We start from the raw sequence: 72089 nt of genomic DNA, 5'->3' as shown, positions 1-72089 counted from the left end.
ATGTTCGGGGTTCATATTCTTAAACTTTACTTCCTTTCTATTTAAACGATAACGAACATGATTTCTGCCAAAATCAATTCCCCTCGTGTATATATACCAAAACAACACTACAGTTGAACACCTAATAAGATATCACAATTAAACAGAGTATAATAAATCATTAATGTAATATACCCCCTCTGTCTAAGGTGAAGGTTTACGGATGCTTAGACCGGACCGGAAATCATTAAACGAAACTCATAGGAGGCTCTTCGTGAAGATGTCAAAGAACTAGTATCGGGAGGGTACATGTAACACCTGAATCTGGCACATTGCACTTTTTCACGAACGAAATGAGTGACAATTTCAATATGTTTTGTACGTTGATGTTGAATCGGGTTTTGAGAGAGATAAATGGCGCTGACATTGTCATAATAAACCAGTGGTGTGCGTTTTGGTGGCATACCAAGCTCTAGACCTCCTAGCAAAACATGACACAATACGAAAACCCGACACGAACCCAACACGAAGTTAGCGGGTTAGGGTCAGAGATTTCGACACGTTTATGTAAATAGGGTGACACGAAACGACACAATAATTAAATGGGTAAGGTTAGGATCAAGGTTTTCAACTCAAAGATGACTTGAATATGATCCGTTTAATTATATATTATTTATTATAAATTTCATATTTTTATAAATATGCTATATGTTATAGACTTGTAGTTGGCCAAACTCCATAATTAGAAGTAATATTTAAATTTTCAAAGTTACTTAATTTTTGTCATCCTTACCACTGATATGTATATAAATGCAGGGGTTTTAGTCCCCCTTTTAAGACAAAATTTAAACACGCAAATGCAGTGAACCTATCTATTAGTGATATAGCTGAATAAGTAGGGTATCGAACTCAAAGAACGAAAATTAAACTAATAACTAGAATTAACTAAACAAGTAAATTAAGTAAAATGTTTTCTCTAGTTTTGCAAGACTAGAAACTTTAACACACTAACTAACATGCAGTATAAATAGCTAACAGCTAAAAGCAAGTAAAAACCAACTAAATTCAATGATAAAATTGTTTATGTTTAGGTTCGATTCATCTACTCCTATGGTTCAGTTTATGGCAATGCAATGGATTAATTGTTATTGGTTACCGGTTAAGGTGATTAGATTCACATTCGCTATTACCAATCCTTAGAAAATAAATTCATTTAAGCAGTGATCAAGTGATTAAACTAATAGATTCCCTAGTTTATTTACTCGGGTTAAATAAGACTTGTATTTAGCTAATCAAATTAATAATTCAATTAACCTCTTGTTGATGGTTTATCACACAAGCTCACACATTAATTTACTCATTCTTTAGTTAAGCCTAGTTTCACATTCACAATTCCTAGGCATATAATAATGTTTTCGCATAAATCATATGAGGTAAGCAATTAAGAGATGTTCATGCAGCTTAATTACTTGTCAATTAACAGAAAATAGTTATGGTTAATGCATAAGGTTCTTTAACAAGCTTAATTTAACAAAATTAACCAACAAACAATCAATCCAAACATTAATTAATCCATAGGAGTAAACTTATCTACCCTAAACAGAAACTAAAGGATTTAGTTCATAATCACATCAGATAACAACCTAAAAATGAATTCTAACAATCCAAACATAATTCTATTCAAAGATAAAGTGAAAGAGTAAACTTATGTTGCCTTGAATCTTCTTAGAATTGAAGACTAGGGTTCTCACACGATTTCCAAAGCTCCAGATGTCTTTTTGGTCGCAAAGTAATTCCACAAGGATTCCAGAGAGAGCCTCAATTCGGGAATGAGACTGCAATTTATAGATTTCATAAAACAGGATCTACTCGTCGAGTAGATAACCGACTCATCGAGTCCCTTTTGTAGAGTCCGTGTACAGCAAGGACTTTACGTATTGCTTCGCGAACCTTCGTGGGTACTCATCGAGTAGACATTCCTAATCGCCGAGTAGCTTCAGGATTTGGCTCTTTTTCTTCTCTCTTCAGTCCCCGAGCTTCCGATCGCCCCTCCTGCTTCCTTTTTCTTCTGAGCATATCTTTTGGACTGAAAATACAATTTAAACACTATTAAGTACCTTTTTTCCATAATTTGAAAATAATTAGCTAATAAATAATAAAAATCTATATTAAAAATATAGCTAAATATGCCCATATCAAAATACCCTATACTTGACTTTTGTTTGCCCCCAAGCAAAATTAAATTTAAGCACACTAATATCATATAGGACAATCCCAATTGAATCCAACCATTATGCCAAGACCACAATGCATGCATTTGTGTCTAAAATTTTCCTAATAACCCCCCTCAATTATAAATACTTACAATCCTCATAAACACTCGCCCACTTCTTTTGAACAATACTCATTTTATGCATCCCTCCGAATCCATCCGCAGAAAACTTCCTAACCTCAAGGTATTTTTGATTGAGCAACCCAAGCATACATAATCTAGAAAATTACAACTTTTTGATACCACTATGGAGCTATTGGAATTCTTCACTTCTTTGATAAATTGATCTTGATTTCTATGAATTCGCCACCTTTTTTTTTATTTTTGGTATCTACAACTTTTTGAATCTTCGGAATTTTGATCTTTTAATCTTCACTTTGATTTCTCCAAAATTCTTACAACTTTTTCCTTGTAATTCTCTCTTTTTTTTCCTTCACATGTAACTCACTCTCTTTTTTTTTCACTCAAACCCTACATGCTTAAGTAGGGGCGCTCAACTTCAACCTTTATTGATTAAAGATAATAGTTTTCTTGGATACATTTTCAAGTACACGATGCTAAACATATTGCATCCCTCAAACGAAGCGAGGTTGTGTTTTTGTCCCATGATGTCACTATAATAAGGAAGGCCACAAATACACTAGAACGTATATAGGCTCGACTAAACATTTGGGTCTTTAAAGAATCATTTAACATAATACTAGCATGATTCCTAATTGCTTTTACCAAAATTTTCTAATTTAGCCCTAGTAACTTTAGTGGAAATTTTTTTTCAAAATTTAACTAAAATTTCAACCAATGTAACCAAACCCCTAACCCACACTTAATTCATGCAATGTCCCCATTTCATGTTATGCATAGAAATGACAAAATAAATAGAGAAATGGAACAAACTCCCTTGGGATAGTAGTAGCGAGGTCGATATTTCTTCATGAAAAGCTTCATCTTTAATTGACTTTAGGCATGGAAACAGCTCATCCATGCCTTGGGTGTCAAATCTTATGTGGTACGACTCCAAATATGCAAGAAAATAGTCTCGAAAGTCTTCAGGAATTAATCTTCAAAGAATATGAGTAAGGCCCATATCAAATGTAGTTAAAATGTAAGCATTGAGAATGAAATATTAAGTGACTCATTGAGTAAATATGACAACTTGGTGAGTATAAGTGTTTCTAGCAGAAAAGTCGCAGAATTGCAAATGGACTCGTCGAGTCCAAGATATGCACTCGGCGAGTACAACATTGATTAGAAAATATATCTTCTGCTTTGAATCCGTTTCTGATGTGTTTAGTAATGGCAATTTACTATCCCTCCATTTTTCTTCAATAAATAACACTATTTAACCCTCTTTACTAACAGACTCGACCTTAAACTCAAAACTTCCTCATCCTCATCTAGACCCGAACCTTACTTTAACTTTGACATCGAGACTCTTGCATGCATCCTAGGCTTCAATCTGAAAAGATAAAAAAAAAAAAAAAAAAAAAAAAAAAAAAAAAAGGCAAGTGATAATAAAAAGAACTCCTACTTTACCCTAGTACTAAAAGTTCAAAACACACTAAACAAATAAAAATAGTCTTTAAACAACCAAATAAATAAAACCATAAAAAATATCAATCTTCATCTTCCTCGTCATTTCCTCCAGCTCCACTTCCGCCAGCTTAGTTCCTTCTTTGATTTGCTCTCTCTTCCCAACTTGGAACATAGGGATATCCGTGCTCGGGCCTTGGTGAAATATTCATTTGTTCAAACAAGTAAAAAAATGATTCGTTGTTGTAATTCATGCTTCGTCCATGATCATCCTCGTACCTTCTTTGCTCCATGTTGTACCAGTCCATGGGTAACTCCTCTTCCACCGGAATGATCGGTGGGTCTTCTCGGATGTGATCGCATCTTTGCCTAACGCTTCTTCCTGACTCCTCGGGCTCCAATACCTCATCCGCATTTGGGATTCCAAAATGCCCCCACCATAATCCTCAATGATCCTTTCCCTCCTAAATAATGTGGTGCTAAAAGGAGGAGAAGGAATCATTGTCAATACCCTTGCCGCCCCTTGGTCCAAAATCCCATACGTCCTAGCTAGCTTTGTAACAAACATTCCACCATTTATTTTGGACGTAATCCTCTCCTTAACCTCCCCATATGCTAAGTATTTTGCCAAACAATATGGCAAATTGCAAAAAACATTGGGGGTAATGAGGCTCCTTAGATAGAAGATATCGAGAGTGGGGACCTTATCATCGTCCGTTCGCATGTTAATGGTGCTTGCAATCAGATGATGGATTAAGCGATGGATGGGGGAACAAATGCTTCCCTCCTGAGCAGAAGAAGGAATGTAGACCTGGTTGGCAATGGTGTTCCACCAAGTAGATGCAACCACCTCTCCGGGCAAGTCCTTGTGGCAGTGTTCCAGGAATGACTCAAAGTTTTCAGACATGATCATATTTTAATCATAGATCCCTAGCCTCCAAGCAAGCTCCGCTATGCTGCATTGGCGCAGCTCCCCTCCAAGACAAAAGGTGATAATGCTCGGATTATAATAATCATTACCACCTCAGAAAAAGATGGTAGAAAAGAATTCTCAGCATAGTTTTTGATAAACAGGTTCTTGAATTTTAAACAATCGACTCCAGCCATCACAGATTATGGTCACCCCATCCTTCTCAAAAGACTTGACCAAATAAGGAGTGAATTCCTCCTCCAATCCGGTTTGACCTATCCAATGCCAGTCTATTTCGTTAGGATCATATATTTCTTTGCTTCTTAGTGCTTCCAGCTTGTTTTTTGCATGAGCGAGTGATGATTGCAAGTTACTTGTGGAAAACTTAACCATGGGATGTCCCCATAGCTACTCCTCTCGAGCTTTATCCACGCCTAAAAATGCTTTCTTCAAAATGTAACACTCTAAAAATTTAAACCAATTTAAACTTTTCAAAAACAACCCAATTTCATTAATTTATTACAAAAAGGTTTTCAATACATTTATTATCAGAGTATTCACATAACCATATCATAAAACATGAACATGAGGAGCGGTACGATCACGTCTTCGCCTTGCCACGGTTTCCTGAAGTACCTGAAACACTAAACCACAACTGTAAGCCAAAAAGCTTAGTGAGATACCCCAAAAATACCAACCGCATATACCATACAACTAACATATCATATCATAAACATAACAAGCATGCACTTCGGGTCTACTGTGTGACTGGTCCGCCGCACCGGGCCTTTAGTCCACCTGGTCCACCCTCCAAGTCTAGCCATATACATTGAGTCTACAGTGTGGTTGGTCTGCCCGCACCGGGCCTTCAACCCACCTGGTCCACTCTCCGAGTCTACAATATGACTAGTCCGCACGCACCAGGCCTTCAATCGGCCTAGTCCACTCTCCGAGCCTCGGCACATCTGGTCTGCCCTCGTGGGGCCTACAGCCTATCCCGACCGCTCGTTGGGCCTTTGGGATATCCGGTCCGCCCTGGGTATGTTGGCCTACAGCACAAAGCAGGATCCACCTCAACCCAACCCCATTCAATCAACCATGTGCACATAAACATATAATCATATAACAATTCACAACCAATCAACCAATCTAGCTGATCACATACATAGCACATCCCTACCAGGATACCGACCTAACCGGACATTAGCATAGCATCATCCTATAAACCAGGATACAAATATAACAAGGCAATAACATAACAACTACCCGGATTTCCATCCAATAAGGTTCGGCCTTGGTGCCTTAGACCCTGTTCATATAGTAAGCATAACTCACCTCGCAACTACCGAAACTCTGAACTGAAGAAGCAAATTCCCAAACCACCGTCTTACCAAAAATCCCGAACTATCTGAAGCAGTAAAACAAACATTAGTCCAAGCACAATATCCCTCCAAGGGTAAATTGACCAATTTACCCTTAACTCAATTTGGTCCAAGACTAAGGCCCATAATCAAAATATGAAAGGTCCAATACTAGGTAAGCTCTCAAGCCCACTAATGGTCCATTAATGGCCCAATTTGCTACATTAGGCCCATTCTCCTTATTGGGCCTTACACTAAGCCCAACACCCATACTTGGCCCATCTTCCCTGACTTATGATGGCCCACTAAGGCCCAAATACCCAAAGCACATCCCACACCGACGCCCAAATACTCAAGGTTCAAAATATAGACCTTTTCGCCACCTTTCCGTGGATATCAAGTTCGTCGAAAATGGATCTAGAATGAATTAGTTATGATACTTTAAAGATATTGACACTTATGGCACTTATTAGAAAAAGTTGGCAAGTAAAGGACATGCATGCATGGGACACACGTGGGTACACCCAGCGTAGGCTGCGTTATGCCTAACATGGGGTGACCAGATGAACGCGGAGTCCCTCGACGTACGCCCAACATAATGGAATTACACCCAACGTACATCTGTCATCCAGAAACCCTATTTTATGGGCCAACCACTATAAAAGGAACATAATGGTTCTCACCCTAGCCTCCATAAACACTCTTTTATCCTCAGAAACCCTAGATAGCTGTCCCACCTCCATTGTTGGGTGTGTTTGACGTTGTAAAGCTTGTTTTTGGAAAAGGAGAGTCTAGAAGAAGAAACAGGAAGTTGTCAAAGAAGGAGTTGAGTGACTGGAGCTTGTAGATCTGGAAAGACATCATCTTCTGAGACCCTTTTGAGGTAAAAAGTCTCTGGCTTGACAATCATATTGTGTAGATCTATGTGTTGTGAATTTTTGACATCATTCTTGTCCCAAAAACCTCATCTTGATGCATGATTCGAGTTGGTTGAGATTAACTGTCCTTTCAGACCTTAGGAGAGGTCTTGAGTAAGAAAAATAAGGTCCCAATGGCTTTGGTTGTCTTATATGTGATATAGATAGGTCTTAATGGCTTAAGACCTTGGATTAAGAGCTTTATGGATGTCCTAAGTAATAAAGTTTGAGACTTTATGGATACTAGGCATATTTGGTCTATGGATCTGAAGTTTGGGCTTAAGAGCTTAAGCCATTAAAATCTTATGAGGAGTTGTAGTCCAGCGAAGGTATGCCCCGCGTAAATGAGGGTACGCCCGATGTACAGGTCTGGGAGCTGGTATGCTAAGCGTACATTGAGTTACGCCCCGCGTAACGCTGCCAGTTTGGGCCTTGAGTATTTAGGCCTTGGTGTGGGCTGTGTTTCGGGTCTTTGTGCCTTAGTCGGTCATCAGGAGTCTGGGAAGATGGGCCAAGTATGGGTGTTAAGCTTAGGGTAAGGCCCAATAAGGAGAATGGGCCTAATGTAGCAAATTGGGCCATTAATGGACTATTAGTGGGCTTGAGAGCTTACCTAGTGTTGGGCCTGTCATATTTTGATTATGGGCCTTAGTCTTGGACCAAATTGAGTTAAGGGTAAATTGGTCAATTTACCCTTGGAGGGATATTGTGCTGGGACTAATGTTTGTTTTGTTGCTTCGGATAGTTCGGGATTTTCGGTGAGACGGTGGTTCGGGAATCTGCTTCTTCAGTTCAGAATTTTGGCAATTGCGAGGTGAGTTATCCTTACAATATGAACAGGGTCTAAGGCACCAAGGCCGACGCTTATTGGATGGAGATCCAGGTAGTTGTTATGTTATTGCCTTGTTATATTTATATCCTGGTCTATAGGATGATGCTATGCTAGTGACCGATTAGGTTGGTATCCTAGTAAGGATGTGCTATGTATGTGATCTACTAGATTGGTTGATTGGTTGTGAATTGTTATATGATTATATGTTTATGTGCACATGGTTGATTGACTGGGGTTGGGTAGAGGCAGGTCCTGCTTTGTGCTGTAGGCCAATATACCGTGGGCGGACCGGATATCCCCAAGGCCCAGCGAGCGGTCCGGATAGGTTGTAGGCCTTACGAGGGGGGACTAGACATGCCAAGGATCGAAGAGTGGACCAGGCCGACTGAAGGCCTGGTGCGGGCAGACCAGTCATACTATAGACTCAAAGAGTGGACCAGGTGGGTTGAAGGCCCGATGCGGGCGGACAAACCACACTGCAGACTCGATGTATATGGCTAGACTCGGAGGGCGGACCAGGTGGACTGAAGGCCCGGTGCGGCGGACCAGTCACACAGTAGACCCGAAGTGCATGGCTGTTCTATTTATGATATGATATGATATGTTAGTTGTATGGTATATGCGGTTGGTATTTTGGGGGTATCTCACTAAGCTTTCGGGCCTAGAGTTGTGGTTTAATATTTCAGGTACTTCAGGAGACCGTAGCAAGGCGAAGGCGTGATCGTACCGCTCCTCATGTTCATGTTTTATGATATGGTTCTGAGAATAGTTTGATAATAAATTTATTGAAAACCTTTTTGTAATGAATTAATGAAATTGGGTTGTTTTTGAAAAGTTTAAATTGGTTGAAATTTTTAGAGTGTTACAAGTTGATATCAGAGCCTTGGTTTGAGTGAATTGGAGGAACATTCGTGTGAATCCAGTCTCAAATCAACGAGAGTTTTCAAAGAGAAATTAAAAATGGTTTTCAAAAATAAGTAAACAAGGACGCAGAGGGTACGATCAGCAGGAGCCAGTAAGTTACCCCAAAATTACCATACAAGGTATTTGTTTAAGTGGTATGTTAGAGTAACATGCTAGTGTTAGGCTAGGGATCTTCAAGAAGTGCATGATAGAGTTGCTTGATTGTGATGCCCGCTAGCCTAGGGTCTCCTTTTATGAGAGTTTCAGTGTTCCTCTAGGAGTGAGGATAGAGTGCTTGCTATGTTCGTTAGTACGTGGGGAATTGTGATGATACTTGAGACAAATATGGGTAGGTGTGGAAGGTAGTATGGGCCCGTACTACTGAAAGCACAGGACCCATACGCGTATCAAGAAAGTCACAATCCCTAAGTGGTGGATTAGAGAGTCATTATGGGTGGTTATGCGAGGTTACTGAGGATCTCTTGGTGTATTGCAGAATGGCGATTACGAGACATTTCGAGGTAGGATCCGGTTCGGGATCAGGAGTGGGAGACGATGGTCAAGGGGGTCAGCACCACCCGAGGTCGTTGGTTAGATGAGTACGGACGAGTTAGATGCCAGGATTTGTGAGATCCTTCATGATGAGGTTGCTGCTATGTTTTGGGCTGAGTTGCCGGAACTATTTGGGTCGATCAAGACCGCCATGGTTGAGTAATTTGATGAGCGCTATGCAGCTCTTACAGAGACGGCTACCGTAGCGGCTACAACAGTAGTAGCAACGGCAGGAGGCGGAGCCGGTAGAGGTTTTCAATATCGGGACTTCGATAATATGAAGCCCCCTACTTTTGATGTGGTTCAGGATCCGATTGTTGCTATGCGATGGTTGTCAGATGTGGAGGGATGTTTCTTCACATCTTCATGCCCTGCTGATCAGAGTGTGAGGTGTGCTCTGAACTTGTTGAGGCTCGGGGCGAAGGATTGGTGGAGATTGACCACGGGATCATATTCGGATATACAGCGGGCTGCGGTTTCCTGGGATTAGTTTCGGGAGATGTTCAGCACTCGTTATGTTCCACGGGTTGAGAGAGATAGGTTGGCTCAGGAGTTCCTAGAGCTAAAGCAGGATACAGAGTCGGTAACGGAGATCACCAGGATGTTTACTGAGAGGGTGATGTTTTGCCCAGAGTTTGCTTCGGAGTAGGCTCAGATGTCCCAATACCTGAGTATGCTTAAGAAGGACATCAGGAAGTTTGTGTCCACACAGAGATGTGATACCTTGTTAGAGTTGCAGGAGGCCGCTCAGCGGCGTGAGTTAGAGATTGAGTTGCAGTTGAGAGAGCAGAGGCAAGCCCCGACGCAGCCGCAGCCTGCGCCAAAATGGTCCAAGTCCCTTGATTCTAGGTTGGTGTGACATCCCCATTTTTACAGCCAGAAAAGACCGATTTTGTTTATGCTTTATAAAAATCAGAGTATCTCTTTTAATAAAAATGGTGCGGAATTTGTTCCCAGAAAAACATGATAATCGCATTATCAAAGCATTTCTAAAGAAATATATTTTTGTTCACTTTTAAAACATTTGGGATGTCATCGTCAATACAGAAACATAAGCATAAACAGAACTTAGATTTATTTACACTGGTGATCTACATCTCTTTTCAATCTCTAAGTGTAATGTGACTTCATATCAACACTTGTGATATAAATAAACTGAGTGGGTTAGGTTGGGAAACCTGGTGAGTACATAGGGTATTCAACCCACAATAATATAATTATTATGTTTAAACAATCAAACAATCAACTCAATTACCCATCCCCATTATCTTCTTTATTCTTAAGGATCTACCGTAAGAATCAGCTATTTCTCATTCATTCATTCCTAAGGATCATCCTAAGGAAACAACATGAAGTCCATTGTTGCCAATGACACATTGGTCAAGCGCAGCTGCTAATCTTGTCACTTAGGCGCAACTGCCAGAATTGGGAGATTTTCTATGAGGCGCTTCTACTGGTATTGACCTTTAAATGCTACTGTTATGTTCATAAGGCTCCCTATTAGGTGCAGCTGCCGATACTATCCTTAGAGCGCAGCTGCTTGGACGTTTACCGTAGATCTGAAACATCTACAAGTTGTGGCGCAGATGCCAGTGCTCATCTATAGGGTACTAGGTCCACTGCTGCCAATGTATACCTATAGGGCACCAGGTCCATGCTACTAATGTTCCTCTATTTTCGCTTTTATCCCTCATCATTCATCTACCCATGTTTTACCCAACATATTTTGTAGATATAAAATACTTTATAAAGTTTACATCATTTAAAACATGAATAAAAATCTTTCACCAACATAGACAACAAGTATTCAGATAATATGCACACATATCACGTAATTTATAATAAAATACTTCATATCTGTGTGTAAGATGAAAGGGACCATGCACTCACCTGAAAGGTGGTGACTCGGCACTCAGACAACGCTTCGATACTCTCAAAACGATTTTCCTTTGATAAAACCTAGTACCAATACCACTAGGGTTTAGTCTAACGATAATCGCGACAAATTAATACTCTGACTATTATTATTATTATATAAGCGTTAAATAACACTCAATATAACTCATAATAATAGCCAAAATAATTATTTTATGGAGCTAGTAACATTCCTATAATTATTTGAAAGCTATATTAAAAGTTGCGTAAGCGTAGCACACTTACAGCGAATTTTATCGAAAATCGGAACTTAATTGGAGCAGTGTTTCGAAACCGAAAGGCACTTTTTCTCGGGACTCCGGGAGCCTCGGGACTTCCCTCGAGGTGCTAGGGGTTTACCTAGGCTTAGGAGAGGGTTAGGGGGTTAGTGAGAGAAAGTAGAGAGAGAAACTTGTTGTGGAAGGTGTGAAAAATCCGAGAGGCTTCACTTCCCTTTTATAGACCGCAGCCTCGGAGTACGCTGGGCGTACCGAGGACCTTACACAGGGCATAACTTCGGATAAGATGACCAGGTGGCAAAGGCTCGGTGGTGCGACGTGGCTTCCCCTGGACCGAGCATGGCTAAGCGAACGCGGCGCGTACGAGACTGAACTTTGGGCGTAGCGAGGGGGCTACGTGTCACAATCCGAGGCGACTTCAGTGATCATTATCGGACGGCTGGGAAGGCGCCACATCAGCGACTTCGTATCAGATCTCGCAAAATCGAGTACAATCTTTAAAAATTCATAACTTTTGCGTACGAGCTCCGTTTTCGACGTTCTTTATATCCACGCGAAGGCGGGAACATACTCTACAACTTTTGTTTAGACTCTATTGGCTAATTTTGACTCTATTTTAAATTTTATATTATTAACAGGCCGGGACAGGATTGGTCCGTTAAATCCTCATAACTTCTTCATCCGACGTTCGTTTTCGCCCATCTCTTTCTCGTTACGCTACTATTAATGAGTTCTTCGATTCTCATTTAGGTCGTGTCGGCCAAAAACCGCTCGATCTAACATTCGAATTTCGGGATGTACACTACTAATCCGAAACTTCGAAAAATCATAACTTCTTCATACGAAATCAGATTTGGGCGTTTTGTTTTTCGATGTTCTTAGTTTAACGTATTCTACGACTTTCGTTTAGAGCTCTAAGGCTAAATCTCGCTCTATCATAAATTCACTATCTACGACTTTCGACGGGTCATAACTTCTTCGCTATAACTCGGATTTCGGCGTTATTTATATGTACAGAAACCTTGTGACATATTCTACAACTTGGTTAAGATTATTTGTTCTAAATAATATTTTGTCGAAAAGTCGTTTTCGATCCCTATTGCCTCTAATTGACTAGCCCGGATTTGCGGGCGTTACAATTATCTCCCCCTTAGGATGATTACGTCCTGGAATCATCAACGAAACATGGCTCATATAATGACTCCATACGTCATCTCTTCATCCTAGGTAATAATTATAACTTCTATAATCCTTCAAGTCTATTTCTCAGACTTATTGACTGTAAGCAGTACTCGATCGTGCACCTTCTGTCTATCTCAGGTTAGACTCCAAATTATGACCTACCATCATGCGATGCACATTTAGAATCAGCTCTGTTAGTGTCAAATTCTAAAAAAATCTATGCCTTCCTTCATGTTCTAATGTGATATAATCACACTTTAGGCATTTATAGCTATCAACTTCTTTAACAACGAGCGCGATATTTCTATTGATCGCTTTGATTTCAATCGTTTGGTTTAAGTCAGATGCTACATCGATCTTGATTATCTAAACCACATAGCATACTTAGCATAGTCGGACTCAATTCGATATGACCGCTGGGGTTGGAATATCAACAATCTTCTTAGTCATTACCGAAACAATGGTAACGACATACTTGAATAAAATGAAATCAATTACTAGCTTCTTGGTAACCTTTTGACTTTCCCTGATCCAAGTGTGAGTCCTGTGCTTCCGGTAGTATAGGCCTATACTACCATTCACACTTAATCATACTTATCCCAAGTATTGTCCCGCAGTTTCCCATGTCACCATGTAGCAAATCACACAATCATTCAACACATCAGATAACAAAACGAAGGTTTTATTTTATTACTTGAAACGATTACATGGGTGTTCTGGTTCACCCTAGATTATGCCTCTAATAGCCTACATCATGTGACACTATCTATACGGCTTCTTCATAACTCGATCTCTATATATCCATCCTTACTCCTGATTCCTTGCATCGTCAGCTGGTTCGTCAAGGATCATTTGAAATGCTCTTGCCTTTGGTTTTGGCGGTACATTTGGCTTTGTAGCCCCTTCTGTCTTTGGGAAATCTTTCTTGAAGTGCCCTTCCTCGTTACATTCATAACACACCCTTTTGTTGAATTTACACTCAATGGCATAATGCCCATACTTCGCACACTTGAAACAAGTCACCTCCTCACCGTATTTTCCAGAGTGTTTCTTTTTGCACTTCTCGCACCATCTTTCTTCACTCCCTCCTCCTCTAAACTTCCTTGTACTGGACTTGCTTCTCTCATCGGGCTTTGCATATCCCTCAAACTTTCTCTTTTCTCCAACCTCGGTCTTGTTGGCGGCTCTTCCCTTGATCATCTCCTCAACCGACTTGGCAGCCCAGATAGCTGATTCCAAAGTAGGTGCCTAATGCACTGGCACCGCGTACTCCCATGGAAGTCCTTTTGCATACTTGTTAACTTTCGTCAGCTCATCCGGAACAAGACGTAAGGCGAACTCCATCTTCTCTGTGAAGTTGTTGGTGTATTCATCAACAGACATGCTTCCTTTCTTTAAGGTAAGGAATTGGTTTTCTAGCTCGAGCAGATTTTTGGATGAGCAGTACCTACGTTTGAATTGCACCATAAGTTCTGCCCATGTCAGTTGCAGGGGCTCATTGGGGCTCAGAGTCTTCCCCAAGGTATTCCACCAACGTACAGCGCCTCCTCGAAACTGACGCACTGCAAATGTGGTATGTTGTTTTCCCTTGCAACCGCACGTCATGAAAGCTAATTCCATCTCCGAGATCCAATCCATGACCCCGATCGGATCCTCCTTTCCAGTGAAAGTCGATGGCTTGCAAGTCAGAAAATCCTTGTACTTGCATCCATTCCTCTCGACCTCATCGTCGTGGTTGTTTTATCGAACTATTGGTGGGTTGACTTGACCAATAGTCCCACTGTAGTTCTTCTCCTCAGTCTTCCCTTCATTCAACTCGGGCCGTTCGATTTGAATAGTCGCTTCCTCTCGAATTTGCTGGAGCAAACGTCTGGTTTCCTCCATTTGACGATCCAACATCGCCTGGATCATTGCTTGCACTCCGACCATAGTTATTGGCTCAGCAGCGGCTACCACAACCGGTATTTGCTCAATCACTGGGGGCTGGTTTCGGTTCCCATTTGCATTCACGTTTCCGCTACGGGTTCTTGCCATCTTGACCTATACACCGAATAAGGTGAATCTAGACCTTTACTTAGGATTTACGGTTAAATCATCCTTATCACTCCGAAACGTTTATATGCCAGTTCTAATATCGTAGTTAAACGCTTAGAATCCTAAACACATAAGGTTTCCAGATCTTGTCGGCAATAGAACATAGATCCGAATAAATAACAACATATCAGGCACAAGCATTTAGCACATAAAAGCACTTTAGGCACAATCCCTAAAATAATCTAGTGCTCAAACCTCACAATCATCGCTTAGCATTCTAAGTTTAAGTCTAGAAATAAATCCATATTCTTAGTTCGCTTAAACTAATGCTCTGATACCAACTGTGACATCCCCATTTTTACGGCCAGAAAAGACCGATTTTGTTTATGCTTTATAAAAATCAGAGTATCTGTTTTAATAAAAATGGTGCGGAATTTGTTCCCAGAAAAACATGATAATCGCGTTATCAAAGTATTTCTAAAGAAATATATTTTTATTCACTTTTAAAACATTTAGGATGTCATCGTCAATACAGAAACATAAGGATAAACAGAACTTACATTTATTTACACTAGTGATCTACATCTCTTTTAAATCTCTCAGTGTAATGTGATTTCATATCAACACCTGTGATATAAATAAACTGAGTGGGTCAGGTTGGGAAACCTGGTGAGTACATAGGGTTTTCAACCCACAATAATATAATTATTATGTTTAAACAATCAAACAATCAACCCAATTACCCATCCCGATTATCTTCTTTATTCTTAAGGATCTACCCTAAGAATCATTTATTTCTCATTCATTCATTCCTAAGGATCATCCTAAGGAAACAACATGAAGTCCATTGTTGCCAACGACATATTGGTCAAGCGCAGCTGCTTGGACGTTTACCGTAGATCTGAAACATCTACGGGTTGTGGCGCAGCTGCCAATGCTCATCTATAGGGTACTAGGTCCACTGCTGCCAATTTATACCTATAGGGCACTAGGTCCATGCTACTAATGTTCCTCTATTTTCGCTTTTATCCCTCATCATTCATCTACCCATGTTTTACCCAACATATTTTGTAGATATAAAATACTTTATATAGTTTACATCATTTAAAACATGTATAAAAATCTTTCACCAGCATAGACAATAAGTATTTAGACAATATGCACACATATCACGTAATTTATAATAAAATACTTCATATCTATGTGTAAGATGAAAGGGACCATGCACTCACCTGAAAGGTGGTGACCCGGCACTCGGACAGCGCTTCGATACTCTCAAAACGATTTTCCTTTGATAAAACCTAGTACCAATACCACTGGGGTTTAGTCTAACGATAACCGCGACAAATTAATAGTATGACTATTGTTATTATTATATAAGCGTTAAATAACACTCAATATAAATCATAATAATAGCCCAAATAATTATTTTATGGAGCTAATAACATTTCTATAATTATTTGAAAGCTATATTAAAAGTTGCGTAAGCGTAGCACACTTATAGTGAGTTTTATCGAAAACCGGAACTTAATTGGAGCAACGTTTTGAAACCGAAAGGCTCTTTTTCTTGGGACTCTGGGAGCCTCGGGACTTCCCTCGGGGTACTAGGGGTTTACCTAGGCTTAGGAGAGGGTTAGGAGGTTAGTGAGAGAAACTAGAGAGAGAAACTTGTGGTGGAAGGTGTGAAAAATCCGAGAAGCTTCACTTCCCTTTTATAGACCGCAGCCTCGGAGTACGTTGGGCATACCGAGGACCTTACGCGTGGCGTAACTTCGGATAAGATGACCAGGTGGCAAAGGCTCGGTGGTGCGACGTGGCTTCTCCTGGACCGAGCATGGCTAAGCGAACGTGGCGCGTACGAGACCGAATGTTGGGCGTAGCGAGGGGGCTACATGTCATGATCCGAGGCGACTTTAGCGATCATCATCGGATGACTGGGAAAGCGCCACGTCAGCGACTTCATATCAGATCTCGCGAAATCGAGTACAATCTTTAAAAATTCGTAACGTTCGTGTACGAGCTCCGTTTTCGACGTTCTTTATATCCATGCGAAGGCGGGAACATACTCTACAATTTTCGTTTAGACTCCGTCGGCTAATTTTGACTTTAAATTTTATATTATTAACAGGCTGGGATATGATTGGTTCGTTAAATCCTCATAACTTCTTCATCCGACGTCCGTTTTCGCCCATCTTTTTCTCGTTACGCTACTCTTAATGAGATCTTCAATTCTCATTTAGGTCGTGTCGGCCAAAAACCGCTCGATCTAACATTCGGGTTTTGGGCTATACACTACTAATCCGAAACTTCGAAAAATCATAACTTCTTCATACGAAGTCAGATTTAGGCGTTCTTTTTATCGATGTTCTTAGTTTAACGTATTCTATGACTTTTGTTTAGAGCGCTAAGGCTAAATCTCGCTCTATCGTAAATTCACTATTTACGCTTCCCGGTGCCATGCCGGTTCCGTCGCGAAACTTCGACGGGTCATAACTTCTTCGTTATAACTTGGATTTCGGCGTTTTTTATATGTACGGAAACCTTGTCACATATTCTAAAACTTGGTTGAGATTATTTGTTCTGAATAATCTTTTGTCGAAAAGTCATTTTCGACCCCTATTGCCTCTAATTGACTAGCCCGGATTTGCGGGCGTTATAGTTGGGTGATCAAGGCATCCACACTTGTGGGAAGTGCGGGAAGGGTCACATCGGAGTTTGTAGGTCCAGTGGTGCATGCCGCAAGTGCGGGATAGAGGGGCATTATGCGATGGATTTCCGTTAGTCAGCCCCAGTTCAGGATATGAGGATTTGTTATTAGTGTCATCAGGTTGGTCACATGAGGGCCAACTGTCCACAACTTACTGCAGGACCAGTGCAGGCTCCAGCACTAGCCACTTTGAGGATTACGGGTGGAGGTCAGGGTGGAGCAGAGCCCCCGAGGGCTCAGGGACGTGCTTTTTTGCTGATACCAGAGGAAGTCAGGGCAGAGCTGGATATGGCTATGAGTATGTTTCCTTCTTGATATCTTGTTATCTTGTGGTTGTTGTGGAATATTATATATCTGCTAGTCTCGTTTGCATGATTCATGGCGTTGTATTCGTTTGTTCTTTCGTTGGGTTACCGTATGATCGAGGGTTTTGGTATTGGGAGTCTTAGTTGGTTATCATCCATGGGGATTGTTGGTGTGGAATTAGGCTTTTTGGTTCGAGTCTCGTGTATAGCATTTTCAATTTGAGGAATACTCAACTGAGGGTCGAACTCCCTAAGAGTATGAGATATGCGATGTAAGAATGTGATTTTGTGGAGGTTGCTCATTTTAGAATCAGTTCTAGTATAAGGAATTTTTTTTAGGATTGTTTAAATGATGACCGGTTGGGTCACCGGTGGTTGGTAGTTGGTGCTCTAAGTGGGGAGATTGGAAAATTCTCAGGAGGATCAACAACATGAGAGGTCAATTAGATGCTTGAGTTTCAGTAGTGTTTCAGTTAGCCAAGAGCGTAGGCTGAGATTTGAGTGTATAACATGGAATTAGAGTTCGGAACCCCAAGAGGGCTAGAACAGTATGTACAAGAGAGAGTCACAGGAAGAATTGTTTAGGGTGACAAATGAAATTTTTTGGAGCGAACCGGATTGACTGAAGGCCGGTAGGCATACGAGTCAGGTCGAAGGCTGAGGGAACGGTCCAGACAGGCTGAAGGCCCGGAGAGGTGGTCCAGACAGGCTGAAGGCCCGGAGAGGTGGTCTAGACATGCTGAAGATTCCAAGAGTGGTCCAGATAGACTGAAGGTCGGGTAAGGCGGTCCAGTCATGCTGAAGACTCTATATGTGTTAGTGGATCGGTACGAGGAGAATGAGGAAAGAGCATCACCAGGGGATGATAATTGATATGTTATGTCTCGAAGTATTGATCATGACAATGGAGATGGCTGGAGGCCGTACGTGGGCCTTGTTAGTTATGTGATCGGATTCAGAGTATATGGGAGATAGAGAATAACGGTTGCTCTACATGGACAGTGTAGAGTGGAGTTTAGCTCTGTGGCACGTATAGGTACGGTAAGGGCTGTTGAGTAGACTTCCTGGAAAGGAAGGGTATGTAGCTCCAGAAGGAGTGTGGGTCCTCTGAGAGGAAGGCAGCAGAGTAAAAAGGATGATCGAAGATGCTTCGGTTATTGGTAGTAAGCTCTGGGATTGTACCAGATATACGGAAGCACCTGCGGGTTGGCTGTTTGTTGAAGTAGTGGCAATTTTTAGTGGTGCTCATGCATATATTTGTTGGATAAGGTGTCTAAGTCCATAACTTATTTGGTATATACTTGACCCGACCGTCATGGTCCATTTGGGTTGCATCTCATCCAAACTATTATGGATAATTTTATGAGAGTTATACACATATGTTTATTAATATATTATGAGTTATAATATATTAATATGAAGTTACGTTATTTAATTAGTTTTAGTCTTAAATTAATTATGGATTAATTTAGAGATTAAAAGGAATACTAATTAAATTATGGGCTATTTGTTTTATATAGTGTGGGCTAATACTCATTTGTTAATGGGCTAGGCTTATGTGGAAGTCCATGGATGATCCATGGAGCTTTTAACCCATGGATCCTTGGAAAAGGAAAAGACATGGGTTATTAGGGTTTCACCCTAACCATGCATACTATATAAGCATGCTTATGGAGCATGAAATGGAGGCTAAGAGAAAACTAGTGATCTAGTGTGTGTGTGCATGTGTGTGGCCGAAAATACAAGAGTGTGTATACTCTCTCAAAGTTTTCCAAGAGTTTGTGGTGTTTGTGATTCCATTTGAGGCATTCACACTATTGGTGCTTGGCCCTCAAACTCCTTAGAACCAAACTCACCAAAAGGTATGTAATCTCTTCTAACTCTTTTATGTTGAAATGTTCCCCATGCCATGTTAGATAGGTTATAAACCTTGGAAAATTATTATTTTGCATGTATTTAGACAAACATAGATCCAAGGTTTATTAGGGTTGCATGCACACTTAGGAAGTGTTAGATTGCTCAAAACCCAACAATATTCAGTCTCCTTGGATAAAGGAGGAGGTTAGTGGCTCCATATTGGAGATTTGGAACAGAGGAAGGTGAGACAGCAGGTTAACATACTCGGGAGTAGTTGGACAGGTGTGAAGGATGGTATAAAAGATTTCGGTCGGAGGCTAAGGACCTTGAGACCATGATAGGGAAGATGCAGTAGTAAGGTTGCAAGAACCTAAGTTGATTGAGAAATCAGAGTCTGCAGTGAAGGGGTTGTTCTGAAATGTATACTGCAGTAAGCTTCGAGGGCGAAGCCTAATTTAAGTGGGGGGAGAATTGTAACACCCCGTTCTTAAAATATCTATTTATGGGTTCCCGAGATCAGGAGTAAGGGCGTTTTGGTCTTTCATGAGCAATGGGTTTTTTTTCGGGAAGGTTTCGGATCAGGTCTGAGTATTTGGGCTGACTGACGGAAATCCATCGCATAATGACCCTCTCTCCCGCACTTGTGACACGCACCACCGGACCTACAAACTCCAGCAAGACCCTTCCCGTACTTCCCATAAGTGCGGCCACCCTAATCTCCCAACCTAGAATTAACGGTCTTGGGTTGTTTTGGCGCAGGCTGCAACTACGCCGGGGCTTGCCTCTACTCTCTCAACTGCAACTCAATCTACAACTCACGCCATTGAGCGTCCTCCTGCAACTCTAACAAGGTATCACATCTTTGTGTGGACACAAACTGCCTGATGTCCTTCTTAAGCATACACAGGTATCGTGACATCTGATCTTGCTTCGAAGCACACTCAGGGAAAAACATCGCCCTCTCAGTAAACATCCTGGTGATCTCCATTACCGACTCTGTATCCTACTTTAGCTTTAGAAGCTCCTGAGCCAATCTCTCTCTCACAACCCATGGAACATAACGAGTGCTGAACATCTCCCAAAACTTATCCCAAGAAACCGCAGCCCGCTACGCATCCGAATATGATCCCGTGGTCAATCTCCACTAATCCTTCGCCCCGAGCCTCAATAGGTTCAAAGCACACCTCACCCCCTAATAAGCAAGGCATGAACATGTGAAGAAACATCCCTCCACATCTGACAACCATCGCATAGCAACAATCGGATGCTGAACCCCATCAAAAGTAGGGGGCTTCGTATTATCGAAGTCCCGATACTGAAAACCTCTATCGGCTCCTCCTCCTGCCGTTGTAGCCGCCACGGCAGCCGTCTCTGTAAGAGCTGCATAGCGCTCTTCAAAGTACTTAACCATGGTGGTCTTGATCGACCCAAATAGTTCCGGCAACTCATCCCGAAACATAGCAGCAACCTCATCATGCAGGATCTCACGAATCCTGGCATCCAACTCGTCCGTACTCATCTGGACAACAACCTCGGGTGGTGTTGACCCCTCCTGTCCACCCTCTCCCACTACTTATCCCGAACCGGATCCTACCTCGAAACGTCTCGTAATCGCCATTCTATAATACACGAAGAGATCCTCATTAACCTCGCATAACCACCTAGAATGACTCTCTAATCCACCACCCAGGGATTGTGACTTCCTTGATACGCGTATGGGTCCTATGCTTTCAGTAGTACGGGCCCATACTACCTTCCACACCTACCCATATTTGTCTTAAGTATCATCACAACGCCCCAAGCACTCTATCCTCACTCCTAGAGGAACACTGAAACTCTCATAAAAGGAGACCCTAGGCTAGCAGGCATCACAATCAGGTAACTCTATCAAGCACTTCCTGAAGATCCCTAGCCTAACACTAGCATGTTGTTCTAACATACCACATAAACAAATAACTCGTATGGTAATTTTGGGGTAACTTACTGGCTCCGGCTGATCGTACCCTCTGCGTCCTCGTTTACTAATTTTTGAAAACCATTTTTAATTTCACTTTGAAAACTCTCCTTGATTTGAGATTGGATTCACATGAATGTTCCTCCAATTCACTCAAACCAAGGCTCTGATACCAACTTGTAACACTCTAAAAATTTCAACCAATTTAAACTTTTCAAAAACAACCCAATTTCATTAATTCATTACAAAAAGGTTTTCAATAAAGTTGTTATCAAAGTATTCTCAGAACCATATCATAAAACATGAACATGAGAAGCGGTACGATCACGCCTTCGCCTTGCCACAGTCTCCTGAAGTACCTAAAACATTAAACCAACTGTAAGCCCGAAAGCTTAGTGAGATACCCCCAAAATACCAACCGCATATACCATACAACTAACATATCATATCATAAATAGAACAACCATGCACTTAGGGTCTACTTTGTGACTGGTCCGCCGCACCGAGCCTTCATTCCACCTGGTACACCCTCCGTGTCTAGCCATATACATCGAGTCTGCAGTGTGGTTGGTCCACCCCCACCGGGCCTTCAACCCACCTGGTCCACTCTCTGAGTCTACAGTATGAGTGGTCCACCCGCATCGGGCCTTTAGTTGGCCTGGTCCACTCTTCGAGCCTCGGCACGTCTGGTCCGCCTTCATGGGGCCTACAGCCTATCCCGACCGCTCGCTGGGCCTTTGGGATATCCGGTCCACCCTTGGTATGTTGGCCTACAGCACAAAGCAAGACCCGCCTTAACCCAACCCCAGTCAATCAACCATGTGCACATAAACATATAATCATATAACAATTCACAAACAATCAACCAATCTAGCAGATCACATACATAGCACATCCCTACCAGGATAGCGACCTAACCGGTCACTAGCATAGCATCATCATATAAACCAGGATACAAATATAACAAGGCAATAAAATAACAACTACTCGTATTTCCATTCGATAAGGGCCGGCCTTGGTGCCTTAGACCCTGTTGATATAGTAACGATAACTCACCTCGCAACTACTGAAACTCTGATCTGAAGAAGCAGATTCCCGAACCACCGTCTCACCAAAAATCCTGATCTATCCGAAATAGCAAAACAAACATTAGTCCAAGCACAATATCCCTCCAAGGGTAAATTGACCAATTTACCCTTGACTCAATCTGGTCCAAGACTAAGGCCCATAATCAAAATATGAAAGGCCCAACACTAGGTAAGCTCTCAAGCCCACTAATGGTCCATTAATGGCCCAATTTGCTACAATAGGCCCATTCTCATTGGGCCTTACCCTAAGCTTAACACCCATACTTGGCCCATCTTCCCTAACTCCTGATGGTCCACTAAGGCCCAAAGACCCAAAGCACAACCCACACCAAGGCCCAAATACTCAAGGCCCAAACTGGCAGCATTACGCGGGGCGTAACTCAATGTACGCTTAGCATACCAGCTCCCAGACGTGTACGCCGTGCGTACCCTCATTTACGCGGGGCATACCTTCGCTGGACTATAACTCCCCATAAGATCTTAATGGCTTAAGCTCTTAAGCCCAAACTTCAGATCCATAGACCTAATATGCCTAGGATCCATAAAGTCTTAAACTTTATTACTTGGGATGTCCATAAAGCTCTTAATCAAAGGTCTTAATCCTTAAGACCTATCTATATCACATATGAGATAACCACAGCCCTTGGGACCTCATTTTTCTTACTCAAGACCTCTCCTAAGTTCTGAAAGGACAGTCAATCTCAACCAACTCGAATAATGCATCAAGATGAGGTTTTTGGGACAAGAATGATGTCAAAAAATCACAACACATAGATCTACACAATATGATTGTCAAGCCAGAGACTTTTTACGTCAAAAGGGTCTCAGAAGATGATGTCTTTCCAGATCTACAAGCTCCAGCCACTTAACTCCTTCTTTGACAACTTCCTCTTTCTTCTTCTAGACTCTCCTTTGCCAAAAACAAGCTTTCCAAGGTCAAACACAACCAAAAATTGAGGTGGGACAGCTATTTAGGGTTTCTGAGGATAAAAGACTGTTTATGGAGGCTAGGGTGAGAACCATTATGTTCCTTTTATAGTGGTTAGCCCTTAAAATAGGGTTTCTGGATGACAGATGTACGTTGGGCGTAATTCCATTACGTTGGGCGTACGTCGAGGGACTTCGCGTTCATCTGATCACCCCACGCTGGGCATAACCCAGCGTACGATGGGCGTACCCACGCGTGTCCCATGCATGCATGGCCTTTCCTTGCCAACTTTTTCTAATAAGTGCCATAAGTGTCAATATCTTTAAAGTATCATAACTCCTACATTCTATATCCGTCTCTGACGAACTTGATATCCACAGAAAGGTGGCGAGAAGGTCTATGCTTCTAGCAACATAACTCGATCCGAGACCTTCCCTAATAAAAACCCATTGCTCATGAAAGACCGAAACGCCCTCACTCTTGATCTCGGTAATCCATAAATAGATATTTTAAGAACAGGGCGTTACACAAAACAGGATGAAGAACACCACAAGCAAAACACAGAGAAATTAAAAATGTCAAAATTCTAGGCATCTGCAACGTGGACTCGCCGAGTCCACGAACCGACTCGGCGAGTAGTATGAACTGCGCGAGTTCATTCTGATTCGGGAAAAATCAACCGTCCAAATACACAAATTAGTCCTGGGGTTTGTCTTGGTATGTCTATTAAGCATAAATTTGCAAGAAATTATGTCTAAATCAACCTAAAAATCAAAACCTTAGGATTAGAGTAAACCCCTAAACCTGTTTTTTCATGGATTACAAGCACAAATCTACCCAAGACATGATCTTTAACAAGATTAAGTATAAAAAACATTACCTTTTTGTTTGAAGAGGCAAGGAATAGTAAGAATTTGAAGATGAAGACTTGAGAGAAGAATATGCTCGTCGAGCGGCTGGTGGCTGCGTTTGCAATTGAGTTTTACCAATTAGGGTTAAAACCCATTATTTACAAAATGTGATAATTGTATATTTTTTCGGGTAAATACGTGGACTCACCAAGTAGAAGTGTCTACTCGCCGAGTAGATACGCGAATCCGCGATTTTTCGTGATTTCTTAGATGGACTCGCCGAGTAGGTACATAAACAACCCGAGTTTAGGTTCTATTTGATAAAAATTTAAATTATTAAATTTTATGCCACCAACCCCACACTTTAGCATTGCTTGCCCTCAAGCAATCATTTTAAGCACAAAAGAAGATTGATAAAAGCAGATTCTAACAAAAAAACAAAAATAAAATGAAAAAGAAAGATATAAGAAAGCAAACTCTAAACTCGGGTTGCCTCCCATGAGAGCTTCTTTTTAAAGATTCATTAGTTGGACTCATTCCCGCTTTACGTTTCCATAGTTTCTTCAAAATGCAGCCTTTCTTCAACTCCTTCATGTTTTGGGATTCCCTCTTCATATTTATTTACTCTATGATCATTAACTTTGAAAGGAGTCCCATCTTTTGATATAAGCTCAATAGCTCCATGTGGAAAAACTTGTTTCACCACAAAAGGACCATCCCACTGTGTCTTCAGCTTACCCGGAAAAAGTTTTAACCTTGAATTAAAGAGTAACACCTTTTGTCCTTCATTAAAGTCCTTATTACCCTTTAGTCTTTTTTTCATGCCAATTCTTGTTTTTTTTTGTATATCATGGAACTAGTGTAGGCCTCATTTCTAAGCTCTTCAAGGGCATTCATTTGCATCAACCGGTTGGTACGAAGTTCAGCCAACTCAAAATTACACATCTTTAAAGCCCACTAAGCTTTGTGCTCTATTTCAACCGGTAAATGACAATTCTTTCCATAAACTAGCCTATATGGTATGGTACCAATAGGTGTTTTGAATGTTGTTCGAAAGTCCCAAAGTGCATCATCAAGTTTATCCGACCACTCCTTTCGATTTCCTCCAACTGATCTCTCCAAAATCCATTTTAATGCCATATTTGTCACTTCAGTTTGCCCACTTGTTTGTGGATGATAGGATGTGGAGAATCTATGATGCACCCCATACCTTTTCAACACCTTGGCTAATTGATCATTTGCAAAGTGAGTGACCCGGTCACTAATAAGAGCTTTAGAAACTCTAAATCTTGAGAATATATTTTTCAGAAATCGCACCACCACCCGAGCATCATTAGTGGGTAATGCTTGTGCCTCCATCCACTTGGATACGTAGTCGACCGCCACCAAGATATATTTATTCCCTTTTGACATTGGGAAAGGTCCCATAAATTCAACCACCATACATCAATTATTTTACAAACTTGAATATTATGTTGGAGCATCTCATTTCGGGATGATATGTTCCCCGCTCATTGGCATGAATCACATTCCTTGAAATATTGAGCAACATCTTTGAAAATTGTGGGCCAATAAAAACCAATATCAAAAATATTTTTAGTCATGTAATGTGCTCCATGATGTCCCCCCGTGGGCCCGCTGTGGCAGTGTTCCAAGATTTCGCGACTTTCTTTCCAAATACACGTATTCATATCATGTTGTCCGTGCAGCTTCGGAAAAGGTATGGGTCGTCCCAAAAGAAGTACTTGATTTTCGAAAAGAATTTCTTCTTTTGTTGACAGGTTAAATCTTTTGGAATGTATTCGGTTGCTAAGTAGTTAGCTATATCTACAAACCATGGCACCTCCCCTGGTATTACTAAAAGATACTCATCGGGAAAATCATCTCCAATCTTGTCTTCTTCTAACTCCTCCAAATGTGGGTTTTCTAATCTTGACAAATGGTCGGCAGCTACGTTTTCCATTCCCTTTTTATCTTTTATTTCAATATCAAATTCTTGTAAAAGTAAGACCTAGCGTATCAATCCGGGCTTAGCAACTTGTTTAGCAAAAAGATACTTTAGGGCAGAATGGTCGGTAAAAACTATGGTCTTGGATAATACCAAATAAGGTCGGAACTTATCAAAAGCGTAATCCACTGCTAGCAGCTCTTCTCTGTAGTAGTGTAGTTCTCTTGAGTTGGGTTCAAAGTTTTTCTTGCATAATAAATAGGTTGAAAATGTTTATCAACCCTTTTCCCTAAAACAACACCCACAACATAATCACTAGCATCACACATTAGCTCGAAAGGAAGATTCCAATTTGGTGCTATCATGATAGGAGTAGTGGTCAATCTTTCCTTTAATAAATGAAATGCTTCATGACATTCTTTATAGAAATCGAATGGAACATCCATTAAGAGTAGTTGAGTCAAAGGCCTAGTGATCTCCGAGAAGTCTTTAATGAAGTGATGATGAAATCCCGCATGGCCAAGAAAACTCCTTTCCCTTTTTACATTAGTTGGAGGGGGTAATTTAGATATGGTGTCCACTTTTTCTCGATCCACTTCTATCCCCTTCCTTGAAACTTTATGTCCCAATACAATTCCTTCTTTTACCATGAAGTGACACTTTTCCCAGTTAAGGACAAGGTTTGTCTTTTCACATCTAGCTAGCATCAAGTCCAAATTAGATAAACAATCTTCAAAAGATGACCCGAAGATCGAGAAATCATCCATAAAGACCTCCATAAATTTCTCGATCATATCGTGAAAAATGGCCATCATGCACATTTGGAAAGTAGTTGGTGCATTGCATAACCCAAAAGGCATGCGTCTATATGTGAATGTTCCACTTGGGCATGTAAAAGTGGTCTTCTCTTGGTCTTGTAGGTCGATTGCAATTTGAAAATACCCCGAAAAACTATCAAGAAAACAATAATATATATAATCGGAGAGTCTTTCGAGCATTTGATCGACAAATGGTAATAGAAAGTGATCCTTGCATGTGGCATCATTTAGCTTTCTATAGTCGATGCAAACGCGCCACCCGGTTACTGTTCTTGTTGGAATTAACTTGCTATTTTCATTGATCACCATCGTCATTCCACCTTTTTCGGTACCACTTGCATGGGACTTACCCATGGGCTATCAAAGATTGAATAAATGATTCCATCGTCTAATAGTTTAACCACCTCCTTTTTCACAACTTCTTGCATGTTTGGGTTAAGTCTTCTTTGACATTGAACTACAGGTTTAGCACCCTCTTCTAAGTTAATCTTATGAGAACAATAAGTCGAACTCATTACCTTGATATCGGTCATCTTCCATGCTATAGCACCTTGCCTTTTCCGTAGTATACCCACAAGACTTTCTTTTTCATGTTTAGCCAAATCAGCAGCTATAATTACTGGTTTTTGTTGGCCATCTTCAAGATATGCGTACTCCAAGTGATCTGGTAGTACTTTAAGTTCAGTTTTTGTGTTATGAATGTTGCACACGTCGAGTCCAGTGAAGGGACTCGTCGAGTCCTGGGTAAAATTCGTGACTGACTGGGTTTCTTCGAATGGACTCGTTGTGTCGGTCGTGGCTACTCGGCGAGTCGGGTGTTCTGAACTTCAGATCAAATCATTATATTCAGCTTCCTCGAGCAGTCTCTCTATTTCCAGCAGGTCTCTTTCAGCATCAAATTCTTCTTCAAGGGGGACGGTGGACTTGTTTGGCTCATCTTCATTCCATTCCTCCATTAACTCTTCCAGCATATCAACCGAAAATGTCGTATCATCACTATTCCTTGGATGCTTCATGGCTTGATCAACCCTAAAAGTAATTGATTCGTCTCCCACCCGAAGAGTAATTTTAGAATCTTCCATGTCAACTATCGCACTCGTGGTGTTTAAGAAAGGTCTTCCAAGTATGATCGGGACTTGAGGATCCCCTTCCATGTCTAAAACTATGAAGTCCACGGGAAAAACGAACTTATCGACCTTCACCAATAGATCTTCGCATATTCCCCTTGGGAATGTGACCATTTTATTTGCTAGGTGAATTGCCATTCGGATTGGCCTTGGCTCCGAAAGATCTAGTTTCTTGAAGAATGAGTATGTCATGAGATTTACACTTTCCCCCAAATCAGCCAATGCATAAATGGTAGCTAAGTTTCCGAATTGAAAAGGCAATGTTAAGCTTCTCGGATAACCCTTTTTCTTAGGTAGTCTGTTTAACATGGCAGCTAAACAGTTCTCGTTTAGGACCACTTTCTTTACCTCTTCCATCTTCTTTCTATTAGTTAGAAGCTCCTTAAGGAATTTGGCATATTTAGGAATTTGTGAAACCGCCTCCATAAATGGCGTATTAATTTGAAGAGCCTTTATGTGTTCCAGAAATTTATGGTAGTCAACTTCATTCTTTTCATGTCTAACTCGCACTGGATATGGCAATAGAGACTGATATGGCTTGATAGGAGGCTTGTTTTTCTATTCAGGTCGGGGACTAGTCGAGTCCGTGACTTCGATTCGGCGAGTCGGATTGGGAATTTGGGATTCTTCATGTTCTACTTCTTCCTCTTGCACTAGATGAGGGTCTTCTTTATGAATAGGGGTTAGAGAATTTATCATCTTCCCACTCCTAGTTGTCACGATATTTATATGTGCACCTTTTGGGTTACTTTCATATCCACATAAATCATATATGATTGGATACATATAATCACATATGATTATATGTATTTAATCAGATATGATTTATGTATACAATATTTACTTTTACGGTTTCGATGAATAATTGCTTTTGTGTATTTAATCACATGTGATTATATGTATATAATCACATATGATTTGAGGTGGACAAGATTTTTGCCTTATCAATTCAATAGTTGTGCTCATGTACTTAATCACATACAATTATACATATTGTAACAAATGTGAAAATTTAAGCCAAATTAAAACATTTTAATTCATTCAAAAACCATTAAGTTCATACATCTTATTTTCCAAATAGTTTAAACATCAGAGTATCCCCCATAACCATATCACATAAATCATAAAACGTGAGGAGAGGCACGATCACGCATCCGCCTTACCATGATCTTCTGAAGTACCTGAAACAATACACTGAACTGTAAGCCCGAAAGCTTAGTGACTTACCCCCAAAATACCAACCACACATCAACATACTCATAACATATCACAGATAGAACAGCCATGTACATCGGGTCGACTATGTGACTGGTCCGCCCACACCGGGCCTTCAGTCCACCTGGTCCACTCTCCGAGCCTCGGCACGTCTGGTCCGCCCTCTTGGGGCTTTCAGCCTATCTGAACCGCTCGTTGGGCCTTCGAAACGTCCAGTCCACCCTGGGCATGTTGGCCTACAACACAAAGAAGGATCCGCCTCAACCCAACCCTCGTCAAATAACCATGTGCACATAAAACAATTAATCACATAACAAATCCTTAACCAGACAAACAGTCTAACAGATCACATAGCATATCAACATCCTAACCAGGATTCCGACCTAACCAGTCACTAGCATAACATTACCCTATATACCGGGTACCGACCTTAACCAGGTCACTAACATAACACCATCCTAAATACAAGGATGCAGATGTAGCAAAGCAATAACATAACAAACAATACCCGGATTTCCATCCGATAAAGGGTCGGCCTTGGTCCCGTAGACCTTGTCGATATAGTGAGGATAACTCACCTGCAATTGATAACTAAAGAGACAAGACCAAGCTGCTCCGACCACTGACACGAACTTCACCACAGAACACTACCAAAGAACCAATTCCAAACTTACCAAAATACCCTTGGAAGTCAATCTGGTCAACTCTTGGTTAAAGTCAAAGTCCTCAGTCAAACTCAACCTTCCTGGTTGATTCTACTCGCCGAATCAACCCGTCGACTCGTCGAGTTCCCATACTTAGAAACTTCCATAACACGACTCAACTCGCCGAGTCGCCCCAAGACTCGTCGAGTCCAACGATCTCCGAGTCTCATCCTGCTCAACTCACAAAGTCGTCCCTTGACTCACCGATTCGAGGCTTAACTAGAAGAGGTTAGAGTTCCACGACCAGACTCGTTGAGTCCAAGGCAATTTGCAATATACTCGCTGAGTTGTTCTTCCAACTCGCCGAGTCCATGCACATGTTCATACAACTCCTCGAGTACACCCATGTGACTCGTTGAGTCTCTCCAGTTCTTAATCCATACAGTGGATTTTCGAGCCCTGCAAGGGCTCCAATCCATAAATCCACTCTTCTACAGTCTAACCCTCACATAAAGTTGCAAACTTTACGTGAAACCAAAGAGATATAGACCCAAAACACAGTAGGGCTAGGGTTAAGGACTAAAGGGCTTACGATCGATGATACCTTGCATTGTTTTGTTAACATTTAATATAATTTCTTTTTATCTATGTAATAATTTTAATCATAAAACCGTGGTTTCCACGGGTTATAACCTAGTATAGGTGGCCTTCGTGTCCTTTTCTCTATGCTTAAACATATTTATTTGTTGGAAAATTTTGTATAAAGAAATTATATAGTATATTTTTTATTAACCAATTAACTCAAACCTATAAAATTCCATATTTTTTATGGCGTGTATTATTTTAACTTTAAGACAATACCATTTAGTCAACGGCAAAATTTTGCTGTACTTTTGATTCATTTATTATATTAATTTATTTAGATAATTTTGATATTTAATTAGTCAAATAATTGTACTTAAACAAATGACTCAATTAAATCGTCAAATAGTCTCAAAGCCTAAAAGAGTGTATATATATATATATATATATATATATATATATATATATATATATATATATATATATATATATATATATATATATATATATATATATATATATATATATATATATATTCATGTGAAACGGCCTAATTTTGTGAGACCGTGTGATGCAATCCTAGCCACTTATTTATTAGATAAAACAAAAACATTTTTAAAATGCAAAATAATTGAAAATTTTCAACTTTTTTTTTCCAGTATTATTTCCGTAATATATATTTTCTAAAAAAATACCAAAAATAAATAAATAAATACAAAAAAAATATATTTTTTACATAATTTATTAGAATATTTAGAATATTCTATATATCTGGCAAATCTAGTAGAATATTCTAAACATTCTAAAAATCATATTAGAATATGTATAGTGTAATACTCTATTAGAATATTTCAAGTATTTTTCAAAAAACACGGTAGTATTTTTCAAAAAACACGGTAGTATTTTTTATTTTATTTTTATTTTTTTTAGTTAAATAAAGTTCCAAAAATAATAATTAAAAAAAGAATTTTTTTTGATTTTTTATTTTATTTTGCATTTTAAAATTATTTTTAGATTTGGTCTCACAAAATTAGCATGATCTCAAATGAACCTGAACATATATATATATATATATATATATATATATATATATATATATATATATATATATATATATATATATATATATATATATACACACACACGTGAATAAAATTCAAAATATTATACTACAGTATAAAGTTTATAAGTATATATATTATAAATTATATTATTCGCTTATTATTTATAGAAACATTAATGCTATTAACTTATTTTTCGAGATCTTTTATGGTGTAATATTTGACAAATCAAAAATTATCTTATAAAGTAGTTTTTTTAAAACTACTCAAAATTATATTTTCACTTGAGAATTTTTAAAATTTACATAAATATATCTTTTATTAATTATAAAAATAACTAGAGGGTGAGCCTCGCTTCGCGAGGGTCCGAATGTCAAGGTATTGTTATCTTTTTTTAGCAGCAAAATATATAGCAAAAAATTCATAAACAACCTCATCTAGTAATGTTATTATCATAATTTTCAGTTGAGAAATCGAAAGATGTTCCTTGATAATACAAAAAAGTTTCCAATTATAAATGATGTAAGTGACTAAAGTTGAAGGTGCAAAATTAAATTTTCATCCTCGTAACCTTCTCTTTTTACATTATGACCTTCCCTTCTTTTTTCCTGCTTATGTGCTTGTTTTCACAAATTCTCCTGTATGGCAGATAACACTTTTGAAAGTTATGTATTGACATCAATACCAATTACCTCATAAACAACAACCCAAACATAATTTTCACAATATAAAAGAGGCAATAAATAGTAAAAAAACAGGGAACTACAGATGAAAATTGCAAATGAATTTTTTTTTTTTTGAAATATATATATATATGAAACTTTGACGTCGTACAAAAATTTCATATGTCACTGTTTGGTAATGTGTTTCATCCCTAGGCCATCTAACTTAACATCACAGCTGTGAAATTTGTAAATTGACCATTTTACCCTTGGATTATATCCCTTTTCTTTACCACCTTCAGAAAGTAATGAAAGGAATGACAAAATAGTCATAATCATAACATTTTAACAACAGGATCGTTAACGTAGACAACCAAAAGACAAAAATCTTTAAAAACCATTGAAATTTGTCTTCCCTTGTTTCACAGTTTGTTAATGTTTTAGGCCGTTTAAAGTTTTATCCTTGTTTCCACTTGTTGGGGCTCATAACTTTGCTAATGCCCTTTGTAGAAGTTTAATAATTTTTTCCTATATAACACTGCTTTAAAAACTTCTGTGTGAGAGTATATTATTACATTACAAAACACAAATTATACTTCAAATAAATACTAAAATTGATAGGTGAACCAAAATCATTCAAGAAAGAAAATTGCTTCCGGTTACTGTGACCCAAGAATTTGAAGTTGGCTTAATGGTAACACCGTCGATTGTTCCCTGATTTTTTGAGATGTAGGAGTAGACAACTCAATCAGTCAAACATGCACATGTTATGAGTTTGACTAAAAACATTTTTTGCAATTTAATTTTTTAATATAATTTTAAAATCAAAACTGTAAAATGGTCACAATTATTAAGAGATAACACAACCCCTTTAGCAGCGAAAGATGTTTTCAACTGTGGTGTAACAGTAGCAGCAAACATATCAAACCCACAAACATTCCAAACGTATAGAGAGATGACATAATCTGGTATATGGGTAAATAATAACCAATTCATTCTACCACTTCAATGCTAATTAGCTAACAAAAAAAAAAAAAAAAGCTGTTAACATATTTACGTATTTTGTAGAAAATTCCCTTTGATTGTTTTAATTTCCCTTGAAAAAGCACTGGTAATAGCCAAAGCAATTAAAGTATTAATCTTTTTGGAGATTTTCAAGCTCCTTTTTAACAGTTTTCTGGATTGTAGAATGAGAATTTCATAAGTTATTGCTTTTTAGAAGAGTATTTGGAAAGAAAATGTTATCTGAATCTACTTGGCAAGACCAACAAATTGGAAAGTCTCATGCTTCAGCGTAGTGGGAATGTGAGTGTCGTCTGTTGCCTTGAACGGAGAGAACCGTAAGACTACAATAAAACAGTTCAAGTTACATAGTTGAGCCTCAATTATTAAAATTAATGAAATATTATGAAATTATACAGTCAACAGAATAACAATTAGGCACTTCAATACAAAAGGCATTTCCTCAAACACTTTGCCGGCATAAACATACATATCACAGGATTTTCCATATTTACCCTAGTGAAGAAGCTTTGATAATAACCACTTGGGTTGTGGTGACTTGGTAAGGCATGTCAGGATTTTCCATATTTACCCTAATGAAGAAGCTTTGATAATAACCACTTGGGTTGTGGTGACTTGGTAAGGCATGTGGAAGATATGGTGGATGACCTATTGATCCATGTTCAAATCCTGGCACCACTCAGCCCTTGTGGTCATGGAGGTTCGCCTGCAGTGACTCCAGAGCATGAGGCAAAGATTTATGTTTGCAGCAGAGGATTAGTCGGTGCGCGAAAGCTGGCCCGGAAACCCTCATTTTAGAGAAGTTTCCTTTCCAAAAAAAAAAAGAAGCTTTGATAACAGAAAAGTGATAGAAGTGTATCAAACCGAGCTTTAGAAGGTAAGAAGTGTTATTTGAAAAAACAACAAAGTCCAAAAAAAGAAAACAAATTAGAGGTGAGATACTTACAATCAAATTGATATGACAAGAAGTATTTGTAATCACCATCCAATCGATTTCTACTACTCATCTTCAAGAGCGAAAGCGGAAATGAAAAATACAAAATCACACAATTCGAAGCATAAACCTACAAACACGGTAATAAAATGCCATTAGAGATGCCATAAGTACAAAGAAAACAGAGAAAGAGAAAGGAAGTGAGTGCCTGATATTGAGAGATGATAGCACCGACAACAATGAAAAAGAGGATTTCTAGTTCCTTCGAACGATATTCAAATATGCAACCAGGAACAAGATTATCCCTTAATCACAGAAGACATCAGCAAGCGTAAGGATTCTAACATAGGCCTTGAAAAAAATATACAAGGAACCGATAAGCTTCTTTAAAGAAAGAATAACACAGTTGGTGAAGTCAGTGAAGGGGTGGAATAATGAAAAAATGAATGAGGAAGCCGGTGGAATATCTATTGGAAGTAAGGGTGGTGGGCAAATGAAAAGAATATGGTGATCGATAATAAACACAGGAGAAAAAACAGGTGTCCATGACACGCACACGTATTAAACCTTTGATCAGTATAAAGAAAAACACGTATACACAGAATATAGAAAATAGCAAATTATAACACATATAGATTGAGGATCATTTTTACCAAATCCTTAGCATATTTACTGTAGCTAAGGATAGACAATATATATATATATATATATATATATATATATATATATATATATATATATATATAGGGAAAAGGGAATATACATTACAGCTCCACCTAAGCTTAGGTACTAAAGCTCTTGAAAATACATTGTTTTACTATATAAAGATTACGGTTAATGGGTTCACGATTAATACTTCACGATGTAAATTCAAGATCGATACAATAGGGTTTAGGGTTTAGAGTTTAGGGTTTAGGGTTTAAGGTTTAGGTTTATGTTTAGGGTTTAGGGTTTAAGGTTAAGGTTTAGGGTTTGGGGTTTAGGGTTTAGGGTTTAGAGTTTAGGGTTTAGTGTTTAGATTTAGGGTTTAGGGTTTAGCTTCAGTGTTTAGGGTTTAAATTTAGGGTTTGGTTTAGGTTTAGGGTTTAGTAATGTTCACTTGGATGAAGTAATAAACGATAATTGAGGAAAGAAAACGGAGATTATAAAACGATAATGAAGGAAAGAAATGTTATGGAGAATGATATATTTAACAAGTGAAACCAAACTGAGTATATTTAGTATGTTAAAACGACATATTTTAGAGGTTTAGTACCTTTATATATATATATATATATATATATATATATATATATATATATATATATATATATATATATATATATATATATATATATAATTAGTTTTTTATATGTATTTTTATATTATTTATATATTGTAGCTAGTTTATTTATCAGTTAATTTGTGTAACATCATTTTTATCAGCGCTTTCACTAATTTATCTAACGTTATTTTTATCATTTTTATGGCTAAATATACGAATGTTAATTAGCGGGCCGGTGACACCCAACTTGTCAGGTTGTAACTCATTCTAAAACAATATCCGGTTACTTGTTATCGCCAACAAAATTTCAACTTCTATATATAATTATACAATCTATACAAATATGGTAATTTCCCATTAACAAAATTGAGATGCCTTATTATGTATCATGTGGAAATTATGGGGTTCTGTTGATGATTAATATCACTATGTCTATACTATTTTTATGGGTCCCATCTTTTCTGCTCAAATATGTTTCTCTGCTAACCTTCAAACAACGTGTGCCTTGTGAATCTTGAAGACATACTTTATGCAGTTATGCTTCGCATGTCTATTTTCTATATTTGCTGTTAGTTGACCACTTGATCCTAACAAGAATATATATCGAATCTTTGATCCTTACAACTACAAAGCACACACTAACACCCACACACATACATACATACATACTAAAATGTACCTCAATCCTCTCCTCTATCTATTCATCCTTCAACGATTTTTTATTGTCGAAGGGAGCTTACCAGCTCCCTACTACCCGATCGACCACATTGCAGTTAATTGTGGGTCGATCGGGAACTCATCCGCACTTGACGGACGAGACTGGACTGACGATTCCAGTCTCTCGAGGAACCAGGCTCGTAACTCGATAAGGACAAGAGCTGTCCACACCTCTCTTTCTGGCGACCCGGTCCCGTATTTGACTGCGCGAGCCTCCCACTCACCGTTCCTCTACACATTTAAACTCTACCCCGGGCCAAAATTCCTTCGGTTACATTTCAATCCTGCGTCCTACATCGGGTTTGAAACATCTACCGATTTGTTCACGGTCCAAGCGGGGCCGTACAAACTCCTACACAACTTTAGTGCTTCGAAAACTGCTCGAACTCTCGGCGTGATCTCGTTCTCGAAAGAGTTTTGCGTAAGCGTAGATGAAAATCGTGAATTAACCATAACAATCTCTCCGGGTTACGGTAAATTTTACGGTTTTGTGAATGGAATTGAGATTGTCTCGATGCCTTCCGGGCTGTATTACACACCGGAAGGCAAACCGGGGCCGGAAGCCATTGGGCCTCACCGGTATAACTTCTACATCGACAACACCACCGCACTCGAGGCGGTTCACCGGTTGAACACAGGCGGAACCGCCATTTTTCCGGTCGAAGACACGGGAATGCTCCGACGATGGTCAAAAGACTCCGATTACTTATTGGAGAAGAACAAAGTTTCACCGGTTTACCATGCTACTACCATGATCAAGTACACAAACTCACCCTCATTTTCCGCACCTCTTAAGGTCTATCAAACATCATGGTCAACCAAAGGAAAGAAATCAACAACTTTTACGTGGAAATTACCGGTCGATTTCGGATTCCGGTATTTAATTCGGATTCATTTTTGTCAATACGAATCCGCGAAGAGAAGTAATGGAGAATTTGATGTCATTGTCAACAACCAAATAGCAGAGAAAAACGTTGATGTCAGCAAATGGAGTGGCGGGTACGGGATCGCGGTTTATAAAGATTACGTGACAGCAATGAGAGGGGATAAAACGAACGGTATGTCTGATCTTTCAATCGTTATCTTTTCAAAAAACGGCTTAACCGAAAGTAAGTTAAACGCGTTAGAAATTTTCAAGCTAAGTAACCCCGACGATAGTCTTGCGGGTTCAAACCCTGCGTTTCAACCCAATTCATCGCCAAATTGGTTACCAAAATTACCAATTTTTGGCACCCTAAACGTGATAGCGACAAAACTCATCGCTATAGTTACAGCATTAAACATAATTGTGTACATCCAACGATGGTTTTGGGAGGAAAAGCTCGGGAAAAAGAACGTTTCAACCCCATCAACATCCGGGGAGACTTCGCGTTGTTTCTCGTTATTAGAAATCAACGAAGCGACCCGTGATTTCGACGAGGCGTTGGTGATCGGGATCGGAGGCTTTGCTAAAGTGTATAAAGGTGTGATCGATGGCGGGAAAACGGTCGCTGTTAAACGAATGAGTTCGAGATCGAAAGAAAACACGCTTGAGTTTTGGACGGAAATTCAAATGATTTGTCGCCTTCGACACAATCATCTTGTTTCACTCATTGGATATTGCCACGATGGAACAGAGATGATCCTTGTTTACGAATATATGCCACATGGGACACTAGCCGAACATCTTTTTAACCTTGGTGAAGACCAAAGTAACCGATTCGAGTCACTTCCGTGGGACCAACGACTCAAGATTTGCGTAGGCGCAGCTCGTGGGCTCGACTACTTACATACCGGGACACATCACGGTGTGATTCACCGTGATGTAAAAACATCGAATATTTTACTCGACGAGGATTTCGTCGGGAAAATTTCGGATTTCGGGTTATCGAAAGTCGAAAACACGAGCCGAATTTTACAAAAATCTTACGTTAGCACAAATATAAAAGGAACGGTTGGATACCTCGACCCGGACTACTTTTTGTCCCGTAAGTTATCGAGAAAATCCGATGTGTACGCGTTTGGTGTGGTGTTATTTGAAGTTCTATGTGGACGGCCCGCAGTGGACCCCGGGCTCGAAGAAGACCAACGCAGTCTCGCATTATGGGCCCGCCAAAGCATCCGTGAGGGCAAAATGGACCAAATTATCGACCCGAATCTACGAGGCGAAATCTCGCCTCATTGTTTGAAAATATTTACGGATTTAGCGGAAAAATGCACGGAAAATCAACCGAAAAGAAGACCGAGCATGGCTAGTGTAATCTCGGGCCTCGAATTCGCAATTGAGCAACAAGAAAGAGGAGATTGGTTCATGCCCGAAGAACAATATGTTATATCTCCAAAAGGAACATCAAAAAAGAGTTTAAAGCCGAAAAGATTGAAGAGTTGGAGATGGGATTTGCTTTGGAACGGGTCAAAAACCGCAAAATTGGACTCGTTTGTCTCGGTGAGTAGCTCGAAGACAACCGACGACGGTTTTCGCCGGTTTCTTCTTTCTGAAATTCACTCGGCCACAAACGATTTTGATGAAAATCTCATTGTGGGTTCGGGTGATTTTAGCATCGTGTATAAGGGTTACATCGATTATGGAAGTCGAGTGGTTGCCATGAAGCGATTCAAGAAATTCTTGATTGAAAACTGGTTGAAAAAAACCGAAATCGTGCATGAATTTAGCAAAGAAATCGAGACATTAGCTCAATTTCGTGACACCCATTTGGTTTCATTGATTGGGTATTGCTACCATAAGTCAGAGATGATTCTTGTTTATGAGTATATGGTAAACGGTAGCTTACGTAGTCATCTTTATGGCACCCAAATCAGCGATCCACTCACTTGGAAACAAAGACTTCGGATTTGTATCGATGCAGCACAAGGGTTAGCATTTCTTCATACAGTTGGTGGGCAACCTGTTGTTCATCGCGACGTCAACCCTGGAAACATTTTGTTGGATGAAAAATGGGTGGGAAAGGTTTCTGATTATGGTTTTACAAAGGTGGGTCCACTTTATGCTGTTTCGGATAATCTCACTGGGGTTATAGGCAATTGCTTAGGGTACTTGGATCCTGAATTAATGTTTGCTAATAGCACAAAACCGAATGAAAAATCTGATGTTTATTCATTTGGGTTAGTGTTGTTAGAAGTATTATGTGGTCGAAAGCTAGAAGATCACACGCTTCAAAGAGATCAAGTGTTCTTAAGAAGCTGGGTGAAGAGTAATATAGCGAAAGGGACGATTCATAAGACGATTGACCCGAGTTTAAAGGGGAAAATAGCACCTGAAAGCTTGAAAGAGTTCATCAAGATTACTGAGCGTTGTTTGGTTGACCAGAGCAATGAACGACCATTGATGAGTGAAGTTGTTAAAGCCCTTAGATTTGCAGTTCAACAACAAGATGTTGCTAAATTGAGTAATGGCAGTTCGGTTTCCAAAAACATGTAAACCATTTTTTTGTACTTGATCAACTTAATTTGTAATTGTCAGTGTATATAACTATATATAACTATAAGATTGTTTTTTTAGAGTAATAAATCGTCGAATGAAATTAAATGAACGTTCTATATTTATATTTTAATAAATAATTTTTTTATGTTATTTATCAATTGTAAAATGAAAACTATTGGTAGGTAAAAGAAGGAAAGTACATAAGGCCATCGGGTATGGATTGAAGCCAATTACGAGTTCTCACACCCAATCAAAACCGTCTTTCTATCTATCTCTTCTTTCTCTCTATCTATCTCTTCTGTCTCACTCTTGTTCACTAGTGAACACCACCCTCATGAATAGTAAATGAGTTGTGAAGGTGTATAGATGATGATGTGGAGTAACTTTCACGCGTGTTGATACCTCATAGCCTAAGTAAACATAGTGCCGAAGTGCGGCTTAATCATTAAGTCATTATATCTAATGGATGAGCATTTAATAATAATAATAATAATAATAATAATAATAATAATAATAATAATAATAATAAGTATTCAGCTGGGTTCTTGTGTTCATGGTTCGATTCGGACCATGTTCTCAATTTCCAACAAAATAAATTTTCGATTCTTCTGTTCATATTTGGATTCGGACCTGGTTACGACACGAACACATCCCTAAAAAGACAGATTCCCGTGTATAGTCGAACCAGAGTTGAGGTATTTGGTATGGTTCCCGGTTATCTACTTCCGACTAAATCGATTCACGGTTCATCGGTTCTTGGTCCGGTTCGGTTTGAACTGATGTTCATCCTTAATTATACCCCAAGGTTCTAAAAAGCTCGTCATGGCTCCGCCATGGTGCACCACGGCTCCAAGGCTTGCACCTGCCGCCAAGTTTTGCCAAAACACCGCCTTAACTCATATATGTGTATAAAAATGAATAAAAGTTGAAAATACATATAAAAATATTAATTATATAGAAAATTGTCGCCTTAAGTCACGCCTTACAAACATCATGACTTGCCAAGGCTCGAAAAAGCTTGATGATTGACATTACCGCCAAGTCACGCCTTACGTTATTTAGAACCATGTTATACCCTATTAAATAAATAAAAAAAATAAATAAATGAATAAATAAATAAAACTTATATGGCATTTCAGATTAAGGGTTTTGGAGTTTTAGGTTTTAAAAAGAGAATAGTAGCTTTTATTCTAACCAAAAGATGTTTCAAGTACACTTCCTTGTATAATCGAATCGGAACGGTTGGAGGTGAAGCAAGGGTATTCAGTTGGGTTCTCAATTTGGTTCGGGCTGTGTCCGGACCCAAACACATATCAAAATAAAACACTTCTTTGTAGAATTGAATCAGTTGGAACCGAAGTCAGGGTGTTTAGTCCAATTTCCGATTCTCCATTTCACACTAAATTGGTTATTGGTTCTTGGTCGAATTTGAGTCCGGACCGATGTTAATCCCTAATTATATATTATTAAGTAAAAATAAAAACAACCTTATATAACTTTTCTGATTAACGGGTGTTCGAATGGAGTGTTTTAAGCTGTTAGGTTTTGAGAAGAAAAAAAATTATTTGATGGTAGGAGATTTTTATTCTAATCTTCAAGTACCTTTTCAGAGATTTTAGATTTTAGTTTTTATCTAATTTTATACCTGAAGTTCTACCAAAATCAAAGTTACACCTTAGGTGGCGAATCGAATCTATATCATACAAAACCCCTTAAATACAAATGTTGTTCTAACAATACATACAATCTTTGGAAACAAACTCCTCTGATTGAGCTCTCAATTGCATCCGAAAGGATATCAATCACTCTGTTGATTTTACTTTTTACTATTGCCATGGGTTAAAAACGTCAATTTTCACTCGACCCCTCCAATAGTCAAACTCAAAAGTCAAAATTACACTTCTCCATTTTGTGTAACTTGCAATTGCCGCCTTACAAGTGCAGTGTAAATCCCGTTCATGTTAAGAAGCTCTTCGTGGGTCCCACTTTCTGCAATCTGCCCATCGGAAATCACCGCCACCGTGTCGGCGCTTTTCACCGTCGACAGCCGGTGAGCTATCACTAACACCGTCCTCCCTTGCATTAACGAGTCCATGGCATCCTATTCATACAAAAACACCCACACCCAAAAATCAACCATTAGCAAAACTCTAGGATTCATACAACTGCGTGAAATTGTGTCTGTATGTGTGTCACCTGAACGAGATATTCACTTTCTGCATCTAAAGCGCTTGTGGCTTCATCCAATAGCAAAACTCTAGGGTTCATCAGGAGCGCTCTAGCGATTGCAATTCGTTGTTTTTGACCTCCCGACAACCGTAATCCACGTTCTCCAACCACCGTTTGGTATTTCTCCGGAAACGACGACACAAAATCATGGGCATTCGCCATTTTCTGTTTTCATAAGCTCGAGAACGTATAATTTTCTGAAAAAACAATTGAATTGAAAGAAAAAAGAAGAACCCTTACAGCAACGTTTTCGATTTCAGAACTGGTGGCTTTTCCGTCGAATCCGTAAGCAATGTTATCTTCTATAGAACAGTTGAATAGAACAGGCTCCTGGCTCACTATACTCACCTTAAACATAGCAAGAAAAGATGGAATTTTTTTCACATATGTGGAGAATGTAAGGGTGCGTTTAGTTGCGGAAAAATGGATCGTTTTCCGGAAAAATTTTCCAAGAAAAATGAGAATTTTGAAAACGCGTTTAGTTCGTCTATTTTTCTAAATTTTTCACGGAAAATGAAAATTTTCCGTTTTCTAAAATTACAAAGAAGTTGTAAAATTTTGGAAAACTGATAATCATTGTTTTCCACATTTTTCTAATTCCAAATTTTTTTTATAAACACACACCCACTCTACCCCATCCACCTCTACCTACCCCCACCCACACACACACCCACTCACCCGTACACACACACACACCAACCCACAAACACATACATACCCACTCACACACCCACACACACATACATACCCACCCACCCACAAACACACACATACACACATACATACATACCCACACACACCGACCCTCACACACACACATACACATACATACCCACACACACACACACACACACACCCACAAACACACACATACATACCCACCCATACACACACACACACACACACCAACCCACACATACACACACAAACTCACCCACAAACATACACACATACATACCCACCCACACACCCACCAACCCCCCCCCCCCCCCCCCCCACACACACACACAAACCTACACCTACCCCCACAAACACACACTCGCACCCCCACCCACCCAACACCACCACGACAATCACCGACCTACCATCACCACCACCACCACCACCACCACTAACCCGTCACTAGCACCACCACCACCGCTGCCGCCACCATCACCACCACTGACACAACTGTCGCTGCCACCACCATCGCCTGTCATCACCACCGCCGCCGCCGATCCGCTACCGTCACCGCCCCCACCCACACCCTACCACCACTACCGTTTTCTAAAAATGAAAACCGATAGAAAAATACACATCTAAACACGTTTTCTAATTTTCTAAAACTGAAAATGAAAAATGAATAAGTTTAACTAAACGCGTTTTCAAAATTTTTCAATGAAAAATGAAAACGGAAAATGAAAATCGAAAAGGGAAAACAAAAAACAGAAAATGAAAATTGTTTTTCCGTAACTAAACGCAACCTAAGGTTTTATAACGTGAATTGGAGGATTAGATTTACCTTTTTGTGTAGAAATTCGTGTGATATTTCGGGTAATGGAACCCCGTTTAGCAAAATCTTTCCGTTTGATGGATCGTAAAATCTTTCGATCAAATTCGCGATGGTGGTCTATGGAGAAACGAGGTTGTAATCAAGATTTAATGGCTTATTAATGATCTTAAAACAAAAAGTGAGTTACAAGAATGGTCCCTACAGTATACCAATAATTCCAGGTTCAGTCCACGTTCGTTTTTTTGTTCCAAGGTTGTCTCTAACTATGGTTTTTCCCCCCGAGAATAGTCCTTCACCAATCAAAATGACCATTCTGCCCTTAAAGGTAAAAAAAAGTCATTACACATGCGCCAAAAACCATTCTCATTTCTCCAAACAAAAACCAAAGTTAGGGACAACTTTAGGAAAAAAAAACATGGACCGAACCTGCAACTTTTGACATACCACAAGGACCATTCTTGTAATTTACTCTTAACACAAATATAACAACTTTCACAATACCTTTCCGCCACCACTGGGTCCCACCAAGGCTACTTTCGAACCGGGTCTCAATTTTAGTGTTATCCCCTGTACACAAAAAAGTCGTGAGAATCCGTTTGTTACACGTGAAAAAACAGTTTGTACTGTGTCTGTATTAGATTGTGATTTTGATGTCAACGAACATATAAAAATAAAATAAAAAAAGATGCAACAACATGGTCAAATTATCTTAATTTATATTTATTTACCTTAAGTACCATATGATTAGGTCGAGAAGGATAAGCAAACCAAACATCATCTAGTTCAACATCTCCATCTGGATCACTACAATTAAAAAACCATAATCAAACAAAAAGTAACAACCACATGTCCACGTGGCATAAACACACACACACACAATACACACCCAACGGGGCATTGGGTCCCGGGTTTTGCCAAGCTGGACACACGATCGAGAAGCTGAAAAACTCTCCTACTTGCTCCAGCAGCTTTCATGGCAGTTGTATATAATCCTGATAATGAAGATATCGAAGACCCAACTGCAATTTTGATACTTTGGTTATTTTAAGTCAAAATAAAGAAAAAAGATTATTGAGACAAATAAAAGGAATAATACCTGTGAGGCTGTAGAGAATGAATGATGTAAGCGAGCCAGCTGTCATCGCACGTGTAATAGTCAAGTAAGCTCCATATATCACCACTGTGATCACTGACAATGTTGATGCTCCACTCATACCACCAGAAAATATACCCGTGACTTTCTGTCATATAAACAAGTAATTATAAGACACTGTTTGACTGTTGTTGAGTGAGTCAGATCCATCAAACACTATGAATCTGACCGAATCAGGCTCATCCTCTTACATAAGGTTGTTTCTTTTTTAGACCGAATAAAACCGTCTAAACGAGACTAAGGTGCTGTTTGTTTTTTCGAAGCGAAAATGTCTAAAGTCTGCGAACCACCTCTACAACCCTCTGTAGCAGTAGAAGAGGTGGACCAAACGGCTGCAGCATTTAATAAAAAGTCTGTTTGTTTTTTAACGTCTGCAGACTGTTGCAGTAAGTTAAAATAAAGTGTGAAGAGGTTTGAAGCAGTTGGTCTAAAGATGCGTCACACACTACACGCGCAACAGTTTTTAAGTCAGACGTCTTTTAAAAAACAAACAACTGCAAAGGGCCAAGTGTTGCAGCAATAAATGGTTTGAAGTGGTTTTTTAGAAAAAACAAACAACACCTAAATGACTATTTTACCCTTACATTTCAATAGAACAAAGTAATACAGAAAGTCAAGAAAATGAGACTTTTCCTATTGAGTCAAACAAGTCAAACAAAGGCTTACTGCTTGTCGGAGGCCAAGGTTTAGAGTCTCATCAACTTTTTCAGAGTAGGTTGAAATCGCATAGGATTCTTGTGCAAAAGATCTCACTGTTCGAATGGCTCCAAAAGATTCCTGTAGGTCAAATTTACGTTTTGACAATTTATACAAAAAGTCAACCAAAATTTTATAAAATTTAAAAGGATTAAACAAACCTCGGCAATTGAGGCAGCAACTGCAGCTGCAGCTTGTGTTGCATGAGACAGTTCTCGAAGGTACCTTCCAAAGTAGCGCACAGCTACCGATATTATTGGCACAACAACCAAAGCCAACACTTCACAAAAAAAAAGAATAAAATAAAATAAATCTATCATCCATAAATTACATTATTGTACTGTCTTTCTATGTAAAACAAATGGGAACTAACATTATAGAGTTAATTACATTTTTGGCCCTTAATAATAGCGGGGTTTTACAATTCGGGTCCCAAAAACTTTTCTTTTGCAACTTTGGTCTTCATTTGAGGTTTTTGTAACGATTTGAATTATTATTTTTTTCCCTTAAGTGTAGCTGATTTTTGCAACTTTGGTCCCAAAAATATAGTCATTTTCTTAGAACAGTGACAAAAATCGATATACTGGGAGATTAAAGTATAGTTAGTTTTTGCAAATTTGGTCCCAAAAATAGTCATTTTATCGGAAAAGGACCAAAGAGTGCTACAAAAAGCTCAAATAAGGACCAAAATTGCAAGAGAAAACTATCTGGGATCAAAATTGCAAAACTCAGCTATCCTCAGGGACCAAAAATGTAATTTACTAAAAATTACATTACAAGACCGAAAATTTACATGTTAGCTTCCACGAAGAAGAGAACATGAAGCCAAGACCAATAAATGCTGTAGTCAAATTTCGAAGTGCCTCAGAGAGATTAGTAGTTGCAGCATTTTTTATAATTTGTGTGTCTTCAGATAATCGACTGAGTAATTCTCCTGTTCTAGTAACATCATAGAAAGCTATTTCCTGTTTAAAAAAAAAAAAAAAAAAAAAAAAAAAAAAAAAAAAAAAGTTGCATATTTTACTAATAATAAACAAATTGAAAGTACAATGCTATTAAACATCAAGAAACTCACTTGTTGCATAAGGTGGCTGAACAAATCCTTTCTCAAACGAGCAACAACCCGTTCACTAGCGGAAGAAAACAACCATGCCCGGAGCGCTGTTGAGAATGAACTAAGACCAAAAAGTTACATATAATTACATAAATGCCATTCCAAGAACAATTTAAGTTTTATGTGATTTAAATGGGAAAAGAAACACACCCAACAACAACCACCAACACAACGGCTAAGATAGTGTCCTTAACAGCATTCAGAGCTTCAGTTTGCTCTTCGGGTGTCTTTATGTCTCTTGATACAATGTCGATAATCCTCCCACCAAAAGATGGCTGATAACATCATATAACACGCTTTACAATTCGTTAAAATAAATTTAACGTTTTTTTTTTAATCTTTTCTTTTAGATAATTCTATCGACTTGGAAAGTGGCGTACTATAAGCAGGCTTGAAGTTGAAGCTATTAGTAGAGCAATTGTTGCAATGATGAGCCTCCCTGCATCAGGTTTTGCCTACAATGTAAGTAAAAAGATAATGATTGTTAAATCTTACAATATGGCATGACACAACTTGTAATGCATTGGACTGAGACTGACATGATATGACATGACAGAACAGGTTGTATCAGACTAACTTGACATGAGAAAACAAGTTGTACTGCATTGGAACAGGACTCACATGACATGACAGAATAGACTGTATTGAATTGGATTGGACTTGGGACAAGTATGATATGATATGACAAGTTGTACTGATTGGACTGAATGACATGAAGGAACAGGTTGCACTGAATTTGGACTCGTACCGACATGACAAGACAAAATAAATTGTACTCCATTTGTCTCGGACTAACGTCAATGGGACAAAAATTGCATTTTTTTTTGTCCCTTTCAAAAATCTATGTAAAAGACAATAATGCCCTCCTCGTCAAAGTGATAGAAAATAGTCCTAGAAAGTTTGTCTAGTGGGCTAGTTCACTATAACAAACACAATATAGCCTAATTGTTGTTTATGGAAATTGTGTACTTACCAAAAGTAGAACTCTGGAAAATCCAACATTTGCTGCCTAAATTCATGATAAAAGTTATGTTTTTTAATTGCATAAGGAAAAATATATAGAATCGAAAACAAAAAACGATGATCACCTGTATTGCGTCTCCGTACTCGAGGTCTGTTGCTGGACCATTTGATGACCCGACTTCATTCTCATTTCTCTTGACCTAAAATCAAGAAATACTAATTGATTGATTGTGTTCCATAATGAAATTCGAAGTTAATGCAACTGAAAAAAGCAAGCACTGATCAACTATGATCTCGTTTTGATAAATTTAGGGATAGAGAAAGAAATACAACGGAAACAGATGTAATTGGTGTAAAAAACAAAAAGGGAATCTTACATTTTTTCTGATTAGTGGAACTCTGTCACCTCCGGAAGAGATGATCGATCGGCTTGTCCAATCCAAATGCTTGTTCTTCCCCATTTCACAAGATTTCAGTAAACCCTAAAGAAACATGGAGTTTGCAGGGTTGTTGGAAATATTTTATAAGAAAACGGAAAAAGAACCGATTCGCTTGATCAAGAACACATCAATGAACGCAACGCGGCATGTTTTTGGGAATGTTGACTTTTGTTCAGTCGTCTAGAAAGGACATAAAAAAGTTGTTTGGTGGGTAACCACATCCGATTCTCTTTTTCAGTTTTTCCTTGGAATCTTGTAAATAATACTTGCCAAAACATTGCATGGTATTTGACAGCTATTAAAGTTTCTATGTGTTTCCATGTGGTTTTATTTTGAAAGGCATTGGGGAGTAGGTCTCGACAGGCTCGCCAAGGTCGCCAACAACCACTCCCGATCCCTAGCTCGCGCTAACGCTAAGGGAGCTCGCCAAAGAGACTCGCGATGCGATCGTGTCATGTTCGGGTTTGCAGATTGCAGGTTAGCGGATCGAAAAGTCAAAATACACCAACCCGAACACAACTCATAATTTTAACTATATAGGTCATGAGTTGGCGGGTTTGAAACATAAACTCATATATGACCTGTTAACCTACTTATTTATACGAGTTCATAGGTTGGCGGATTCGTTAATTAGATTTGAGTTCGTAGATTCGTGGATCTGATTCCATAAATAAAATTGATAATTAAACATACTGATAGGACTCGACTATGCATTCCTATTATAACCACACATACACACTTCACTTTCCGGATAAAAACCAAATTTGTATGCAATTGTACCTTGTAATGGGAAGACTGAGAGAAAAGAACTTGTAATCGGAAGACTAAGAGAAAAGAATAACTTAGGCGACATACAAAAGGTCCCTGAAGCAAATACTCAATCGTAGGTTTGATCATAGCAAATCGATTGCCTAATGTGTTCGTCGTTCAGGCACGACTCATGTTCAGGAGTCGACGTTGTTCGATGACATCAATGATTTAATCATTCATGTCGCCATTCATTCTTCATGAGTTCGTTTACTACAAAGGAGAGCCCAGGAGAGGGCTTATTCGATTTTGTTTGTGAGGTTATTTAGAGCAAACGTGTTGCAAATCAGCAAATGAAATAGTTTGTTACCTACGGGTCAAATGGTCAATGGTATAATATATCTATAAAATATATGATTTTTTTATTAAAATTCTAATCGGGTTGGTGGGTCAGCCCGTATATTTTTTGAGAAACTCATATATGACATGTTTAATAAACATGTTGACTGGTTAGCGTGTTGGCATGTTGGTGGCTTGAAAAACTCAAACCAAGTCTGTTTATCGTGTCGTGTCACGGATCGTATCGAGAATTGTCAAGCCTAAATGTAGGGGTGTAGTGAGAGGAGAAAGGAGAGAGAAAGTGGAGAGGTGTGTGATCTGATTGGTGTTTAGCATTTTTCTTTACTTATTTCTTTTTAATTTTATAAAATCAAACTTATTAAATTTGCATACTATCACTCCTTATCTTTTTTGTGTTAAACATATTAAGTTTAAGTGGCTTTTAAAAAATTAAAAAAAATCATATGTCAATGTGTTAAGAGTGATATCACTTCTTCCACCCTAAGTGTTTAGTTTTAATGTTACTATATGTATCCCCTCACTTATATAAATTGTTAAATGATAGTGTATACACCATCACTCACTCAAATAGGAGTACATGAAGCAATTGGTTGTATGTATAAAATTAGCCTTTAGTTTTTACAATTTTACTTGGTTCTCAAAATTATCTAAAATTATTATTATACCTCTAATTAAATGTTTTATTAACTTTCATATAGAATTTTTTGTTTGAAATAATATTTTATTAATTAGAAAATACCATACCTAACTCTTAAAAAAAATGATAATAATAAAATAGAGATTTCCGAATTGAGAGTAGTTTATTTCTTTTTTTCTCTGATTGGTTGATTTTGATATATAATGATCGCGATAATGGTGAAGGATACGATTCTGATATCTGGTATCGAAGTGAAATTAACGTCGATGAAGGTAGATGATGGTGGCGATGTGGAGTTTGTGAAATGCGAGTGTTGCGGCTGATGGAGGAATGTATGCCGACGTATATTGCGACGGTGAGAGATGGCAGAAGCGGTGGATTTGTGGACTTTGTATGCGAGTGGGGCGGTGGATTTGTGGACTTTGTATGGAGGCTGTGAAGGAAGAGATGGAGAGATCTTGTTCGGAGTCAGAGGCAGAAGCGTTGGAACGACATATGAGATTCTGTAAGAACTTCCGGTCGTCGGTTAGTTCGTGGACCCAATCATAAGATTTAAAATGTATCTTAAGAAAATCAATAAAAATGAAAAGTATAAAAAGAAATTCTATTAGAAACCAAAAACATGACTTTAAAATAAAGAAATGGACCCAATCATAACTTATAAAACACCGGTTATTTAATTTTAAAATTATGAATGATAAAAACTATTAAATCAAAATCACTTGAGGAGAAAAATGTAAATATAAAAATCTGTTTTGGTCACAAACAAAATCTATATTTCTAAATAGATGTTTATTTTACATTTTGTATTATATGATGTCAAAGTAGCAATTTAATATGTATTTAAGCATTTTTATTCTAGAAATAACAAGGGAAAATGAATAGTAATTGTCTCTTATACAAATAGTTTATATATATATATATATATATATATATATATATATATATATATATATATATATATATATATGGAAAAAGTGAATATACCCTTAAGGGTATATAAGTTTAGGTACTCAAACTCATAATAATACGTCGTTTTGTTTGATATATTCATTATAATATTGTTAAACTTCAAACCTTAACTTGATTTATATTTAATATTTTTAAATTTTCACTATTATCTTCCTCTTACATCACATCTTTTTGTTGAACACTTACTAGGTTATATATATTATTGTTGAAAATGACAATTATATAAGAGGAAGTTAAATATGAAATTTATAAAAATCTTAGAAGTAATTCAATTTAGAAGATGAATTATAAGAACATTGGACAATTACAATGTCCATATATGATACAAAACGATGTAGTATGGTGAATTTGGGTACCTAAGCTTATATACCCTTAAGGGTATATTCACTTTTCCATATATATATATATATATATATATATATATATATATATATATATATATATATATATATATATATATATATATATATATATATATATATATAGGAGTAGGATCAAATGAGAACACCAAAAAGGTTGAGAACGCGAGAACAAAGTATATTCATTTGCGATTCCATGTATTCATTTGTGGAGAAATGATAAATTTTTACGCATTTAATTTCAATTGAAGAGAAAAAGCATATTCATGTTGATTGTGCGTAAAAATTTATCATTTCTCCACAAATGAATACATGGAATCACAAACGAAATACTTGTTCTCGCGTTCTCAACCTTTTAGGTTTTCTCATTTGATCCTTTCCCTATATATATATATATATATATATATATATATATATATATATATATATATATATATATATATATATATATATATATATATAAAATTCAATTGGAACTCCTACTTAAAGGGAAATTACAAGACTTTGGGAATTAGAATCTCTTGCATATAAGACTCTATCATGGTGAGTAATTTTTCTAATAAATGTTATTTAGATATGTGATTATTATTATGTTATGTGATAAATACAATGGTTATTGTGGAATAATACATTATGAGTTAAAAGCTTATATATAATTCAATTAGAACTCCCGACTTAAAAGGGAAATTACAAGACTTTGGGAATTAGAATCTCTTGCATATAAGACTCTATCATGGTGAGTAATTTTTCTAATAAATGTTATTTAGATATGTGATTATTATTATGTGATGTGATAAATACAATATAATGGTTATTGTGGAATAATATATTATGAGTTAAAAGCTTATAGGGTTGTATATGGTTGAGAGTTCTATTAAATTGGTATCACTAAGTTTTATAACAAGTTATTGCTATGTGGATTAATGAGTTTATTTAGCTTATTTATAGTTAAGTTATGCTACATGAGTTAAATAAATAGTTTAGTTGTATTTGTTATGAGCTATGAAGTGTTAGTGTAGCTGTTTATGGCTATTAGTTATAGTGAATCGATGTAGTGGTTTTAATGATTCGAATGTACGTAGATGGTTTTAGTTGATGACTATTGTATTATATAAGTTATTTATCTAAGTTGTGTGAACATTTATGCTGAACGCAACAATGTAAATGTAGGTCGTTGAACAGTTACAATTGAATATAACTATTACATTTGTCTAAAGTATGGAACAAAGATCAAGTATGGCCGAGTGGTTATTATAGAGTATCATTATAACAATGTTTATAGTTATTAGTATAAGGTGATAACCTTGGTGGTCGTAATATCATCATTAGTGAATTGGATGTCAATGACAATGTTGTTGGCTGTAATGATATACTTGTATATTTTTATCAAGGGTAAATGTCATTGTAGCCATCAATTTCTGTTTTAAAATGTCACTTATGCTATTTTTTTGTATTCTAAGGGCATAGACTTATGTTTTACCTGCTAAATAGGGAAAAACACATTTGATGCCGCTTTTACAGGTTAGAGTAAGCTTATTTGGTTTTTTTATATTTATTTAAAAAACTAAAATTAAGAGAATAATCTATGTGGCATCTCTTTGGAAATGCATCTTCTGAACATGAAAAAGGCAATAATGTTGCTTCCAATTCATTCATTCTCCTAATTTCTTCGACCTTGTCAATGTGAATTCCATCTATAAACACAAAATGACTTTGAAATTATTCTCGATGAGAGGTAAAGGAGAAAATCTTCTACTCACAAATGTATAATCCCAAGTTTTAAAGTATAAATCTTTAGTTTAATCCATTACTTTGTTTAGTTTTGTTAGGAATCAAGGGAAAAAAATGAATACTCGAGCTCGACCGTTGATTTGAATCGTCACATCGATTTCCAAAAGAATGTCACTATCTCCCAAGAACACCACGTACTGTAAATCCAACGTTTTTTTTATCTCCACCTTCACACCAATTTTGTATTTGGTTTTTTTTGAACCTTCATCTTCTGTAGTAGATCGAAGATGGTTTATGTGTTTTTGTATCTAGGATTTTGAAGACGAAGATAGTAGATTGATGATGATAGATCGAATCTTCACCTCCACCTTCTGATTTCATCAATACCACCAAATCTTCATCGTCGGATCTAGGGTTTTTGGAAAATCGATATTTTGTTGCGATTTTTTTCTAAATCAAGATCAAGATGAGATTCATCTATGCTTTCAAGTGTCATCTATTCGGATTGGAGTTATGAAACAAATAAGTTTAATTTCATAATGCAGTTCAAGCTTTTTTTGTTCCAAAAAAAAAAACTTAGTTCTGCAAGATTTTTTTTAAGATGATTTGAATGTTTTATTTTTCTCTGGAAAATATGGGTTTATGCATCATTTTATCGGATTGCAGATTTTAGATTGAATCGAAAACCCATTTCATTATTAATTTATGTATCTTGTTCCTGTTTAGAGTAGAAATGAACATGATATGTTCTGGGATTTTTTTTATAAGAGAGATGATGGTTTGAATGTTCTTGCTTCATCTTCTTTGTTTAAATTTTCATAAATTCCTATTTTTCGGTTTATTGAAAGTTTGTAGATAACGATGGGTTAAAGGGCTATAGTGACATTAACCCTTTTCTCAAAATATGGTGAAAGCCATGGTGGTTGTAATATCATTATTAGTGCATTTCAAGTCAATGACATGCTTGTTGGTAGTAACACTACATTTTTACACTGTTATTTGAATATGGTGGTAGCCTTGGTGGTTGTAATACCCTCATTAGAGAAATACAAGTCAATGTAGTCTTGATGGTCGTAATACCATACTTGTATTTTGTTATTAGAGAGTGGTGGTAGCCTTGCTAGCCATAATACCATCTTTTGAGAAATACAAGTCAATGGTATCCTTAGTGGCCTTAATACTATACGTGTACATGAATATGTTGTAGTGGTAGCTGCATGGTTGTAATACCACTAGGAAAATATTATTTAGACATAGTTGTAGCCCATGGGGTTGTAATATCATAGGGAAACGTTATTAGAGTATAACTATTACTTAAGTCGTTGTAAATCCACTAAGTCGTTGTAATATCATACTTGTATTTTGTTATTAGAGAGTGGTGGTAGCCTTGCTAGCCATAATACCATCTTTTGAGAAATACAAGTCAATGGTTCCTTAGTGGCCTTAATACTATACCTGTACATGAATATGTTGTAGTGGTAGCTGCATGGTTGTAATACCAATAGGAAAATATTATTTAGACATAGTTGTAGCCCATGGAGTTGTAATATCATAGGGAAACGTTATTAGAGTATAATTATTACTTAAGTCGTTGTAAATCTACTAAGGAGAGCTAATGGTTAAAATAATAGTTTGAGTAGTTGTAAACCTATATATTTAGGAATTTACGAAAAAAAATACTTTATATACTATGTTTATCGATAAGTGTCATGGAGTTTGTAATGATTTGTTGGTTATATATATATATATATATATATATATATATATATATATATATATATATATATATATATATATATATATATATATATAGAGAGAGAGAGAGAGAGAGAGAGAGAGAGAGAAAGATAGAGATTTAAGTATTCTAACTAAATATTATGTAGATGTAAACCAATCATTTCAATTTTAATTAATTTTAAATTTATTTAATATATAATGGTAGAAAATAATATCCTTAGATTCTCATTTTTTATGGGAACAATTAATTTTAAATATTAATTTCGAATGAAAAAAAAATCATAACTTTATATATATATATATATATATATATATATATATATATATATATATATATATATATACACACACACACACACGATGAGCTTTTAAGCCTTAAAAAACTCAATCAGGATCCAACACTTTTGGTTCTCCACCAGTGGTGTTGATGGGGAAACGATCAGCGACAAGGTCTCGATGAGTGTAGTTTGGCAATGAGGGTCGACGGGAAGAGGAACGTCGCCATCATCTTCCATCGATAGGAAGAACGCGAGGCGACTGCTGCCTCGTATCTACATCAATTTCCATCGACGAACGCCACTATCATGTTCCATTTGTTCGTGGACTAGATTGACAACAGGTACTCCTATTTTATTTTATACTTCTTCTCTGTGATTACACATTGCAAGAGGTAATGATTTTTTTACTCTTTTTTTACTCTACTATAGTCATGAACGAATTAAGGAGCCTTGCTTTTTTTTTTAGAAAACTAAGCCCAAGAAGATAGGAGCAACTGTTATGACAGGACCTATTTTTGTTCAAATCACCTGATACATTCTTGATGCTTTGAACAATGACAAAATGCCTATGATAGCTTGCATAAGGGAGGTTAGTTCTTTAAGCACTTACTTTGTCCTCAATGATGATATTATTTTCTATGATCCCCTATTTTGAATCAGCTAATTGCATTCATGCTTCATGTATTCCGCTTTGAGTATTGTCTCAAGTTCTCAACTTTTCACATCTTTCAGAATATTGAAAAAACCGAGCGGCGAAAGTCATTGAAATCTGCAGCAACTGCTACTATAGTTGGCAGTCCCCCTGCATATTTTTTTTGATAGATTAAAACTGATTTGCATCCTAAATATTTGTGAATGTTGTTGAATTCATATGATTTCTGATTTTGAAGATTGTCAATCTATTTCACAGTTTAATATAAACTGACTTTTAATTGCATTTGTTTGACATATTGATTGTTATGATTTATGATATTTAATCGGTTTCGAAATTGATTCTTTACCTGGTAAATGTAAAGTGGTGTTGCTTCATAATTTCAGCTTCAATATTTGAGTTTTACTTGCTAAATGCAAGTTGAAAGCTAGGGATTTGATTTTTTATTTATTTCTTTTTCACATAATGATCAGGTTAAGTAAAACATATGCGGTAATTCCAACAGAATGCATACGGTAATTGAATCTTGAATTCCAATTCTACTGGAATGGAATCATGAATTCCAATTCCGTTGGAATGAAATTTGGATATTTTCTCACTTATTTATGCATGTTATACAATCCTTGGTTATTGGTTTTGGTGCAATTCACAAGTCCGCATATTTTTCCAAATGAATTTAGTTTTTATTTTTCATTTGCTTATGCATGATTGGATTCTAAACTACAATTGGTTTTATTTTCACAGAAATTGATGTTTCAAGAACGAACCAAAAAATTGAAAGTGATTCTTAGCAACATTATTCTTTTAGAATGTATTAGTGTTTTTGTTAGATTTTGATGTTTTCTTTCCGGGTTTGAAAGTTTTTTTAGTTTTATTCTTAACATTAAATGTAATTCTTAGTAATTGTTACTCATATTATATAAGAATTAATGTAATTTTTGTTTTTATTCTTCAATTGATGGTTCAAGAATTTATTATTCTACAGGAAGTTTTTAAAGTCATGATCAAGAAACAGGTTCAAGAATATTTTTATTATTTATGGTTCAAGAATATTTTTATTATTTATGGTTTAAAAATATTTTTATTTTTAAATATACTCATAAGCATATTCTGTCAGAATGTCCGAATTAAAAGAATTATACTTTGTAAACTCAGATTTTTAAAATCAATAGAATCTATGATCCCTTAAAATATACAATTTTCTTTTGTTAAATCTATATTAATTGACTAAAATATCCTTATAATTAAATTAGATGATATTTTTCAATTATATTTAATTCAATAATATGTATTAATCACTTTTTTAAAATAAGTAAAATGATTGGCCTACAATCATTCCACATCCACACAATAAATATATGGTGGAGAAGTATGAAGTTTGGTAGCAAAAGACTCAAATCATCATATTATTTATTTGTGTATACCAAAAGGGTTTTAAGCCCATTTGTACCTGGTGTTGCTCTCCCTCAATGAAATTGAGGGTTCAATCTTGTCTGGAACATAATTGATTTAAGAGTAGTTTAAAAATAGATTAAATTTGTTGTTAAAAAATATTAATGTATGATTATTTTTGATAACTTATTGTATCACTTTGTTAATACAAATGTGAAATGTACACTAGATTGATTATAAGTTTAAAAACAAAAATTTTGGGTATACTTTGTATTAATAAATCGGTATTTTCTAGCGTTTGATTCATGATCTAGATCATCAAGAGGTTGTTAACTTGTTATCCAACTAATGAATGATTATTTGTAACCCTAGTTTGATTCATGATCTAGATCATCAAGAGGTTGTTAACTTGTTATCCAACTAATGAATGATTATTTGTAACCCTAGTATCATGATTTGATTTTACGTTAGCAAACTTACTTTGTATGACTTCTTTACTATTTCATTTGTTTTCGTTTTACTAAAACCTAATTTTATTTATTTAATCTGTTAGTACTAAATTAATGACTTAGATGAACTAACTTTTGTCGTGATTGAATTAAAAATTTTCTATCAAAGCAAACATATGATCTAGGTTCAATATATAGATTTAGATTTGTGACACAACAAGAATTATAACAAAAACGAAGATCAAAAAGAAAAAAAGAGAACCTCACATTTTTCTTCACGAAGGAAAATCCTCCGGTGAACATAATCGACCGGCTTGTCCAATCCAAATATTTCTTCTTCCCCATTTCACAAGCTTCGCAAAAACCTTAACAAACATAAGAGTTGTCAACAACTGATTTTTCGTTCACCTCTAAACCAAATTGCAGGAAATATGTTTTAAGAACAGAAAGAATTAATTTGCCTTTGATCAAGAACACGTTGAGGAACCGAAAGTTTGATTGTGTTGGGAATGTTTACTCTATGTTTAGGCAATCTTTACTTAAACTAGACAAACGGATGATTGAAGGCTTTATATTAAAATGACATTAGACCGTATTGTACCTTTCCACTTTAAAGATACCTACAAAGTTTGGTTAGTGTGGTAATATATAATTATCACCATAAGTATAAGTACGTGTTAGTCGTACTAACGCAAAAGATAGTTTATAGCTAGGTAATAGAAAATATATTTGTAAAAAAACTAGTTAATAAGATAGCTATAAAATATAAAAAGACATAAAATCAAATCAAATGAGTAAATTTGATATATTTTGAAATCTCATATTTCTCATCATATCATATTTGTTCTTTAAAAGTCCACATCTTTTATCCACAATTTTTATAAATCAATAATGCAACTATTTATAAGATAAATTATAAAGCAATATTTAATAAATTCTTATATCAGTTGATCTTTTAATAAGGTAAGCAAAAGCCGAACCAATCCAAAAAAACCACAACAATCGAAACCGAGAATCTGAAACCGATACAAAATTGACGGTGTGGTTTTTAAATTGGGAAAGCCGATCCAAGTTGGTAGTCTCTAAACTGAAGGTGTGGTTTTTAATTTGTCTTTCTCGTCTCTAAAAAAATACAAGTACTCGTCAACAAGGCAAAGATGTATTTGAACATGATACACTTCAATGGAACCCCTATCATGAATATTCTTGAATCACAATTTTCAGGCTCTTGCGGTTTTAAAACAAAACCACACTAGAAAACCGTATCATTTCATTGTGCAGGTAAAAACCGAAACTGCGACAATTGAAACCAAACTGTTGGAAAAAACCACAAAACTACACATCATCATTTTGTGATTACAAAAACGGATGCATTTGGTTTGTGGTTCGGTTTAGGTCTATGGCCATAATTTTGATAGATGATGTTTATTAAAATCATGATCGTTTATAATGTATTTTATGATGATTCTTGGTAAATAAATAGATAAATGTGTAAACCTATGTATTTATGTTAAATATTTTAAATTTTGTTAAATATCTTTATTCACACACCATTTATTTTTTAATGAGTAAATACGACATGTTTTTAATTTAGTTATACACTTCAATAATTTAAGTTAATAAAAACACATTTTAAATGAATAAAAGACATAAATGCTTTTTTTTAACAAAAATGATTTAAAGACTTATAGATATTTTGGTAGTTAAAATAATTTCATAGAAATTAAATAAGAAAAATAATAATTATATTCTTTATGTAAAATCGATTTATATTTGTTTTGATAAAAAAGTATAATAAAACGATAGATCTAGTGATTATGTTGCTTATGCATGTGTAATGTAAGAATAACCAGAAATAAACCAATTCTTTTTTTTGCAGGTCTTTGGCGTCTGAGTGTTGGCTTAAAGCAATCATGCATTGTGTAGTTGGCTTTTGATTTATCCATAAAATAAGAAGAATATCATTGTCGGGTCAATTCGGGTGTTTAAGTAAAGATGAGTCTCTAATTCATGTCATTTCTCCAAAATTTAATCGGAATATATGGAATATATGGTGTTGGATTTAAGGTATTAATTTCATGTTTTAGGAATACTTAATGTGCTTTATTTTTATGAAAATAAAAATACAAAACTTGCTAGTACATAAATGTTTGATTGAACATGCAGAATAATAAAAATAACACAATTGACACGATGAATTTATTGTAAAAAGATATATTCGATCATAATAAGAAACAAAAAGTATGATCTAGATCTAAGTTTAAATGAAAAATTCAACTCGCAACTCTTAATGATTACATCTATTAAATACACCGTAAAATGAATATGACAATCTTTATATTAGGGTACTAATGGAATCTCAAGTAAATCAATAAAAAAATATTTTCTCATGCACCAAAGAACTTATAGTCTTCTCTTATCCTATTTCATGTAGAACTTTGCATCCAATATTCTCTCTCGCAAAGTTTTGAATAGATAACGAGACTCTAAAATTTGAATCAACCATTGGTGAATAAGAACTCTTAAAGCGACATCTTAGTGAGAAAAAGACGAAGAAATACACGAACTCAAACACTTAGCAGGTAACAAGCATCAATGGACTCTAGGGTATAAATCAATGCAAATAAATAAATAAATAAATAAATAAAAATTAAAAAATTAAAAAATCAACCCGAGCTATTGAAAGTGTTCCCAAAACTAAGTTTTTCTATACTATACTATATAAGATGCATTTTTCTTTTCACCGCATGTCTTTGAAACAATCATGAGTTTTCAATGTATTTATAATAATGATTATAAACTAGATGAGGAGCTCCGCGTTGCGAGGATGGAGCTCAACAGATACGATCATTTTTGGCATCAGGTGCTTCTTATGAATATCAAGGATTATATAGTAATTTATGGACAATTTGTTTGTGTAACGTCATGGTTTCACTATGAATTTTGTAAAAAATATTAGTTAACTGGAGAATGCAAACTACTCTATTTAAGTGTTTATGATATGTTGTTGAGTCTACACGAACATGCAGATTTGCAACTTAAAGCGGTAGGAGATAGTTGAAAGTATGAACATTACATAGTTGATATTGGTGTTAAGACACTACATATTACATTCGATGCTTTGATTATTAAATGATAATATAAGAATATTCATTGTTACATGTGGGGAAGGTCTTTTAGGATCTTGGAATATGCATTCATGACTTCAGTGAGTCTCTCCTGCATGGCTTGGAAGGAGTCCATCATCAGAGCTCTTTCTTTATCCATTTCTTTGATGAGTTCATATGTAATGACATAGTGAGTGTATGGAAGAAATTGTGGTGACTGTTTAAGCAGGTCATGTCTGATGGTGGAGATGGTGGCATAGAAAATAACCAAAGTCCATTGTTCCTTCCAAGTTAGCATTTGTCAAAATTCGCCTGTAAAAATTCGAGAACAAAAAGGAGTGAATTTAATTGCTTATTATAATCATGTAGTGTTTGATTATTTAAAGGTTTTTCTCACTTTTGTTATGTTTGCTAATGAGAAACATGTGCCTCTAACATTTGCATCTGGAAGATCAGCTCCTGAAATCATGCAATAATTCATCACTTTCATAATCCCAAATTGACATGGTGTTTGTTAATGATTTGAATAATAGAAATAATGAAACACCTATTAAATCCAAATCAAATGATGTAGCTCTAAGTAATTTTGCACCCTTGAAATTAGCTCGTCTCAAAATTGAGTGGTTCAAAAAGGAGGAGGGGGAGAGAAAAATTATAACAAAAAACTTTTTGAGTAGATTCTGATGTACCGGACATGGATTCTATAAAACTGATGGGGGAATCAATAGCGATTTTGTATCGGGTTCGTACATGTTTCCCAGACTCTTCGTCTACAACTAGTTCAATGTAGATTTTGATTCCAATCTGAAGCTTGCACCACCGTTTTTGATTCCTCTCCTATTATATCCATTCTATATTCACCTATAAGTTTGATATAACCATAAATATTTTTTTTTTATAAAACATGAATTGACATCGAGTACTGGTTTCACTTACTTGCCCTCCAAATAAATCACATCGAGTAGTTGAGTGGATTTGTACTACGTTCTACACGCATAGACATTCCCAAGGCTCTTTGGTCTATAAAAACTTAACAATAAAGAATATTATATATATATATATATATATATATATATATATATATATATATATATATATATAATAGTGATATCTTTGCATATGAGTAACTCCTTACATTTATTCTAATTGATATGGTCCAAATGGTTTGCAAATTCTATCACTACACATCCACAAACAGAGAAAATGAAAGATCCCAACATTCGTATTTTTGAAAGACCCAAACTTTCATACTTCACGATATTATTACTCCAAAACATGCTACTTGCATATTTATAAAAAGTAATATTTTACATTGATAAAGAAATTACAAACTACTGGATACAAACCGACTATTACAAAGTGTTATTTATTACATAACTACCCAGGATGTTGTAATTTATACAAACATAAATTGAAGTACAAAAGTACTATTACAAACTATTCTAAATCTTTCAACATTATAAGATCATACAGGTTACTTATCACCTGCAGCTGTTAAATATTGATAAGGTAAGCGGTGACGCTTAGGGAGTTCAATAATATATACAATATAACGTTATGCCATATATATACTTCAATATAGCAGAAGCAAAGAGAAACAACGAACAACAAAAGCATATGAGAATCATGTGTTAAGTTTTTCATATCATGAGATGACTTGATTCAAAGATATACAATCAATGATACATAAATATTTCCATACTTGATATATATCAATAAAACTTTGGCCAAAAAGGCATAGTAGACATACAATTTCTGATTAACATCTTGTTAGATTTCAGGCTTATAATCCTATCTAACCATTTGCTAATGCCATAGAATAGAAGTCATTCTCTTATGGAGACATGCTTTACATGGCCAGAGGCTACGTACCAGTACCAATGTGAATCTAAGTCCTTTCACTGATCACATGGTCAAAGGTATTACATTTGATATAAAAATAGCGAATAAAAATAACACGGGAAAATAACCCGGAATAATAACACTGAAAAGCACATAGCACATATAACACATAACATATAATTGTTCCTATATATTGAACTCACCTTGAATCAACACGGGGTCGAAATAGTAATTTGGGCAGCATTTTGGCTTTAAATATGACCTTCTATGTTGAAAACCGGGGGCATAATTGAAATCCGGGCTCTACGAAGTAGAGCTTCAAAACCGAAAAGATAAAATTTCCGGGCTTCTCGGGAGCTTCGGGACGTGTTTCGGGTGCTAAAATTGATACCCGGGCTTCGGGGAAAGTCAAAATAGTGAATATATGGAATTAGGGTGAAAAAGTGTCGAAAAATTCAAAGTTACCCGGGAAGGCTCGCAGCCTCCCTTTATATAGGGTGAGAGGGTTCGGACCTTGTGGCTGAGAAGGGTCCATGTCGCATCTGCGAGGCTCGGTCCGGAGGGAGAGGCGTAGCTCATGCGAGCTTCGGACACGCGACAGGAGAAGCGAAGTTCGGAGGGCAGACGTCGCACATGTGAGGCGGCCAGATGTGAGGATCGGAGGGGTGACACGCTTTAGATGCGAGACTCGGACAGGTGTACGACACGCATCGCTCCTCGGACGCGCCATGACTCGGATGACGCAGCTACTTCGTGCGAAGGACGTGGCCAAATCCGAACCATTCAAGCGAGATTTTTCGGAGATTGAGCCCCGAACTTCTAAAATCCATAACTTTCGCATACGAGCTCCGTATTTGACGTTCTTTATATGCACGCATAGCTAAAATTATGCTCTACAACTTTTGTTTAGACTTCGTCGGCTAATTTTGAATTTATTTTTATTATTATTATTTTTAACAGAGGGATAGGAAAATCCGTTAAAAATTCATAACTTCTTCATCCGACATCCGTTTTCGTCAGACCTTTTACCGTTGTACTACTAATGACAAGACCTTCAATTCTCGTTTAGGTTGTGTCGGCTAAAAATCACTCGATCTAAAATTCGAGTTTTTAGCTGTCTACTGCTAAGCTGAAACTTCGAAAAATCATAACTTCCTCATACGAAGTCAGATTTTGGCATTCTTTTTATCGAACTTCTCAGTTTAACGAATACTAAGACTTTCATTTAGATTACTAAGGCTAAAAAGTAGTTTATCAAAAACTCATTTTTACGTCATTCGGTGCCGTATCGGTTTTGTCGCGGATCTTCGATTGGTCATAACTTCTTCGTTATAACTCGGATTTCGATGAGGTTTTCGCCTACAAGTTTCTAACGAGATTATTTACAACTTTCAAAAATAAATTGGAATCTCATAAGACTTCCAATATTTTCTGAGTGATTCTAAACGTAGGTTTACTTCATTTCTAGTAAAAACCATCTGTTAGAACTCAACACTCCATTTCACATAGTATTTCACAATTTTATTCATTACAAAACACGATTTCAAAACGTGTATATTACAAATACCTCCTCATTTTGAGGTTTTCGTCCCCGAAATTACATTGATTAAAATAAATGGGGATTTTTGCTTTTATCTCATTCTTATTCTCCCAAGTATAGTTTGGGCCTTGATGGTGTTTCCACTTGACAAACACCAATTCTACTTCTTTATTGCGTTGCTTAGTTGTTCTTTCATTCACGATCTCTTCAGGCTGTTCAACATATCTTAAATTATTATCCAATTTCACATCGGATAACGGGACCGTCTCATCGTAGATGCTCAAGCATTTGCGCAAATAACTTACATGAAACACATCATGAATACCTGCCAAATCTTCAGGCAATTCTAAGTGGTATGCTTGCTTTCCAATTCTCTGGATGATTATGAAAGGACCAACAAATCTAGGACTCAACTTTTCTTTCTTCCCAAATCGCATAAGGCCTTTCCATGGGGATATCTTCAGCATCATGAAATCACCTTCTTGGAATTCTATAGGTCGTATTCTCTTTTCTGTATAGGACTTCTGTCGAACCTGAGACGCTTTCATTCTTTCTCGTACGATTTGAATCTTGTCGATGGTATCCTGAATCATTTTAGGGCCTCTAAGAATCTTTTGTCCTACATCACGCCAACATAACGGCGTACGACATTTACGGCCATATAATGCTTCATATAGTGGCATTTTGATTGAAGTGTGGTAACTGTTATTATACGAAAATTCGACAAACGGTAAGTATTTATCCCAGTTACCATCGAACTCAAAGAAACATGCACGAAGCATATCTTCTACTGTTTGGATTGTTCTCTCCGTCTGACCATCTATCTGGGGATGATAAGCGGTGCTGAGAGCAACTCGAGATCATAAATCACGTTGCATACTTGCCCAAAAGTGAGAAGTGAAGCGAGTATCGCGATCGGAAATGATCTGTAGTGGCAAACCATGTCTTGCAACAATTTCATCCAAGTATACTTGTGCGTATTTCTCCATTGGAGCCGTTTCACGCATGGCGAGAAAATGTGCACTCTTAGTCAAGCGGTCGACGATTACCCAAATGCTATCATGCTGTCTAGCAGTCTTTGGCAATTTGGTAATAAAATCCATGGACAGATCTTCCCATTTCCATACAGGAACACTAAGACTTTCTGGGGTTCCATAAGGCTTTTGGTGCTCTGTTTTGACTTGTAAGCATACTAAGCATTCCTGTACATATCTTCCAATGTGTCTCTTTAATCCAAGCCACCAATAATCAGCTCTTACATCATAGTACATTTTACTTTTACCAGGATGTATTGACAGTTAGACTTATGAGCTTCATCTAAATTCTTCTGTCTTAATCCACCAATCTTTGGAATCCATAGCCGATTCTTAAATACTTTTAATCCTCGTGGATCTTCAAGTAAAACATCAGCATAATGTACCATTCCTTCCTTCTTCGCATTTTCTGTCTTTAAGGCCTCAACTTGCCACTTCTCTAGTTCATCAAGAATAGTGAACTTCACCGTAGTGTGAGTAATAGTATAACACATACTATTACGATAAACCTTCCTGCTAAGTGCATCTGCAACCACATTAGCCTTTCCAGGATGGTACATGATTTCGCAGTCATAGTCTTTGATCAGCTCCATGGCTCATTGATGTCTTATATTCAGAGTTTGCTGATTGAATATATACTTGAGACTCTTGTGGTCGGTAAACAATTGGCATTTCGTACCAAAAAGATAATGTCTCCAAAGTTTTAGGGCAAATACCACTGCAGCGAGTTCGAGATCATGGGTGGGATAATTCTTTTCATAATCTTTCAATTGTCTTGAGGCATAGGCTATCACTTTACCATGCTGTATCAACACACAACCGAGTCCCAATCTTGAAGCATCGCTATACACGGAGAAATCATCATCACCTTCTGGGAGTGATAAGATTGGAGCATGAGTCAAAATATCTTTTAGAGTTGAGAAAGCTTTTTCTTGGGCTTCACCCCATTCGAACTTCACTTCCTTTCATGTAAGACTCGTGAGAGGTACGGCTATACGAGAAAAGTCTTCAATGAATCTCCGGTAATATCCCGCGAGACCTAAGAAACTTCAAATTTCGGAAGCATTACGGGGCACTTCCCAATTTTGAATGGCTTCGATTTTGATAGGATCTATGGATACACCATCACTAGAAATAACATGGTCGAGAAATTGAACTTGGCGAAGCCAAAGTTCACATTTTGAGAATTTAGCATAAAGTTTCTCCTTTCGAAGAAGTTATAAGATTTCATGAATATGAACGGCATGATCAACTTCAGACTTGGAATAGATTAGAATATCATCAATGAATATGATGACATACTTATCGAGCATTGGGCGGCATACTCGATTCATCATATCCATGAATACAACAGGAGCATTTGTCAAACCGAATGGCATAACAAGGAATTAGAAATGCCCATAACGAGTACGGAAAGTAGTCTTCGATACATCTTTCCCTTGTACTTTCAACTGATGAGAGCCAGATCTCAAATCAATCTTTGAGAAATAGCTAACACCCTGAAGTTGATCGAATAAATCGTCGATGCAAGGTAGCGGGTACTTGTTCTTGATAGTCGCCTTATTTAGCTCACGATAATAAATGCACATTCGCATCGATCCGTCCTTCTTCTTGACAAACAATACTGGAGCACCCCAAGGAGAGGTACTCTAGGTGCTGGTCTCCCCTTCAGTCCTTTCGACCAGATACTGACTAGCATATCTGGGTGCTGGTCCCCCCTTCGTCCTTTCGACCGGATACTGACTAGCATATCTGGGTGCTGGTCTCCCCTTCGGTCCTTTCGATCGGATACTGACTAGCATATCTGGGTGCTGGTCTCCCATTCGGTCCTTTCGACCGGATACTGACTAGCATATCTGGGTGCTGGTCTCCCCTTCGGTCCTTTCGACCGGATACTGACTAGAATATCTGGGTGCTGGTCTCCCCTTCGGTCCTTTCGACCGGATACTGGGGACTATTTCACCCCTACCAATACCACATAACACGTATCACATAATCTATTTAGCATGGCTGGGCATGACTGCTCGTTCGACCCTATCGACCGGTACCCTGGGGATTATCTCCCCTACTATCGCTAGCATATAGCATCATAGCGTACAAACACATAAACATAACACAGGTAGTGGCAACCCTAGATGAATATCACAGAGACAATCATCTAATCTTACAATTCCTACTAGTGGGCCGACATTGTGGCCTTAGACCCATCGCTACTGGAAGGTAACTCACCTCGAAGTAGCTGCTGAAAGTCTGCTTGCTGAGCGCCTGACTGCTGAACCAGAACTCCCCGGCTACAATTTCCATAAACACTAAGTCAGATACTAATAACTAATCTTAGGGTAAAATGACTATTTTACCCCCCGGTCAAAGTCAACATCCTGGTCAAAGTCAACTTCCTGGTTGACCGGACTCGCCGAGTTGGCTCGCCAACTCGCAGAGTCCCTTCCATCTGTTCTAGTTCTACACCCGTTTCTACTCGTCGAGCTTAGCGAAGACTCGACGCGTTCTTCCTCGATGCATACATACTAAGTCCAAGTTCATCTGACTCGCCGAGTTGAAGAACAACTCGTCGAGTCTAAGGCAATCTTCATCGGACTCGCCAAGTTGCTCATCCAACTCGCCGAGTCCACGACTATCTTCATAGGACTCGCCGAGTCCATCGTTCTACTCGCCGAGTTCATCGTTCTACTCGTCGAGTTCATTCAGTCCTTTTTCTATACATACCTGATTTAAGCCATGCAGTGGCTCCAAACCACAGATCTAGGCTTCTAGGGCATGCTTATCACGTAAAGTTGCAAACTTTACGTGCATGCATTGCTTTAGGGGCTTCAAATGTCCAAACAATGCTCTTAATGGGGTTCTAAGCTCAAGAGGGACCTTAATCACCAATATGACCGAAACTTAACACTTCAAGAAGGTAATGAGAGTCCAGATCTGAAGTATAACACAACCATAAGGTTTCTCTTCAAGGATTTGGGGTTTTAGCGCTTAAAAGCAACAATTTAGGGACAAACAAGATCTAATAGATCAATAACCAAGATGGAAACTTTATTACCAGAATGGATGACCACAAATGAATGTGTTCTAGATCTAAGTCCCCTTTCTTGACCTCTTCAACTTCTCCATTCTTCCACTTGCTCCAAAGTGCACCAAAAGTCCCTTCACAAGGCAACAATCACTCAAACTTACCAATGGAGGCTAGGGTTTTCGATAAGGATTGCTCTGAGGGTGATGGGGGCTGAGATGGAGCTGTAAGGACGTTTAAATAGCGTGCAAACCCTAAGGATTAGGGTCTCCTCCTGATTGGCCTACTCGCTGAGTCCAGGCATGGACTCACCGAGTAGATCACTTAAAGCCCACATCCACTCAACATCCACTCGGCGAGTTAGGGCTACAACTCGCCGAGTAGCTCTTCCCAAAAGGACATTTAATCAAAATAAATACGTACCACGAACGCGGCGTTACACAATCCCTATAGATTTTATCAGCACGTAATGATATACTTCCCGCAGTATCTACGTGAAATGGTTGCGCGAGTGCATAACAAGCAGTTTGAAAAGAATGCGCAAATTGATAAGATACGAAAGAATCTAAGGCACCAGAATCAAATAAGATGTGAGCAGGTCTAGAGTTGACAAGAAATGTACCCGTCACAGCATTCGGGTCCTCGCATGCTTCCTCTGTGGTAATTTGGAATGCACAACCCTTAGCTTTTGGCACCTCCTCCTTTTTAGATGGAGTATTCTTTGGTTGTTGGATAGGGTCTTGACTTCTCGCCGGTTGTTGAACAGATGCTTGACTTCCCGTCACTTGGCTGGTAAGAGTAGGGCAAAAATGCTTCTTGTGGCCAGTAATACCACATGCATAGCAAGTCACATCCTTCCTTGGGTAAGCTGGCTTTATATGACCCGTTTCTCCACACCCATAACAGACAATGGATTCCTTGTCTATTTTGCATTGACACGGGTGATTCCTTCCATAAATGCGACATGAAGGCAATTGAATAGAAAAAGATTGTGAGCTGCCGCGGCCACGAAAAGCACTTTGAGATTGTGCTTGCTTGCTAGGATCAGTTCGAACAGTTTGAGCTGGTGGAATAGTGGAAACATGAGTAGTTCTTTCAGTATGTGGATGCTTTGGAACAGTAAGAGTGGCACCACGTATCTCTAAGTCATGCTCGCACCTTCGAGCATACTCAAAAACTTTATTAAATGACAGAACACACCGATTGGCTACAAAATTGTGGATTTCATGTCGTAATCCCTCTAAGAATAACTGAATTTTATCATCTTCAGTTGGGATATACTTTGTAGCAAACCCTGCTTTTTGATTGAAGTGAGTTTCATACTCATTCACAGTCATTCCTACTTGTTTAAGCTCGAGGAATTCCTTCTCCAATTTTCTTCTCATATCTAGACGACAATACTTCTCTAGCACACGAGTTTTGAACAACTCCCAGGATAAGTTCTCCTAGTCACATCCGTTGAGAGCTTCATATGTTGCTTCCCACCAGACCAAGGCTTCTCTGATGAGCATTGTAGAAGCATAGATAGCCTTGTCTTCATCATCCGCATGAGAGACATGAAATACTTTCTCGGTGTTCTGAATCCAAGTTAGAACAACTATAGGATTAAGGACACTAGAAAACTCCGTAGCACCACTACTCTTGAAATCTTTGAACGAGGGATGCTTCACCTTTCCGCTTGAAGATTCTCCAGTGGATTTCTCTTTTCCTTTATCACCATTCTTTTTGTGTTCTTCGAGAGTCTGTCGAATAAGACCAGTAAGTTTACCCAAGAGTCGCTCCTCACGAGGAGATACTGGAGTATTCACTTCCTCGGCTTGAGGACCTCCACCAACCTCAGGGGTATGGCTACTTACTTGTTCAGCCATCGATCTGAGATACGAAGTAAGATAGTATTTTAGAATATTAGGGTTTATTATTACGTAATACTTTTACTTATATATTTCCTATGGCTTGTATCCCTAAACTTACAATGATTAAGTTCATATATTGAACTTCCTATAGTTTAAGTCTAAATACCAATACGTGGAATTTAGTTCGCTTAAACTACTGCTCTGATACCATGGTTAAAAGACCCCAACTTTCGTATTTTTGAAAGACCCAAACTTTCATACTTCACGATATTATTACTCCAAAACATGCTACTTGCATATTCATAAAAGCAATATTTTACATTGATAAAGAGATTACAAACTACTGGATACAAACCGACTATTACAAAGTGTTATATATTACATAACTACCCAGGATGTTGTAATTTATACAAACATAAAATGAAGTAAAAAAGTACTATTACAAACTATTCTAAATCTTTCAACAATATAAGATCATACCGGTTATTTATCACATGCAATTGTTAAATATTGATAGGGTAAACAGTGACGCTTAGTGAGTTCAATAATAGATACAATATAACGTTATGTCATATATATACTTCAATATGGCAGAAGCGAAGAGAAACAAGGAACAACAAAAGCATATGAGAATCATGTGTTAAGATTTTCATATCATGCGAGGAATTGATTCAAAGATATACAATCAATGAGACATAACAATTTCCATACTTGATATACATCAATAAAACTTTGGCCCAAATGGCATAGTAGACATACAATTTCTGATTAACATCTTGTTAGATTTCAGGCTTATAATCCTATATAACCATTTGCCAATGCTATAGAATAGAAGTCATTCTCTTACGGAAACATGCTCTACATGGCCAGAGGCTACGTACCAGTACCAATGTGAATCTAAGTCCTTTCACTGATCACATGGTCAAAGGTATTACATTTGCTATAAAAATAGCGAATAAAAACAACACGGGAAAATAATCCGGAATAATAAAACTGAAAAGCACATAGCACATATAACACATAACATACAATCGTTCCTATATATTGAACTCACCTTGAATTAACCGGGCGTCAAAATAGTAATTTGGGCAGCACTTCGGCTTTAAATATGATTTACTATGTTGAAAACCGGGGGCTTAATTGAAAACCAAGCTCTGCGAAGGTAGAGCTTCAAAACCGAAACGATAAAATTTTTGGGCTTCTCGGGAGCTTTAGGACGTGTTTCGGGTGCTAAAATTGATACCGGGGCTTCGGGGAAAGTCAAAATAGTGAATATATGGAATTAGGGTGAAAAAGTGTCGAAAAATTCAAAGTTACACGGGAAGGCTCGCAGCCTCCCTTTATATAGGGTGAGAGGGTTCGAACCTTGTGGCTGAGAAGGGTCCATGTCGCATCTGCAAGGATCGGTCCGGAGGGAAAGGCGTGGCTCATGTGAGCTTCGGACACGCGGCAGGAGAAGCGAAGTTTGGAGGCCAGACGTCGCACATGCGAGGCGGCCAGGTGCGAGGATCGGAGGGGTGACACGCTTTAGATGCGAGACTTGGACAGGTGTACAACATGCGTCGCTCCTCGGACGCGCCACGACTCGGATGACGCAGCTACTTCGTGCGAAGGACGTGGCCAAATCCGAACCATTCAAGCGAGATTTTTCGGAGATTGAGCCCCGAACTTCTAAAATCCATAACTTTCGTATACGAGCTCTGTTTTTGACGTTCTTTATATGAACGCGTAGCTAAAATTATGATCTACAACTTTCATTTAGACTTTGTCGGCTAATTTTGACTTTATTTTTAATATTATTATTTTTAACAGACCGGGACAAGAAAATCCGTTAAAAATTCATAACTTCTTGATCCGACATCCGTTTTCATCAGACTTTTTACCATTGTACTACTAATGACAAGACCTTCAATTCTCGTTTAGGTTGTGTCGGCTAAAAATCACTCGATCTAAAATTCGAGTTTTTAGTTGTCTACTGCTAAGCTGAAACTTCGAAAAATCATAACTTCCTCATACGAAGTCAGATTTTGGCATTCTTTTTATCGAACTTCTCAGTTTAACGAATACTACGACATTCATTTAGATTACTAAGGCTAGAAACTAGTTTATCAAAAACTCACTTTTTACATCATTCAGCGCCGTGCTGGTTTTGTTGCGGATCTTCGATTGGTCATAACTTCTTCGTTATAACTCGGATTTCGATGAGGTTTTCGCCTACAAGTTTTAACGAGATTATTTACAACTTTCAATAATAAAATTGTACTTATTTAAAATTTTATATTTTTGCTAAATTTCACTATTTGGCTTTTATCTGGAATCTCATAAGACTTCCAATATTTTCTGAGTGATTCTAAACATAGTTTTACTTCATTTCTAGTAAAAACTATCTCTTAGAACTCAACACTCAATTTCACATAGTATTTCACAATTTTATTCATTACAAAACACGATTTCAAAACGTGTATGTTACAGAAAAAGTATCCACCCTACATTAAATCATTTAAATCTTAGCTTACCCATCAATTTTCATCATACTTTAAATTCTAAAACCATTTT

At 37.5% G+C, this 72089-nt stretch overlaps 3 protein-coding genes across 6 annotated transcripts; 1 reads left to right on the top strand and 2 right to left on the bottom strand.

The window, feature by feature from the left end:
- Positions 1 to 27908: 27908 nt before the first annotated feature.
- On the bottom strand, positions 27909 to 28634 carry LOC145040884 (uncharacterized). The gene has a single exon (XM_078988772.1). The coding sequence runs from the start codon at positions 28632 to 28634 to the stop codon at positions 27909 to 27911; it is 726 nt and encodes a 241-aa protein (XP_078844898.1).
- Positions 28635 to 36237: 7603 nt separating this feature from the next.
- LOC145044018 (receptor-like protein kinase FERONIA) lies at positions 36238 to 39764 on the top strand. Its single transcript, XM_078992824.1, has one exon. The coding sequence runs from the start codon at positions 36267 to 36269 to the stop codon at positions 39726 to 39728; it is 3462 nt and encodes a 1153-aa protein (XP_078848950.1). The 5' UTR covers positions 36238 to 36266; the 3' UTR covers positions 39729 to 39764.
- Positions 39765 to 41406: 1642 nt separating this feature from the next.
- LOC145044017 (ABC transporter B family member 27-like) lies at positions 41407 to 57717 on the bottom strand. 4 transcript variants are annotated; one of them, XM_078992819.1, is made up of 19 exons: positions 57594 to 57717; positions 57400 to 57497; positions 47756 to 47860; positions 47504 to 47578; positions 47389 to 47424; positions 46796 to 46870; positions 46566 to 46690; positions 46377 to 46476; positions 46095 to 46266; positions 45463 to 45581; positions 45272 to 45382; positions 44549 to 44693; positions 44339 to 44471; positions 44181 to 44256; positions 43954 to 44019; positions 43462 to 43569; positions 42201 to 42308; positions 41928 to 42125; positions 41407 to 41832 (listed from the first exon to the last, which is right to left on the bottom strand). In XM_078992819.1, exons 2-19 carry the CDS (start codon positions 57475 to 57477, stop codon positions 41626 to 41628), a joined length of 2037 nt encoding a protein of 678 aa, XP_078848945.1. In that variant the 5' UTR covers positions 57478 to 57497; positions 57594 to 57717; the 3' UTR covers positions 41407 to 41625. The 4 variants fall into 4 exon arrangements, with proteins under 4 accessions (XP_078848945.1, XP_078848947.1, XP_078848948.1 ...); XM_078992821.1 differs by having other exon boundaries at positions 57400 to 57632; XM_078992822.1 differs by having other exon boundaries at positions 57395 to 57630.
- Between the last annotated feature and the right edge of the window lie 14372 nt (positions 57718 to 72089).

Source organism: Lactuca saligna, chromosome 4 (genome assembly GCF_052625555.1).
Source record: "Lactuca saligna cultivar CGN05327 chromosome 4, ASM5262555v1, whole genome shotgun sequence".
Classification (NCBI taxonomy): domain Eukaryota; kingdom Viridiplantae; phylum Streptophyta; class Magnoliopsida; order Asterales; family Asteraceae; genus Lactuca; species Lactuca saligna.
Note: the sequence above shows the minus strand (reverse complement) of the source record. Positions and strands in the feature narration are given on the sequence as shown.

Bases quoted from the DNA above. Each gene is read 5' to 3' on its own strand.
- LOC145040884 (XM_078988772.1), bottom strand. From the start codon at position 28,634: ATGGAGGCGGTTTCACAAATTCCTAAATATGCCAAATTCCTTAAGGAG.
- LOC145044018 (XM_078992824.1), top strand. From the start codon at position 36,267: ATGTACCTCAATCCTCTCCTCTATCTATTCATCCTTCAACGATTTTTT.
- LOC145044017 (XM_078992819.1), bottom strand. From the start codon at position 57,477: ATGGGGAAGAAGAAATATTTGGATTGGACAAGCCGGTCGATTATGTTC. The intron at 47,579-47,755 runs GTAAGATTCCCT...TCTTGATTTTAG, and splicing joins TTCCACTAATCAGAAAAAAT to GTCAAGAGAAATGAGAATGA. The intron at 47,425-47,503 runs GTGATCATCGTT...TCATGAATTTAG, and splicing joins AGTACGGAGACGCAATACAG to GCAGCAAATGTTGGATTTTC.